General features: G+C 44.9%; 2 protein-coding genes across 2 annotated transcripts; both read left to right on the top strand.

Annotated features, from left to right (window-relative positions):
- The first annotated feature begins 33968 nt into the window (after window positions 1-33968).
- On the top strand, window positions 33969-44002 carry LOC137535005 (zinc finger protein 572-like). Its single transcript, XM_068256767.1, has 6 exons — window positions 33969-34295; window positions 34618-34752; window positions 34838-34961; window positions 35092-35189; window positions 35302-35809; window positions 42767-44002. Exons 1-6 carry the CDS (start codon window positions 34218-34220, stop codon window positions 43744-43746), a joined length of 1923 nt encoding a protein of 640 aa, XP_068112868.1. The 5' UTR covers window positions 33969-34217; the 3' UTR covers window positions 43747-44002.
- A 23789-nt stretch (window positions 44003-67791) lies between these two features.
- On the top strand, window positions 67792-69321 carry LOC137536978 (gastrula zinc finger protein XlCGF57.1-like). The gene is made up of 4 exons (XM_068259142.1): window positions 67792-67975; window positions 68027-68227; window positions 68440-68997; window positions 69056-69321. Exons 1-4 carry the CDS (start codon window positions 67792-67794, stop codon window positions 69319-69321), a joined length of 1209 nt encoding a protein of 402 aa, XP_068115243.1.
- The last annotated feature ends 2768 nt before the right edge of the window (window positions 69322-72089 follow it).

The following is a 72089-nucleotide window of genomic DNA, read 5'->3' as shown; positions in this document are numbered from 1 at the left end:
CCCTACAGGGGAGGACTGGGACCTTTTGGCCTGGAGGGAAAACACAAACTAGAGGCCCAGTTGCATGGCAGCCCCAGCCCAAATGACATCACACGCGCCCCATATGCTATATACCGGTAGTCATGTGGTCGCCAATGCAGAAAAACATCAAGGATACTAGAGGGACAGCATGACAGGTAAAGTATAAATGCATAGGCACCGTAGGGCACAGAATACATTTTGAGGGACAACGGCCATGGTTTCCATCGCGTTCATAGTTTGTTATTATCGCACTTCACGACCACATTGGCCTGAGATTTCCCAGCATCTCAGATTGAACTACTTTCCACCCGAAATAAGTAAAATTGTTGATTGAGCATGCTTGTGGCAGCACAGATTTTCATCCGATTGGATAATAATGATTGAAGCGGTTGGTGGATCGGCCAGCCCTAAATCATTAAATGAGGCAGCCTGGGGGGAAATCTCCCCCCTTCCCCCCTGGCCAGTCCTCCCCTGGACCCCTATCTGCCCCTAGGGCACCCAATCACCCGCCCACACCCTCAGACCCCAGCCCTGATCACCTCGCCAGTGCATTACTTGCATCTATTCCCCCCACTAATCACACCTTGAGACACCCATCAATCACCTCCTGTCACCACCTGTCACCCCCTAGCACACCTACCCATCAGATCAGGCCGAAATTTGCCCCGTGTGGGCTCCTGATCACTCGGTCAAACCCTCAGATCCCCCTCAGACCCCCTTCCGATCACCTCCCCAGTGCTTTGAGTGCATCTATTTTCCCCTCTAACCACCCCCTGAGACACCCATAAATCACCTCCTGTCACCCCCCAGCACTCCTATCCATCAGATTAGGCCCAATACAACCTGTCATCTAAAAGGCCACCCTGCTTACGACCGGTTCCACAAAATTCGCCCCCTCATAGACCACCTGTCATCAAAATTTGCAGATGCTTATACCCCTGAACAGTCATTTTAAGACATTTGGTTTCCAGACTACTCACGGTTTTGGGCCCGTAAAATGCCAGGGCGGTATAGGAACCCCACAAGTGACCCGATTTTAGAAAAAAGACACCCCAAGGTATTCTGATAGGTGTATGACGAGTTCATAGAAGATCTTATTTTTTGTCAAAAGTTAGCGAAAATTGATTTTTATTGTTTTTGTTTCACAAAGTGTCATTTTTCACTAACTTGTGACAAAAAATAAAATCTTCTATGAACTCGCCATACACCTAACGGAATACCTTGGGGTGTCTTCTTTCTAAAATGGGGTCACTTGTGGGGTTCCTATACTGCCCTGGCATTTTAGGGGCCCTAAACCATGAGGAGTAGTCTAGAAAACAAATGCCTCAAAATGACCTGTGAATAGGACGTTGGGCCCCTTAGCGCACCTAGGCTGCAAAAAAAGTGTCACACATGTGGTATCGTCGTACTCAGGAGAAGTAGTATAATGTGTTTTGGGGTGTATTTTTACACATACCCATGCTGGGTGGGAGAAATCTCTCTGTAAATGGACAATTGTGTGTAAAAAAAATCAAACAATTGTCATGTACAGAGATATTTCTACCACCCAGCATGGGAATGTGTAAAAATACACCACAAAACACATTATACTACTGAGTACGGCAGTACCACATGTGAGGCACTTTTTTACACCCTAAGTGCGCTAAGGGGCCCAAAGTCCAATGAGTACCTTTAGGATTTCACAGGTCATTTTGCGACATTTGGTTTCAAGACTACTCCTCACGGTTTAGGGCCCCTAAAATGCCAGGGCAGTATAGAAACCCCACAAATGACCCCATTCTAGTAAGAGGACACCCAAAGGTATTCCGTTAGGAGTATGGTGATTTCATAGAAGATTTTATTTTTTGTCACAAGTTAGCGGAATATGACACTTTGTGAAGAAAAACAATTAAAATCAATTTCCGCTAACTTGTGACAAAAAATAAAATCTTCTATGAACTCACCATACTCCTAACGGAATACCTTGGGGTGTCTTCTTTCTAAAATGGGGCCATTTGTGGGGTTCCTCATTGGACTTTGGGCCCCTTAGCGCAGTTAGGGTGCAAAAAAGTGCCACACATGTGGTATCGCCGTACTCAGGAGAAGTAGTATAATGTGTTTTGGGGTGTATTTTTACACATACCCATGCTGAGTGGGAGAAATATCTCTGTAAATGGACAATTGTGTGTAAAAAAAGTCAAACAATTGTCATTTACAGAGATATTTCTCCCACCCAGCATGGGTATATGTAAAAATACACCCCAAAACAAATTATACTACTTCTCCTGAGTACGGCGGTACCACATGTGTGGCACTTTTTTGCACCCTAACTGCGCTAAGGGGCCCAAAGTCCAATGAGTACCTTTAGGATTTCAAGGGTCATTTTGAGACATTTGTTTTTAAGACTACTCCTCACAGTTTAGGGCCCCTAAAATGCCAGGGCAGTATAGGAACCCCACAAATGACCCCATTTTAGAAAGAAGACACCCCAAGGTATTCCGTTAAGTGTATGGTAAGTTCATAGAAGATTTTATTTTTTGTCACAAGTTAGCGGAAAATGACACTTTGAGAAAAAAATCACTTAAAATCAATTTCCGCTAACTTGTGACAAAAAATAAAATCTTCTATGAACTCACCATACTCTTAACGGAATACCTTGGGGTGTCTTCTTTCTAAAATGGGGTCATTTGTGGGGTTCCTATACTGCCCTGGCATTTTAGGGGCCCTAAACTGTGAGGAGTAGTCTTAAAAACAAATGTCTCAAAATGACCTGTGAAATCCTAAAGGTACTCATTGGACTTTGGGCCCCTTAGTGCAGTTAGGGTGCAAAAAAGTGCCACACATGTGGTATCGCCGTACTCAGGAGAAGTAGTATAATGTGTTTTGGGGTGTATTTTTACACATACCCATGCTGAGTGGGAGAAATATCTCTGTAAATGGACAATTGTGTGTAAAAAAAAATCAAACAATCGTCATTTACAGAGATATTTCTCCCACCCAGCATGGGTATGTGTAAAAATACACCCCAAAACAAATTATACTACTTCTCCTGAGTACGGCAATACCACATGTGTGGCACTTTTTTGCAGCCTAACTGCGCTAAGGGGCCCAAAGTCCAATGAGCACCTTTAGGCTTTACAGGGGTGCTTACAATTTAGCACCCCCCAAAATGCAAGGACAGTAAACACACCCCACAAATGACCCCATTTTTGTAAGTAGACCCTTCAAGGTATTCAGAGAGGAGCATAGTGAGTCCGTGGCAGATTTCATTTTTTTTTGTCACAAGTTAGAAAAAATGGAAACTTTTTTTTTTCTTTTTTTTTGTCACAAAGTGTCATTTTCCGCTAACTTGTGACAAAAAATAAAATCTTCTATGAACTCACCATGCCTCTCAGTGAATACTTTGGGATGTCTTCTTTCCAAAATGGGGTCATTTGGGGGGTATTTATACTATCCTGGAATTTTAGCCCCTCATGAAACATGACAGGTGGGCAGAAAAGTCAGAGATGCTTGAAAATGGGAAAATTCACTTTTGGCACCATAGTTTGTAAACGCTATAACTTTTACCCAATCCAATAAATATACACTGAATGTTTTTTTTTTATCAAAGACATGTAGCAGAATAACTTTCGCGCTCAAATGTATAGGAAATTTTACTTTATTTGAAAAATGTCAGCACAGAAAGTTAAAAAAGTAATTTTTTTTTACAAAATTCATGTCTTTTTTGATGAATATAATAAAAACTAAAACTCGTAGCAGCAATCAAATAGCACCAAAAGAAAGCTTTATTAGTGACAAGAAAAGGAGGTAAAATTCATTTAGGTGGTAGGTTGTATAACCGAGCAATAAACCGTGAAAGCTGCAGTGGTCTGAATGGAGAAAAAGGCTCTGGTCCTTAAGGGGTAGAAAGACTGTGGTCCTCAAGTGGTTGAAGATAACCTTAAGTCATAAAAAAAAAATGAGATGAACTCACCTGGGGCTTCCCTCATCCCCCTGCAGCCGATCGGTGCCCTCGCAGCTCCGCTCCGATGCCTCTGGACCCGCCGGCGACGACTTCGCGTTCCCATGCCTGTCGGCCGGTGACGGCGAAACCGGAAGTCGTCGCCGGCGGGTCCAGAAGCATCGGAGCGGAGCTGCGAGGGCACCGATCGGCTGCAGGGGGCTGAGGGAAGCCCCAGATGAGTTAATCTAATTTTTTTTGTATGACTTTAGGTTCACTTTAAGGAGTAATACAATCTAAATATGAATAATGTTAAATACTGAGTCACACTATGCATCCAGAGGAGCACACTAATGTGTAAAAATAGCTGTACCTATATAAATTCCTAAATAGTACAACATTATACAGGTGCTAAAAGTGTTAAATATACAATAAATTGCAAAAAGTCACAAAGTGCATGATACATGGGAGCAACTGCTCAAAAAGTAATAAAGTGCTTAGTGCAAATAATGGTGTATTGTCAATGTAAACAATTATAAGATACCAGGCCAAAAAGGATAAATGAAAACAAGGATAGACAGAAGTGACAAAAGTGTTTAGGAGAAAAAGAAGAGAGAGGGGCGCTCTAAGTCCGTTGCACTGCTGGACTGTGCTCTAATAGGACAGGTCTCACCTGTTTGTGGTGGGGCTTGCACAGCGTACACAGCCCAGATCTGCCTTGTCCCTCTTAGCCGAGCCGGGGACTGAGCTCCAACGCGGGGCGGAAGTGACGTCACTCGCTCCAGGAAGTAGTAGGTTAGTTGCCGGGTAACGCCAGACAGCTCAATACGGAGCTTCTGGCCCTGTGCAATGTATATTGCTAAACAGGAAACTTCACGAAAGTGAAGGTAGATAGACTTGGATATGGTAGGAACATAAAATTTTATTAAAACAACGCGTTGTGCCCACTGATCTCACATAAACATAATCTAAAAATAACCAGACTGAAAAGTACCAAAAGGATTCTATGTATATGTGCATGCACTCTCCCATACATAGCCACAGTTGTAGAATAACCAATGGGGTCCCTTCCACACAGATATCTCATTGAACAATGGGTTGGAGGTGGCTCATCAGTCTGGTTATTTCTAGATTATGTTTATGTGAGATCAGTGGGCACTGCATGCATGTAGAGTCCTTTTTATAATCCCCTTTATATTTCCCCTTTTACAATTCCTTTAGGCCACCATGTTCTTTTATAACAATTTTCCTATACACCATCCCTTTACTAAGTGCTTTACGGCACCTGCTCCTTACTTAGAAGTAATATGAATTCCTGGACCCCACCCACTGCAGTGCGGATTGGTCAAGTCGGGCTTTTGTATGGAGGGGAGGGTATTTATCTCCGAGGGATGTCTAGCTTCATAAGCATTAACTTGAAAAAGCGGAGACTGTATCTCCGCGAAACGCGTTGTTTTAATAAAATTTTATGTTCCTACCATATCCAAGTCTATCTACCTTCACTTTCGTGAAGTTTCCTGTTTAGCAATATACATTGCACAGGGCCAGAAGCTCCGTATTGAGCTGTCTGGCGTTACCCGGCAACTAACCTACTACTTCCTGGAGCGAGTGATGTCACTTCCGCCCCGCGTTGGAGCTCAGTCCCCGGCTCGGCTAAGAGGGACAAGGCAGATCTGGGCTGTGTACGCTGTGCAAGCCCCACCACAAACAGGTGAGACCTGTCCTATTAGAGCACAGTCCAGCAGTGCAACGGACTTAGAGCGCCCCTCTCTCTTCTTCTTTTACTACAGTGGTTTTATCGGGAGCAGCCAAGTCCAGACTGTGGGGGCCAGATCGCATTCAAGGGGCATCCACTAGCTCCATACTGCCTAAAAGTGTTTAGGAGACTTGATAGCAAGGTAATGATAGCACAATAAAATAAAATAGGAATTGGCAAGGCTCACCTAAGTTAATAGATCAATATGGCGTGGGGACGGCTGCATGGGCGCTCCAGCGCCTGTCCGACTAGTTCCGCCGAAGCTGCTGAAGGGACGAGTGTTTGAATCGTTTGGCGTGGTTTACATAAGTCCATGGACGCGGCTGCGTCACTGGCATGACCCCGCGCGCCGTCTTGACGTCAGCGCGCCAGGTCAGCCATGCGTACTAACCTACGTGTCTCATGCGTAATGACGTATGTATATAATGTGTAAAAAACGACGCGTCGCCATCCTGTGGACAAAAATGAGAATGTTTAGTTAGTAAAGATATATAGGGTGAATCGGAAAAATAAGCGTATAGAGAAGGGCTCCATCTAGTGGACAATATACAGAGTACACCTAACCTCTTTTTATATACAAAAACACTGATACAACATCAAGACAGTATTTGTCTACAACAGAGGGTACAGACTATATTTTTTCTCTATCAATGATTGAAGAAAAGCTCTCATGAACACATCAAAACAATGATCTTCTTCTTTTTAACGATGAATATTCTAGAAGTGTTATTAATCACTGTAGACTTTCAAATTCCTCCAAGGATAGGCAGGACCAACCATGATCAAAAGAGGGGGGGCCCCTAAAAAAAAGACATACAAGAAGGAAGAACATTTAGTATATTTAGGTCCATATGGGGAAATTTCATTACCACCAGAGGCTCACACCACCCAAAACAATCTAAGGGTGAAAGGTGCATGTAATCTCCATCTACTCACATAATGGAGAGGGCTATTGGGATAATATGTAGGAGATATGAGATTTAGAACAATTTTTGAACAACAAGTCAGGCTAAGTGTGAGAAACCCATACGTCTCCATCTACTCACATAATGGAGAGAGTTGTTAATATGATAAAGGAGATCATAGTCAAAAAACACAAAGCTTAGTGCGCAAATAGTCCAGCTTTCTTACCTCAAAGCCGTAGATGTTTAAACAGTAAGAAAGTCCAGCTTCCTTACCTTAAGCTGTCGAAAATAAAGTATGGATTTAAAGGAAAAAAGAAAACAAAAGAAAGAATCCTATAAGGCACCAATACGGTGATAGGTAGGTAGGAGAAAGAGACTATTGTGGCAAGTAACACCCCAGGTTAAAGTCTTCATTAAGCTCATAGGGGGCTTTCGTACCTAGTCTATGAATCCAGCGCAATTCCCACTGTAAAAGTTTGATCGTATGATTTCCACCTCTGTTGTTTAGGTGTAGTCGCTGTAGACCATACACTTTCCAGTTTTCAATTTTGCTTTGACTACATGTCAAAGTATGTGCTGCCACAGTGGTTAGCGTCTTGTTTTCCAAGTAATCCCTTTGGGCAAGTTTTATAGTGGAACGGTGTTTTTGAATTCTCTGTTTTAGAGGGTTTTTGGTCTGTCCTATATACCTCTTGGTGCAACCACACTCAAGAAGATATATTACCCAAGATGTTTGGCAATTAATAAAGTCCAAAAGTGTAATAGTCTGGTTATCCCTATAATCCAGGATGGCTTTTGTTGGTGGCATCAATGGGCAAATGGAACATCCCCCACATGGAAAGCTGCCCTTAATACTCAATGATCTTTGTGGTGCTTGGTAATGGCTGTGACAAAGTTTGTCTCTCAGGGTGGGGGCCCTTCTCGCAGTTACAGAGGGTTTAGTAGTAATAAATTGACTAATTGTTGGTTCACTCAACAAGATGTTCCAATGTTTTTCAAGAACTCGATGAATATCTTTCCATTTCTCATTGTAAGTGGTAATTAGTCGGACTGTGTTGTTAATCTTTGCACTTTTGCTCTTACTTTGTGGCTGCAACAACTGTTCTCTTGGGGAAAATCTGGCTCGTCTCCAAGCCCTCCGTATACATTTGTTGGGATAACCCCGATCTCTAAATCTCTCTGCTAGCTTACTGGCCTCCCTCTCAAATTCTTCACTAGTGGTGCAGTTCCGTTTAATTCTTAAGAATTGTCCAATAGGAATACTCCGTCTTGTTGTGTGTGTATGATACGAAGAGTAATGCAAAAGACTATTTACAGCTGTTTCCTTCCGATAAAGAGTTGTGTGTAGTTGACCATCCAATTTTTTGACAATCGTGATGTCCAGAAAATTGACTTCATCCTGGGAAATATTGGAGGTGAGAAAAATATTTAGATCATTGTTATTGAGAGTCGTCAGAAATTCATTTAATAATTCCGAGTTGTCCTGCCATATTATGAGGACGTTGTCAATAAAACGATGCCACCCCGCAATGGCGGGGTGAAATTGTTCCAGAGACAACGCCCACACAAACTCTCCCACCACCCCAGGAAGAGGTTGGCCACTGAAGGGGCACACTTGGCCCCCATGGCCACACCCCTTACCTGGAGATAATAGGTGCCGTTGAAAAGGAAATAATTGTGTGTCAACACAAAATCAAGCAAATCGAGTAACCACAAATTTCTTCTCCTGTTATCTATGGTTTCAGTGTCTAAAAAATATTTAACTGCTCTGAGACCTTGGTAATGGGAGATGTTGGAGTATAAACTCTCTACATCACAGTTGACTAAAAGGTCCTGTGGATTCACCTGGACATCCATCAATTTAGTTATAATATCTGTCGAATCACGAATATATGAATCAAGTGTGACAACATGAGGTTGTAAAAAGAAGTCAATATACGCACAACATTTTTCATTTAGACTTCCCATTCCAGAAATAATTGGTCTTCCTGGTGGATGTAATCGATTTTTATGGATTTTGGGTAACATGTAGAATGTCGGTGTTACCGGATCTTCTACCCATAGGTATTTATACTCTTTCTTGGTTATAATCTTTTCTTCTAATCCTAAATCTAATAGGGTTTTTAGTTCTCTCTGGTAGTTCTCCCTGGGATTTCCTGTAAGTTTTTTGTAGAATCTCGTGTCATTGATTTGTTTGTACGCTTCCTTTTCATAAAGATCTCGTGGCCAGATAACCACATTCCCCCCCTTGTCCGCTTCTTTGATTAAGATATCTGATCTTTTACTAAGTCCTGACAGTACCTGTCTCTCTTTTTTAGTCAGATTGTCATTCCTTATTGTTTTGTTACAATTCATTTTCTGTAAATCTGCTGAAACGACATCAAAGAAGACTTGTATTTGGGGGCAGGAATTAAGTGAAGGCAGGAATTTAGAGGCTGGTCTAAATCGTGTGCTACTACTCACCGCTGTATGGGTGGTTTGTTCTTCTAATAAGGACATTAAGTCCAGAAAGATTGTTTTATCTTGTTCTTCAAGACCCATTTCCTCAAACATGGGTTCAGAGGTATTCTGTGTGTCATACATTTTTTTAAGAACCAATTTCCTGCAAAAAAAAGTAAAGATCTTTAAGCATATCAAAAGGATCATACCTATTGACTGGAGAAAAAGTTAGACCTTTTTTAATAAATCAATTTCAACATCTGTCAAGGGAGTATCAGATAAGTTAATGACTGTAAGTACCTCATTGCTGGCTCTCAGACTAGTCACATCTTCATTAGCTTTATGCTATTTACCCAGGCATTTATTACCCAGGCATTTATAGACTCGGGTTCAGCCACCACTTTCATTGATTATGATTTTGTTATGGAGTTGGGTATCTCCCTGCTCCCCTTAGACAGACAGATTTTTGTCACAGCAGTGGATGACTCTCCACTTCAAGGGAGTCAGCCCGTCTGAAACTCCGGGGTTGTTATGTGATGTGGGGGTGTTGCATAGGGAATAAATACAGTTTTTTGTGCTTAAAATGGCCACTTCCACTGTAATCCTTGGGATGCCGTGGCTGCAAAAGCATTCCCCTCAGATAGATTGGAGCTCCGGACAGTTGTTAAGCTGGTCCTCCTTTTGCTATCATCATTGTATGGAGAAAGTTGCTGTTTGCGCCACCAGGGTTCAGGTGGAAAGGTTACCCGCAAAATATGCAGAATTTGCTGATGTATTTTGTTCTAAGTCGGCGGACAAACTTCCCCCGCACATAAGTTTTGACTACCCCATTGAGTTAAGGCCTGGTTGTATGCCCCCTAGAGGTAATTTGTATAACCTGTCCGCTCCTGAAAAACTTGCTATGCAGGACTACATTAAAGAAAACCTTGCCAAAGGTTTTATCCATCCTTCTAGGTCTCCGGCCGGAGCAGGGTTCTTTTTTGTTCAGTAAAAGGATGGTGGGCTTCGTCCCTGCATAGATTATCGAGAATTGAATAAAATTACCATAAAAAATTGCTACCCACTCCCGTTAATTGACAACTTGTTCTCCCAGGTTACTGATGCGTGTATCTTTTCTAAACTCGATCTAAGAGGGGCATACAACCTGGTACGCATAAGGGAGGGTGACGAATGGAAGACGGCGTTTAACACACCCGACGGGCACTACGAGTACCTTGTTATGCCCTTCGGGTTGTGTAACGCTCCTGCCGTCTTCCAGGAGTTGGTCATCCTGGTGATTCATCCTGGTATCTGGACGACATACTGATTTTCTCACCCAATCTAGCGAAACACAGGGAGCATGTGAAGTTTGTCCTGAAAAAATTGAGACAGAATTCTTTATATGCAAAACTTGAGAAATGTCTTTTTGAGGTGTCTGAAGTTCCTTTCTTGGGGTATATCATTTCAACCTCGGGACTCTCCATTGACCCCAAAAAGGTAGCTGCCATTTTGGAGTGGCCGCAGCCCATGGGGCTGAAGGCAATCTGAAGATTTCTTGGCTTTGCCAATTATTACATAAAATTTATCAAGGGATTTTCTTCGGTAGTATCTAGAGATGTAGCGAACTGTTTGCCGGCGAACGGTTCCAGGCGAACTTTGGGGGTTCGCGTTCGCCTGCAGCAGGCGAACTTTTGCGGAAGTTCGATTCGCCCCATAATGCTCTATTGAGCAAAACTTTGAACCTCTACATCACAGTCAGCAGGCACATTATTGTCAAACAAACTGCTCTCACTGCTGGAGGCCCTCCCTCCCTCCCTCCTCCATGCAAGGTCCTTATGCCATTTCACTCACTTGTCTGCCTACACTAATTAGTTAAGGGAGAGCTGCCTCCCTCCTACCGGAGGGAAGAGGGTCTCATCTGCCAGGGAATTATACTATTTCAAAAACCAGTTTACATACCATAGCTGGGAATTGAACCTGGGTCTCACTGTGTGGTGGACAAGCACCCTAACCGCTGTACCACAACAGTAGTAACTGAAGCTGGCCTAGCATTTACTATTTATGCTCAATGCAATAGAAACATTAGGTTGCTTAAAGGGAACCTTAACTGAGAGTGATATGAATATTTCCTGTAAACAATACCAGTTGCCTGGCAGTCCAGCTGATCTCTGTGACTGCAATAGTGGCTGAATCACACCCTGAAACAAGCATGCAGCTAATCCAGTCTGACTTCAGTCAGAGCTTGTTCAGGGGCTGTGGCTAAAAGTATTAGAGACACAGGATCAGCAGGCGATTCAGGCAACTGGTATTATTTTAAAAGGAAAAATCCATATCCTTCTCAGTTTAGGTTCCCTTTAAGGACTTGTAGCATAAAAGCCAACTCACATTGGCTGGGATTTGAACCCGGGTCTCACGGTGTGGTGGGCAAGCACCCTAACCACTGTACCACAACAGTAGTAACTGACGCTAGCCTAGCATTTACCATTTATGCTCAATACAAGAGAAAAAGCAGACAAGACAAATAACATTTATATCACACTTTTCTCCTGGCGGACTCAAAGCACCAGAGCTGCAGCCACTAGGGCATGCTCTATAGGCAGTAGTAGTGTTAGGAAGACTTGCCTAAGGTCTCCTATTGAATAGGTGCTGGCTTACTGAACAGACAGAGCCGAGATTCGAACCCTGGTCTCCTGTGTCAGAGGCAGAGCACTTAAGCATTACAGGAGGGTGGAGGGAGGAGGGTGGAGGGAGGAGGGTAGAGGGAGGAGGGAGGCAACTGTCCCTTAACTAATTTGTGTAGGCAGACAAGTGAGTGAAATGGCATAAGGACCTTGTTTGGAGGAGGGAGGGGGGGGCGGGCCTCCAGGTATTAGAGCCCTTGAAACATGTTTTCTATCATTATTGCAGCAGGTAGAATTTTTTGAAATTTTTAAAGTTCACCTCCCCATTGAAGTGTATTGCGGTTCGTGAACTTTTTCGTGAACCGAACCTTTCGCGGAGGTTCGCGAACCGAAAATCGGAGGTTCGCGACATCTCTAGTATCACCTCTCACTGACCTCACCAAAAAAGGGGCTGACACTTATAATTAGTCACCTGAAGCACATTCTGCTTTCTCATCTCTGAAGAAATTGTTTTGCTCCGCCCCTATTTTGCGGCATGTGGATGTCACTTGTCCCTTTATAGTGGAGGTGGATGCATCGGAGATTGGGGTTGGGGCTGTACTGTCTCAACACTCGGGTTTCCAGGGCAGATTTCATCCATGTGCCTTCTTCTCACGTAAATTCTCTCTCGCCGAGAGAAATTACGATATCGGTAACCGAGAGCTGTTAGCCATTAAACTCGCGTTTGAGGAATGGCGTCATTGGCTCGAGGGGGCAGAACATATGATTATGGTCTATACTGACCACAAAAATTTGGAATATATTGAAGGGGCCAAGAGGCTTAGTCCTCGACAGGCTCGCTGGTCGTTATTCTTTTCGAGATTCAGATTTATCATTACGTATAAGCCAGGGAATAAAAATGTCAAGGCAGATGCCCTGTCTAGATGTTTTGAGCCCGAGACAGTACAGCCACCAACTCCCGAGAACATACTGCCCGAGAAAGTTGTCGTGGCAGCCACCGAGACATGGGAGGATTGGTCGCTTACTTTGGGACCCCATCAACAGGACGTTCCCGAGGGGAAACCTGACGGAGTTCTATTTGTGCCACTTCATTTTCATCTGCAAATTTTACAATTGTTCCATGCACATAAAAATGCAGGGCACCCTGGGGTAGCCCGAACACAGGATCTACTGTCTAGTGTGTGGTGGCCATCACTGGTCCTAGATTGTAGGGAGTTTGTCAGAGACTGTGCAGTCTGTGCCAGGAATAAGCCATCCAGACAGACTCCTGTGGGCACCCTTCAGTCATTGCCAGTGCCTGAGGTACCATGGACCCATTTATCCATGGACTTTGTGGGCGAACTCCCCAAGTCCGAGGGTAAAACAGTTATCTGGGTGGTAGTCAACAGGTTCAGCAAAATGGCTCACTTTATTCCACTGGACGGACTCCCCTCTGCCCAGGAACTGGCAGATCTCTTCATTCAACACATTTTCCATCTACATGGGATACCAGAAAATGTGGTGTTAGATAGGGGAGTCCAGTTTGTGTCCAAATTCTGGAGAGCCTTTTGTCATCATCTTGGAATGAACCTGTCATTTTCCTCCGGCTACCACCCACAAACCAATGGGCACACTGAAAGGGTTAATCAGTCCTTAAAACAGTTCCTTAGATGCTATGTGGCTGATGCGCAATTGGAATGGGCGAAATTCATGCCATTCGCAGAATTTACGCATAACAACCTGAAAAGTACCTCTTCAGGCTTTTCTCCCTTTCAGGTGGAGACAGGAAGATCGCCCAAATTCTCCCCATTACCAGTGGTATCTTCCCCTCTCCCTGCTTTGGAAGATTGGCAGGGATCTTTTAAGGAGATTTGGACCATGGTCAAAAGGAATCTGGAAAAGGCCTTTCAGACCCAGAAGAAGCAGGCTGATAGACTTTGTGCACTTAGGGTGGGAAACGTATAAATGGACATCCTGTGGTTAAAGAGGAAGAAGAAGAGACATGTGAGGAGTGATCAGCATACTATTAAAGATGGTGACATGATGAGGTCAATTAAAGAGGAAGAAAAAGAGACTTATGTGAGATGTGATCAGCAGTCTATGGAGGAGCAGGACATGAGGACAAGTAAAAATGAAAAAGAGGAAAATTATCTAAGGAGTGATCAGACTTCTATGGAAGAGGGTGACATGATGTCGACAAGTAAAGAGGAGGAAGAAGAGATGTATGTGAGGAATGATCAGCAGTCTGTGGAGGAGGGTGAAAGGATGAGGACAATTAAAGGTGAAGAAGAGGAAAGTTATCTGAGGTGTGATGAGCAGTGTACAGAGAAGGGGTATAGGATGACGACTATTAAAGAGGAAGAAGAAGAGACTTATGTGAAGAGTGATCAGCGGACTATGGAGGAGGGAGACATGATGACGACAAGTAAAGAGGAGGACAATGTTACAGAGGGCAGAACAAGTGAGTAGTCTGCATTACATTTAGAATAAATGTGTGTCCTTATTGCTGTTTTACTATTATATTACTCGCCATATTAGGCGATATGCTACATACTCATGTTAGACTTTTGTCATTTAAAACTATAATTCCTTATTGTATTTGATGACAGCTTACTAACAATAACAGTATGGACACCCTGCTTGCTTTGGAGTACCCTGTACTGTTGTGTGGAGAGGGGAGGTGGTGGATGAGTGAGAAGCATCCCGCTTCATCTTACAGCAGAAATACAATGCTGATCAGGCCAGGACTTTCCAACTCTGAGAGTGATTATTGTGTTACATGTAGCTATAATCACCAATTATGTCAGCCAATATACATTTACCGTATGTGGCTTAAATTATTCCTAGGGAAAAATGAGGGGTGGGAGCTGGGCACCCGGCAGTAATGAGGGTGAGCAACGCCTGCTCTAGTATGGCATATGCAGGTCCTCACTTCTATGGCCGCAACATGACATGCACAGTGACGTGCTACCAGTGGAAAGAAAGTTCCCAATGTTACATGAAACCATAAAGATACAGAGACCGGGCACCGTCCTGTTACTGCATTTATTCACTGTCCGCAGCCAAATGACATATGGTATTGAATATAAGCATCAAACCTGTCAGCAGTCTTGCATCAAATATCATGGATACATCCAGTGAGGCCTGCAGGGAGGTGTGGTGTGCACATCCATCACCCCCTGGTCACCACACCTCCCTGCAGGCCTCACTGGATGTATCCATGATATTTGATGCAAGACTGCTGACAGGTTTGATGCTTATATTCAATACCATATGTCATTTGGCTGCGGACAGTGAATAAATGCAGTAACAGGACGGTGCCCGGTCTCTGTATCTTTATGGTTTCATGTTAAATTATTCCTACTAGACTGTAACAAGCTGATCATGGTCACTGTACATTTTTGTACACAGTTCTTTGTTGGGGTTACTTGGTAAATGCAGATTTAGATCTTGAGAAAGTAGACACAGTATACTTGGACTTTGTAAAGGTGCTGTTTTTCCTGTTCAGAGTGTGGGAAGAGATATTCAACAAAGCAAAATCTTCTTAGACACTTCAGAAGTCACACAGGCGAGAGGCCTTATTCATGTTCAGAATGTGGGAAAGACTTCTTTCAGAAGAGTCACCTTATGAAGCATCAGGCACATCACACAGGCGAGCACCCTTTTCATGTTCAGAGTGTGGGAAGCGATTTGTAGCAAAGGCTGACCTTGTTAGACACTTCAGAGGTCGCACAGGCGAGAGGCCTTATTCATGCGCAGAGTGTGGGAAAGACTTCATTCTGAAGAGTCACCTTATTAAACATCAGGTATGTCACACAGGGGTGCAACCTTTTTTATGTTCAGAATGTGGGAAGAGTTTTTCAGCAAAGAGTAACCTTGTTAGACACTTCAGAAAACATACAAGTGAGAGGCCTTATTCATGTTTGGAATGTGGGAAAGACTTTCTTTCTAAAACAGATCTTTGTCCCCACCAGAGCTGTAGAAAAGCCCATGCTCATAAAGAACACCTTCTTACTCACAAGAAATGCCAAACAGACAAGTATCAGTCTTCATGTTCTGAGTGTGGGAAATGCTTTACTCGCCGCGGACATCTTCTTAAGCATGTTCAGAGTGCGAGAAATGTTTTGCTCACAAGGCTAACCTTGTTAGGCATCAGGCATGTCACACAGGCACACATTCTTCTTTATGTTCAGGGTGTGGGAAAGGGTTTTCCGAGAAGTGTAATCTTCTAAGACACCTTAGAAGTCATACAGGTGAGAGGCCTTATTCATGCTCACAGTGTGGGAAATGTTTGTCTGATAAGAGTAGCCTTCATAGGCATATGAAAATCCACACTGGGGAGCGTCCTTTTTCTGAATGAGGGAAAAACCCATGAAAACTCACACAGGTGAGAAGTCTCATGCATGTTCAGCATGTGGGAAATGATTTCTTGAGAGTGGAAACCTTTATCAGCACTTGAGGAGACACATGGGAGAATCCTTCTGAAGCACATGAAGACACATGCAGACAAGAACTCATCTGCACTGAAATTAGAAGCAGCTGATGTTGCCGGCTGCTGATGGGGGAAGGGGATTGGGGATGGTGACCCTTCTGGGTCTCTTGTGATTTTGGCTCTGTGGACATTCAAAAAAAAAGAAAAAAGATGAATTTATTGTGTAATCCAAGCTGCCTTTCCTGCACAGGAAGTGAGGTCTGTGAGCGCAGAATTTATATCTGTATTTCTGGAGTGATATTTCACAGGCTGACCTCTTCTGTCACTAGAAAACCAGATGATGGGAAGGAGTCTTTAAGAGATTGCTCCGCCCATAAGCGATAGGCGGAGTCTGGTCGGAGGAGGGATTTTCTGGCTTCTTTTATCCCCTGGGAACTCCAGTGGTGACATCTCTGTGACATCTTTCCTGGCTCTGTTCCTGCTGACATTTAGTGGCTGTTGAAAGCTCTCAGATGGCCCCACCCACCTTGTCATGTGACTGCTTTTGGTTTTCTTTTTACAGTTTCTGTGTTTCCGCCCCCCAGAGTGAATTGTCACTCATACACAGAGTCAGGAGACTTAGCACTTGCAAGGTTAGAGGTCTGTATGCTACAGCAGTAAAGTGAGAAGACTTTTACTTACGCAATTCACCAGTCACACCAACAGGAGGTGCTCCTTGAGAACAAATGTTTATTTGTTATACTTCACATGTTCCTGATTAATGTTACTTTTACTGCTTAATATCATAATAAATTAAAATGAATAAAATTAAGTAGAAAAACAGTAGTTGATGGCTTTAAGATGGTGAGGAATCCCAAAACTCTTTGTATAAAAAATGTTATTTGGATGATTATAGGCACACGTGATGTAAGTTGAAATCTTTTATTTTTGTTGTGTAAAAAATATTAAAAGCATTTATATATAAAACCAACAAGACTTGTCTCTTGTCTAGCAGCACAGATCCTGGGGAGGAGCAGCATACTGTAGATGTGGAGAGAAGCAGCATAGAACCTGGGGTGAAGCCGCATAGGTCAAGGGAAGGAGGAGCATAGATGGGGGGCTAGAATCTAGGGAGGAGCACCATAGCATCCGGGGAGAAGCAGCATAGATCCTGCGGAAGAGCGGCATAGATCCTGGGGACTAGCAGCATAGATCCTGAGGAGGAGCAGCATAGATACAGTGATGGCTAACCTTGGCAGTTGTGACCAAACTACAAATCCCATCATGCCTCTGCCTCCCAAAGTTATGCTTAGAGCTGTCAGAGTATTGCAATGCCTCATGGGACTTGCAGTTCCACCACATCTGGAGTGCCAAGATTAGCCATCACTGGGACAGAATAAGGGGGGAGCGACATAAATCCTGGGGAGGAGCAGCATAGAACCTGGGTGAGTAGCAGCATAGCATCTGGGGAGAAGCAGCATGGATCCTGGAGAAGAGGAGCAGCATTGATCTGGGCAGGGGAGGGGGTGAGGTGGAATCTGGGGAGGAGCAGCATAGAATGTAGGGAGGAACATAGATCCTGGGGAGGCACAGTATAAATCCTGTGGAGGAGCAGCATAGATTCAAGTGAGGAGCAGCCTTTTCAATAACTTTCCCCAGGAAGAGGAGGTTGGAGACAGGTCTGTAGCTGGATCTGAGGATGCTTTCTTGAGCCGCAGTCTGGAGGGACTAATGTGGGGTGGGGTGGGGGCATGGGCAAACAGGACTGTCTGTCATTTCTGCTGCCTGTGCAAATTGCGCTGCATAATAGAAGTGGTGCACCATAACATCCATCCCTGCATTCTAATGCTAATGCTATCGCCATGGTGACTAGAGATGTCGCGAACTTCCGATTTTCGCGAACCGCAATAGACTTCAATGGGGAGGCGAACTTTGAAAAATAGAAAAAATTATGCTGGCCACAAAAGTGATGGAAAAGATGTTTCAAGGGGTCTAACACCTGGAGGAGGGCATGGCGGAGTGGGATACATGCCAAAAGTCCCGGGGAAAAATCTGGATGTGATGCAAAGCAGCGTTTTAAGGGCAGAAATCACATTGAATGCTAAATTGCAGGCCTAACGTGCTTTCAAACATCTTGCATGTGTATACATCAATCAGGGAGTGTAATTAGAGTTCTGCTTCACACTGACACACCAAACTCACTGTGTAACGCACCGCAGACAGCTGTTTGTGTAGTGACGGCCATGCTGGACTACTGCGCAACATGGCGAGATTGCTCTTCCTCACTCAGTGATGTCAGGTAATGTGTGACTTCCTTCTCAACTTTCCATGGCATTGTTAAAAAGCTTACGTTTTGTTTATAAATTACATTTTCTACTTGCTGTGTACTTGTTCAGTACCGCTACAATGAGAATCCTGTGGAGGCGGATAAATCTGCCATTGTGACCCCGGGTAATGGCCGGGGAATGAGGGGTTTGAATCCGGTGTGGAGCCTGAGCAACGGCTACCACTACACATCCAAGGAGGGCAGCGGGCAGGCATGCACGCCCGCCCGCCCCGAGGTAGTGACCAAAAATAACAATACAGGAGGAGGACTTTCGAGGCCCTGCTGTGTATTTGAAATGAATGTACTTTAAATCCTTTAACGAGAACCAGTTATGGCGGGCAAAGATGACACCACATTCCTTTCACGAGAATCATATGGAGGCGGGCAAGTCTGCTATTTGTGACCCCGGGTAATGGCCGGGGAATGAGGGATGGAATCCGGTGTGGAGCCTGAGCAACGGCTACCACTACACATCCAAGGAGGGCAGCAGGCAGGCATGCACGCCCGCCCCGAGGTAGTGACCAAAAATAACAATACAGGAGGCGGACTTTCGAGGCCCTGCTGTGTATTTGAAATGAATTAACTTTAAATCCTTTAACGGGAATCCGTTATGGAGGGCAAGTCTGCCATTGTCACCGCGGGGAATGAAGGTTGGATTCCGGCCCGAAGTGGGAGCCTGCTGAGACCCATGCTGTAGCTGCCCTGACCGTGCTTTGCCGACCAGGCATCTGTGGTCAGATGGACCCATGAGCCAGCGGAAGACAAACCAAGTTGAAAGCATTTGCCAAGAATGTTTTACAGAGGGCAAGTTTTTTTGCCCTTTTTTTAAATTGTTTGAAAATGATAGATGGTTGTATTTTTAAATTGTTTGAAAGTTTAGATGGTTGTATTTTTAAATTGGTTGAAAGTTTAGATGGTTGTATTTTTAAATTGTTTAAAAGTGTATCCATTCTTCCTCCCCCCAGCCACGAACAATACCATGGGAACGTGGAGCAGCAGAAGCCCCCTGTGACGGCTGCCGCGGTTGTTCTCCGCGGCTTGTCTTTTGAGGGGTGCTGCTTTTCCTCAGGTGTTCTTGCCATAGCTGTTTGTGCCTTCTCTCCAGGTGCCTTCATAAGGCACTTGTCCCTACGTGAGAGTTGGCCTTTCCACGGCTCAATTTTTGCTGGCAGAGACAACAGATGGCTTTGCTCCGATCTGAGACACACACGTTAAAAAATTTCCAAACCGCTGAGCCCCCCTGGGCTGATGGCGCTACGGTGGCATCAGCAGCTGACGTTGAAGGGCATGTTGGCTGTCTGGCCATAGCGGGCGATACATGGTGCCGGACACTGCCCCCAGCTGTTTCTGAGGATGAGCTCCCTCTGCTTCTATCATGGAGTCGTCTCTTTCTAGTCCTCTCTGACTCCTCCTCTGAACTGTCCCCCTGGTCATCTCCTCTACCGGGAACATATGTGGTATCCGTATAATCGTCATCATAGTCCTCCTGGCCAGCTGCGCTTTCCTCAGAAACCTCCTCAACTGCACCAACTTCAGGTGGTCCATCATCCACATCCACACACGTTACGTCCATACTATCGCCACCTAACTCAGACGTAGGAGGTGGTGTACCTGCGCCTTCTTCTTGTTGTTGCAGTAGTGGCTGTGAATCAGTGATTTCACCACCACCAAATAACTCCTGCGAAGTGTCAAATGCAGCGGATGTGGTGCTTGTTGTAGCGCTGGTGGCTGTGGGAGATGAGGTGTTCTGTGTTAAATACTCAATCACCTCCTCATGATTTTGGGAAGTGATGGCACGTGCCTTCTTCTGAGCACTGTATTTTGGGGCAGGTCGGCACGAAATCACAGCAACACCACCTCGCACAGACCTGCCGGTGCCTGGTGGCCTTCCTCTGGGTCTGCCTCTACCTCTTCCTCTACCTGGTTTGTTCATTTTGTCCATCTCGGGGGGATGCTAGGTATATGCAGTGAGCTGGGTTTACTCAACACAACAGGTAGTTATGTGCAGTGATGAGGTGGGTTAAGTTAACGCAACAGGTAGTAGGTATATGCAGTGAGCTGGGTTCACTCAACACAACAGGTAGTAGGTATATGCAGTGAGCTGGGTTCACTCAACACAACAGGTAGTAGGTATATGCAGTGAGCTGGGTTCACTCAACACAACAGGTAGTAGGTATATGCAGTGAGCTGGGTTCACTCAACACAACAGGTAGTAGGTATATGCAGTGAGCTGGGTTCACTCAACACAACAGGTAGTAGGTATATGCAGTGAGCTGGGTTCACTCAACACAACAGGTAGTAGGTGTATGCAGTGAGCTGGGTTTACTCAACACAACAGGTAGTTATGTGCAGTGATGAGGTGGGTTAAGTAAACACAACAGGTAGTAGGTATATGCAGTGAGCTGGGTTCACTCTACACAACAGGTGGGTTAAGTAAACACAACAGGTAGTAGGTATATGCAGTGAGCTGGGTTCACTCAACACAACAGGTAGTAGGTATATGCAGTGAGCTGGGTTCACTCAACACAACAGGTAGTAGGTATATGCAGTGAGCTGGGTTCACTCAACACAACAGGTAGTAGGTGTATGCAGTGAGCTGGGTTCACTCAACACAACAGGTAGTAGGTGTATGCAGTGAGCTGGGTTCACTCAACACAACAGGTAGTAGGTATATGCAGTGAGCTGGGTTCACTCAACACAACAGGTAGTAGGTGTATGCAGTGAGCTGGGTTCACTCAACACAACAGGTAGTAGGTGTATGTAGTGAGCTGGGTTTACTCAACACAACAGGTAGTTATGTGCAGTGATGAGGTGGGTTAAGTAAACGCAACAGGTAGTAGGTATATGCAGTGAGCTGGGTTCACTCAACACAACAGGTAGTAGGTATATGCAGTGAGCTGGGTTCACTCAACACAACAGGTAGTAGGTATATGCAGTGAGCTGGGTTCACTCAACACAACAGGTAGTAGGTATATGCAGTGAGCTGGGTTCACTCAACACAACAGGTAGTAGGTGTATGCAGTGAGCTGGGTTTACTCAACACAACAGGTAGTTATGTGCAGTGATGAGGTGGGTTAAGTAAACACAGCAGGTAGTAGGTATATGCAGTGAGCTGGGTTCACTCAACACAACAGGTAGTAGGTGTATGCAGTGAGCTGGGTTTACTCAACACAACAGGTAGTTATGTGCAGTGATGAGGTGGGTTAAGTAAACACAACAGGTAGTAGGTATATGCAGTAAGCTGGGTTCACTCAACACTACTGGTAGTTATGTGCAGTGATGAGGTGGGTTAAGTAAACACAACAGGTAGTAGTAGGATGCAGTGAGCTGGGTTCACTCAACACAAAGCTAGGTATATGCAGTGATGAGGTGGGTTAAGTAAATACAACAGGTAGTAGGTATATGCAGTGAGCTGGGTTCACTCAACACAACAGGTAGTAGGTATATGCAGTGAGCTGGGTTCACTCAACACAACAGGTAGTAGGTATATGCAGTGAGCTGGGTTCACTCAACACTACAGGTAGTTATGTGCAGTGAAGAGGTGGGTTAAGTAAACACAACAGGTAGTAGGTATATGCAGTGAGCTGGGTTCACTCAACACAACAGGTAGTAGGTATATGCAGTGAGCTGGGTTCACTCAACACTACAGGTAGTTATGTGCAGTGAAGAGGTGGGTTAAGTAAACACAACAGGTAGTAGGTATATGCAGTGAGCTGGGTTCACTCAACACAAAGCTAGGTATATGCAGTGATGAGGTGGGTTAAGTAAACACAACAGGTAGTAGGTATATGCAGTGAGCTGGGTTTACTCAACACAACAGGTAGTAGGTATATGCAGTGAGCTGGGTTCACTCAACACTACAGGTAGCTATGTGCAGTGAAGAGGTGGGTTAAGTAAACACAACAGGTAGTAGGTATATGCAGTGAGCTGGGTTCACTCAACACAAAGCTAGGTATATGCAGTGATGAGGTGGGTTAAGTAAACACAACAGGTACTGGGTATATGCAGTACTGGGTAGTACAATGTGCAGCTCCCTGTCACACACACAGGCAGTCAGTCACTGAATGTGCTGGGCTGCTGGCAGTGGCACACACACACTATCAATTAGCAAGGCTGTGCATGCAACAAAAGTGTCAGTTTGACACACAGTAAAAAAAAAAAAAAAGTACAGGATGAGCTCTGACAAGAGCTAGGGTGCTATAAAAGCAATAACAATCAGCCAGGAGCAAACTAAGCAGCCAAGAACCTAACTAATCTGTCCCTAGAAGAACAAGTCTGCAGCAGCTGTCCCTTTCCTCTCACTAGCAGGCACACGAGTGAGTGTAATGGCCGCCGGACCCTGCCTTATATAAGAGGGGTGGGGCTCCAGGGCTTACTGTAGCCTGAATGGCTACAATGTGCCTGCTGACTGTGATGCAGAGGGTCAAAGTTGACCCTCATAGTGCATTATGGGGTGAATCGAACTTCCGGAAAAGTTCGCCTGGCGCAGGCGAACGCGAACCCCAAATGTTCGCCTGGAACCCGTTCGCCGACGAACCGTTCGCTACACCTCTAATGGTGACATGCTGGACACAAGGCGGGACCAATGGGCACGCAGGTTGGTGTGCTCATGGCTGTAGGTCATGTGGAGGTGGGAGACACACAAAGCCCCTAACACTGCTATCTGGGGGCACACACTGCTACCTAATACTGCTATCTGGGGGCACACACCGCTACCTAATACTGCTATCTAGGGGCACACACAGCTACCCAATACTGCTTTCTGGGGACACACAAAGCCCCTAACACTGCTATCTGGGGGCACACACCACTACCTAATACTGCTATCTGGTGGCCCACACAGCTACCTAATACTGCTATCTAGGGGCACACACAGCTACCTAATACTGCTATCTGGGTGACACACACAGCTACCTAATACTGCTAGCTGGAGGGCACACACAGCTACCTAATACTGCTATCTGGGGGCTCACTCCTGCTACCTAATACTGCTATCTGGAGGGCACACACAGCTACCTAATACTATCTGGGAGACACACACACCGCTACCTAATACTGCTATCTGGAGGTCACACACAGCTACCTAATACTGATATCTGGGTGACACACACAGCTACCTAATACTGCTATATGGTGGCACACATAGCTACCCTATACTGCTAGCTGGAGGGCACACACGCCTACAGTGCCTTATGCTACTATCTGGGGGACACACACAGCTACCTAATATTGTTAACTGGCAGGGACACGCAACTAATACTGTGATCAGATGGACACATATAGCTTCACAATACTGCTAGGAAGCTGTATTTTCAGCCTGACTAAAAAATAAAGGAGGGCAGGGGGCTACCACAGCAACATCCTGCGGCCACTTACCCTGATTCTGTCTAATTATTGCTTCAATGTGCCAAAAAAATAATAACAACAACAACAAAAGAAAAATAAGTCACCGAGACACTGGGCTTGCTATAATTATTTATTTCATTCTTCAGTGTTTTCCCTGAGAGAAGGTAAGCTCATATCTACTTTCACTTTTTAAACTATTTCTAAATATTTTATTTCATTTCGGCTCCTCTGAAGCCCAAGTGTATGGCTACCTTGTATATGGCTAAGTACAGGTGAGTGTACAAATAGAGCTTGCAGTTAGCCTATTCACCACAAGATGGCAATCTTACCTCTCCTAAGTGAAAAGCACAAACAAGACGAAAATAAACCAAAGAAAGAAAGTGATCATGTGACACAGGCAGGCCAGGAAGTGGTCTAACAGAGGCAGTGAGGCATGGGAAGTTCGGATCTTTTCAATGATCCGGATGATTCGAATCGGATCATTGAAGAGATCCGGATCTTTGATCCGAATCTCGGATCATTTTACTACCGGAAGCATTCGGGGGTGAAATGAACAGCAGGACAGGTCTGTGGACAGGAGAAGGGGAGGGGGGTGGACACACAGAGAAGGGGAGAAGATGGACAGAGGGCAGGGAGTGGACAGAGAAGGGAGGAGGGACGAGCAGAGAGCACAAATGTTTGCACACAATACCCACATGCTGAAGTCATATGCTTTACATATATTTCACCTATATGCTCATCTGTACACTTTGAAAGAAAAGGTCGCACAGTGAAAGAAAGCATTCCCAGAAGATAAGTGCAGCTGTTTAGTGCCCAGTGCAGGAGGATTATATTGCCTTTCAATCACAGTGTCTGCAAAGTTACTGAGCTGTGCTGAGCCAAAAGCTTCCCATGTGATCACTGTGCACAACTACGGAACAGACAGCCTATAATGGGCAGCACGTTACAGCCAGTATGTGTGCTCTACACATATCTGGCAGTGGCACCCATGTCCCCTCTCTCTCATCTACCTGCTGTCCCTGCAAGGCTGCCTCCCATCCAACAGAGCGATCCCTGCTTCCAGGACCCCGCTGCCCGCTGAGAGGGGGCGTGTCGCTCCTGGCCCCGCCCCTTTTGCGATCCGAATCGTTCATTTTGATGATTCGGATGATCGACTCATAAAAAAGATTCGGATCAAAGATTCGAATCGTTCATGATCCGGACAACACTAAGTAGTAGGGGATGTGACGGCAGGAAGATAGGTTGAAGTAAGTGGCGAGGAGATATTGTTGTTGAAACAGGTTATTCTTATTATATATTGAGTAGATCAGAGGTCAGGGTGGATATACTTAGTTGCAGAGGAGGTCATAGTAACATACCTCCCAACTTAAGAAGATGTGAAAGAGGGACACTTAAGCCACGCCCCCTGTGCGGCCTTAAGCCACACCCCTGCTTTTGATAGAGGGTGACAATGGAAGGGAGTTTGCGGGGAGGGTGTCAGTGGGTGGGAGAGGGTGACACTGGGTGGAAATGAGGGTGCTAGTGGGTGGGGGAGGAAGGTGCCAGTGGGTAGGAGAAGGGTGTCGACAAGGTGCAAGGACAGGGTGCTTGGGGCAGGGACGGTGCCTGGTGCAGGGACTGGGTGCCTGAAGCAGGGACTGGGTGCCTGGAGCAGGGTGCAGAGACTGGGCGCCTGGTGCAGGGACAGGTTGCCTGGTGCAGGGACAGGGTGCCTGGGGCAGGGGCCAGGGTGTCTGGGGCAGGATGCAGGGACAGGGTGTCTGGGGCAGGGTGCAGGGACTGGGTGCCTGGGGCAGGGACTGGGTGCCTGGAGCAGGGTGCAGGGACTGGGTGCCTGGAGCAGGGGCCAGGCATTGGGTGCCTGGGACAGGGGCCAGGCACTGGGTGCCTGGGACAGGCACTGGGTGCCTGGGACAGGGGCCAGGCACTGGGTGCCTGGGACAGGGGCCAGGCTCTGGGTGCCTGGGACAGGGGCCAGGCACTGGGTGCCTGGGACTGAGACTTGTGTTAAAGGGGTTCTTTGGTGTCTTTTAAGAAGCAAAAACTGACTCTTACCTGGGGCTTTTATCGACCCCCTGCAGCAGTAATGTCCCACGCTGTCCTCCTCCGATCACAGTGATCGGAGGAGGACAGCGCGGGTAGGGTTGCCACCTTTCGGATAAAAAAATACCGGCTTGGGGTGAGGCCTAAAAGTGGGTGTGGTCTGTTACGCCCTTTTTTCTCAAAATCGCTCAAGATGACTGCCAAAATTGAACAAGAACAGGAAGAAGAGGGCATTATTACAACAGATTATGGTTGATCATATGCATAACATTAAAATATAGAAAACCTATCCATGGTATCCCATAGATGGGACTCCCAACCTGTGAAAAGAAGTTAAAAGGTCCTATCTATCATACAGCCAGCCATTATTGTTGCATATTTATATAGCGCTGACATCTTGTGCAGCACTTTACATAGTACATAGTCATGTCACTGACTGTCTTCAGAGGAACTGGCAATCTAATCCTACCATAGTTATAGTCAAATGTCCTACCATATTTTTATTATGTATTTATATAGCACTACCATTTTCTTCAGTACTTCACAGAGAACATAGTCATGTCACTGACCATCCTTACAGGAACTCACAATCTAATCCTACCATAGTCATAGTCTAATGTCCTACCATATTATTATTATGTATTTATATAGCACTGACATCTTCTGCAGAACTTTACAGAGTACATAGTCATGTCACTGACTGTCCCCAGAGGAGCTTACAATCTAATCCTTGCCATAGTCATACTCCAAATGTCCTACCATATTATTATGTATTTATATATCACTGACATTTTATGCAGCACTTTAGAGAGTACATAGTCATGTCACTGTCCTCACAGGAGCTCACAATCTAATCCTACCATAGTCATAGTCTAATGTCCTACCATGTTGTTATTATTTTATATTTATACAGCACTGACATCTCCTGCAGCACTAGTCATGTCATGGCTGTCCTTAGAGGAGCTCACAACCTAATCTCACCTCTACCATAGACCAGGCTTGCTCTCACGAGTAACCACTTGTGGTTACTCATGATTCAAATGAGGATTAATTGCTGCAGGTGTGCGGCAGGGATATAAGGTGTTAATTACCAATAATGCCCTGCGCTTCAAGCAGGCTGCACGCGTCCTATTGGATGCGTTGCAAGCCTCACTACAGGCACTTCCTCCTTCAAGCCGGAAAGAGGAAGTGCCCATAGTGAGGCTTGCAACGCATCTAATAGGACGCATGCAGCCTGTTTGGAACGCAGGGCGGATGGCGGAATTATAGGTAATTAACACCTTATATCTCCGCTGCGCACCTGCAGCAATTAATCCTTATTTGAATCATGGTTACTAGTGAGAGCAAGCCTGCCATAGACACAGTATGTTACCATCAAAGCTTAGAGGAATTGTGAGGGGCGGCACGCTGGAGAAGACCAGAGCTGCAGCGAAGGACACAGGCTGGAAGTAGCCGCAGGTAAGAAAAAAAAAAAAGCTTAGTTCACCTCACAACTCAGGTTCAAATTTAGATAGTTACCTAAAGAGGTGGAAGCCTCAGGATCCTATTAAGGTTTCCCTCGCTGCTCTGATGTCCCCTGTCGCTGAGCGCAGCCCTCCTGGAAGATTACCAACAACGCATTGTCACTAATCATATCAAGGCCCCGCAGCATGTCTCCCTGGACCATGGCCACGCGAGGCAGCTCGCACATGTGCAGTAAGCCAGAGCCTAGGGCTCCATGCTACTGCGCAATTTCATACAGGCTTGTGCGGCCACGATCCAGGAAGACGCGCTGCGCAGCCCCGATGTGTGTGTGGGGGGGGGGAGGGGCTGCACTCAGCAATGGGGAACTTCAGACCACCGTGAGGAGCATCAATAGGATGCTGAGGCTTCCCTCTCTGCAGGTCAGGAACCTACTTTGAATTACTTTAAATATCTTTGACATGCACCTAGGGGGGCAGGGTTGCTTTGCTCTCTCAAACAGCCCCAATCTCTCTCCACAGCTCAGGGAACTAGAGAGCTATTCCTATAATGCAACAATGACATATTTCTGCTAATATAGAACACAAAATGATGTAATTGGTGCACTATAAGAATAGCTCTGTTTCCCTGACCTGTATAACAGCAGCGCTGGCATGATTCATCTTGTCTTTCCCTGCTCTAGTCTGAGGCCCCTCTGCTCACCTCTTCTCTGACTGACATACCCTGTATTCTCCTACACATCCCAGCTTTCCTCACACAGCAGCAGCACATTGTCCTGCTGCTGATCCTATCCCTGCTCTCCTCTGAGGCTCCTCTGCTCACCTCTGACTGATATTCCTCCCTGTCCTCTCCTTCACATCCCAGCTTTCCTCACACAGCAGCAGCACATTGTACTGCTGCTGATCGTGTCTCTGCCTTTTCCTTCCCTAGCTGTGGAGCCTGCAGAGACCGGGCACACTCACATGCTGCTCACACAGGCAGCAAGGACTGTCAGCTGCCTCCTCCTCCTCCTCCTCCTCCTCCTACTACACCAGCCTGTATGAGTAGTGAACAACACATCCAAGGGGCGTGGCAACACTCGCTCATGATTGGCTGGAATTTATGCCAATCTTAGAAGAGAGGGGAAAGGAGTCTGATAAGCTTAGACTTTTACTGGCAAATGACATGCCAGTAAAAAAAAAAAATTCTGGCGCCGGCTTTATACCAGCTGGGTGGCAACCCTAAGTGCGGGACATTCAGCTGCAGGGGGCCGATAGAAGCTCCAGGTAAGTGTCAGTTTTTGCTTTTTAAAAGACATGGAGAACCCCTTTAAGTGCTAAACTCTTCCTATTCAGTAAGACAGCACCTATTCTGTAAGGAGCTCTTGGGCAAGACTCCCTAACACTGATACAGCTTGCTGAGTGTGCTCTAGTGGCTGCCTCGCAAGCGCCTTGAGTCCAACAGGAGAAACGCCCTAAACAAATATTGGAATTATTATAGCACACCTGTCACTATCCTGATCATCCATCTTGAAGTAATTGCCATACAGGAGACTTTTACATTACAGCTGTGACTTGTTTGTCATTTTTTTTTTAAATCTCACATTACTAGTAATAATTACAGATCAAGAAAAATCTGGTCTCAGGGACAGTACTTGACACTAATTTAGCAATTTTTGGAATACAGGATTCTGGTATAAACCAACTTTTTTGTTTGCTTTCCCCACCCCACTTAAGCCATATTTCCTCCAGTATAGCCATGTCCACCCTGTGTCCCCAGCATTGCCATTATCCTCCTGCATGCAAAGGCCCCCACCCCAGTAATGCCATTTTCCCCCCAGTATAGCCGTGTCCACCCTGTGTCCCCCAGCATTGTCATTCTCCTCCAGTATGTAATGTCCACCACCCCAATTTTGCCATTTTTCCTCCAGTATAACCATGTCCCTCAGTGTCCCTCCGCATTGCCATTATCCACCAGCATGCAATGGGGCCACTGCAGTAATGCCATTTCCTCCCCAGTATAGCCATATCCTATCGGTGTCCCCCAGCATTGCTATTATCCTCCAGTATGTAATGTCCCCCCACTCCAGTAATGCCATTTCTTCTCCAGTATACCCATATCCTCTCTGTGTCCCCTAGCATTGCCATTATCCTTCAGTATGTAATGTCCCCCCACTGCAGTTTTGCCATTTTTAGTCCAGTATAGCCATGTCCACACTCCAGTATTGCTCTCTTTTCCCACCTCCATGCAGAGTAGTAAAAGGAAGGATTTACATTGGTTTATGGCTACCTGTCACAGTGTGCTCCAGTCCTCTGCTCCCATTAGCCTCAGTCTCTGCCTCTTCTCTCCTCATATTCTCATTCATCTACCACTACCAGCACTGCTGTGACATCACAGGAATGGTAACAATGGGAGGTAGATGTGAGGAGAGAAGGCCAGCTAGAGAGGAGGCAGAGGGAGGACAGGACTGCAGCAAGCTATGAGTATAGTGCACAGGTAGCTATAAACCAACTTATTATGCTTTCCTGTGATATACTGCATGGCCCTACCACCCACATGTTATCCCATTAGGGGAGTGCTGGTGGGATCCTGTATGGATAGTTTCACCACTGACAACTGTACAACCTGGATTATATTCCCCCCCCCCTCCCCCTTAACCACTTGCCGACCGCCTACAGCCGATGGGCGGCGGCAAGGGCTGGGCCCAAACGACCACAATACGCCCATCGGTGGTGGGCGTGGTTATGCGGCGACCGCGTCATTCGTGACGCGATCAGCCGCTGGTGACAGTCTCCACCCCCCTCGCGCTGTAACCCGTCGGCCGTTCGGAAGCGCCGGCGGGTTACTAGCTGCCCCATCGCCGCTGACAAAGCGTATAATAGGCTTTGTAATGTATACAAAGCCTATTATTCAGGCTGCCTCCTGCCCTGGTGGTCCCAGTGTCCGAGGGACCACCAGGGCAGGCTGCAGCCACCCTAGTCTGCACCCAAGCAAACTAATCTCCCCCTCCCTTCCCTCTGATCGCCCACAGCACCCCTCAGACCCCCCCTGCCCACCCCCAGACCACTGTTTGCACCCAATCACCCCTCTAATCACCCATCAATCACTCCCTGTCATTATCTGTCAACGCTATTTTTTTTCTATGCCCTAAACTGCCCCCTGCTCCCTCCTGATCACCCCCCCCATCCCTCAGATTCTCCCCAGACCCCCCCCCCAGACCCCCCACCCTGTGTACTGTATGCCTCTATCTCCCCTGTAATAACCCACTGATCACTTGTCAATCACCCATCAATCACCCCCTGTCATTGCCACCCATCAATCAGCCCCTAACCTGCCACTTGCGGGCAATCTGATCACCCACCCACACCATCAGATTGCCCGCAGATCCGACGTCAGATCACCTCCCAAGTGCATTGTTTACTTCTGTTCTCTCCTCTAAACACCCACTAATTACCCATCAATCACCCATCAATCACACCCTATCACCACCTGTCACTGTTACCCATTAGATTAGACCCTAATCTCCCCCTTGCGGGCACCCAATCACCCACCCACACGCTCAGATTGCCCTCAGACACCCCCCCCCCCTTATCAATTCGCCAGTGCATTATTTACATCTGTTCTTCCCTGTAATAACCCACTGATGACCTGTCAATCACCTGCCAATCACCCCCTGTCACTGCCACCCATCAATCAGCCCCTAACCTGCCCCTTGCGTGCAATCTGATCACCCACACCATCAGATCTTCTGCAGACCCGCCGTCAGATCACCTCCCAAGTGCATTGTTTACATCTGTTCTCTCCTCTAAACACCCACTAATTACCCATCAATCACCCCCTGTCACCACCTGTCACTCCTACCCATCAGATTAGACCCCTATCTGCCCCTAGGGCACCCAATCACCCACCCACACCCTCAGAACGACCTCAGACCCCCCCAGACCTCCCCCCCCTGTGTACTGTATACATCTATTCTCCCCTGTAATCACCTGTCAATCACCCGTCATTCACCCGTCAATCACCACCTGTCACTGCCACTTATCAGATCAGACCCTAACCTGCCTCTTACGGGCATCTGATCACACTCCCACACCATCAAATTGCCCCAGACCTACCCTCAGATCACCTCCAAAGTGCATTGTTTACATCTGTTCTGACATCTAATCACCCACTGATCACCCATCAATCACCCATCAATCACCCCCTGTCACCACCTGTCACTGCTACCCATCAGATTAGACCCCTATCTGCCCCTAGAGCACCCAATCACCCGCCCACACCCTCAGAACGCCCTCAGACCCCAGCCCAGATCACCTCGCCAGTGCATTGCTTGCATCTATCCCCCCCTCTAATCACACCTTGAGACACCCATCAATCACCTCCTGTCACCACCTGTCACCCCCTAGCACACCTACCCATCAGATCCCCCTAATTTGCCCCGTGTGGGCTCCTGATCACTCGGCCAAACCCTCAGATCCCCCTCAGACCCCCTTCCGATCACCTCCCCAGTGCATTGATTGCATCTATTTCCCCCTCTAACCACCCCCTGAGACACCCATCAATCACCTCATGTCACCCCCCTAGCACTCCTATCCATCAGATTAGGCCCAATACAACCTGTCATCTAGGAGGCCACCCTGCTTATGACCGGTTCCACAAAATTCGCCACCTCATAGACCACCTGTCATCAAAATTTGCAGATGCTTATACCCCTGAACAGTCATTTTGAGACATTTGATTTCCAGGCTACTCACGGTTTTGGGCCTGTAAAAATGCCAGGGCAGTATAGGAACCCCACAAGTGACCCCATTTTAGAAAAAAGACACCCCAAGGTATTCTGATAGGTGTATGACAAGTTCATAGAAGATTTTATTTTTTTTCACAAAGTGTCAATTTCCGCTAACTTGTGACAAAAAAAATCTTCTATGAACTCACCATACTCCTAACAGAATACCTTGGGGTGTCTTCTTTCTAAAATGGGGTCACTTGTGGGGTTCCTACACTGCCCTGGCATTTTAGGGGCCCTAAACCGTGAGGAGTAGTCTAGAATCCAAATGCCTCAAAATGACCTGTGAATAGGACGTTAGGCCCCTTAGCGCACCTAGGTTACAAAAAAGTGTCACACATGTGGTATCACCATACGCAGAAGAAGTAGTATAATGTGTTTTGGGGTGTATTTTTATACATACCCATGCTGGGTGGGAGAAATCTCTCTGTAAATGGACACTTGTGTGTAAAAAAAATAAAAAAAATAGTCATTTACAGAGATATTTCTCCCACCCAGCATGGGTATGTGTAAAAATACACCACAAAACACATTATACTACTTCTCCTGAGTATGGCGGTACCACATGTGTGGCACTTTTTTGCACCCTTAGTGCGCTAAGGGGCCCAAAGTCCATTGAATACCTTTAGGATTTCACAGGTCATTTTGCGACATTTGGTTTCAAGACTACTCCTCACAGATTAGGGCACATAAATGCCAGGGCAGTATAGGAACCCCACAAATGACCCCATTTTAGAAAGAAGACACCCAAAGGTATTCCGTTAGGAGTATGGTGAGTTCATAGAAGATTTTATTTTTTTGTCACAAGTTAGCGGAAAATGACACTTTGTGAAAAAAAAAAATTAAAATCAATTTCTGCTAACTTGTGACAAAAAAAAATAAAAATCTTCTATGAACTCGCCATACTCCTAACGGAATACCTTGGAGTGTCTTCTTTCTAAAATGGGGTCATTTGTGGGGTTCCTATACTGCCCTGGCATTTTAGGGGCCCTAAACCGTGAGGAGTAGTCTTGAAACCAAATGTCGCAAAATGACCCTTGAAATCCTAAAGGTACTCATTGGACTTTGGGCCCCTTAGCGCAGTTAGGGTGCAAAAAAGTGCCACACATGTGGTATCACCCTACTCAGGAGAAATAGTATAATGTGTTTTGGGGTGTATTTGTACACATACCCATGCTGAGTGGGAGAAATATCTCTGTAAATGGACAATTGTGTGTAAAAAAATCAAAAAATTGTCATTTACAGAGATATTTCTCCCACCCAGCATGGGTATGTGTAAAAATACACCCCAAAACACATTATACTACTTCTCCTGAGTACGTCAATACCACATGTGTGGCACTTTTTTGCAGCCTAACTGCGCTAAGGTTCCCAAAGTCCATTAAGCACCTTTAGGCTTTACAGGGGTGCTTTTAATTAGGCACCCCCCAAAATGCCAGGACAGTGAACACACCCCACAAATGACCCCATTTTGGAAAGTAGGCACTTCAAGGAATTCAGTGAGGAGCATAGTGAGTCCGTGGCAGATTTCATTTTTTTTTGTCGCAAGTTAGAAGAAATGGAAATATTTTTTTTTTTTTTTGTCACAAAGTGTCATTTCCTGCTAACTTGTGACAAAAAATAAAATCTTCTATGAACTCACCATGCCTCTCAGTGAATACTTTGGGATGTCTTCTTTCCAAAATGGGGTCATTTGGGGGGTATTTATACTATCCTGGAATTTTAGCACCTCATGAAACATGACAGGTGGTCAGAAAAGTCAGAGATGCTTCAAAATGGGAAAATTCACTTTTGGCACCATAGTTTGTAAACGCTATAACTTTTACCCAAACCAATAAATATACACTGAATGGATTTTTTTTTTATCAAAGACATGTAGCACAATAAATTTGGACAAAAATGTATACAGAAATTTTACTTTATTTGAAAAATGTCAGCACAAAAAGTAAAAAAAATCTTTTTTTGACAAAATTAATGTCTTTTTTGATGAATATAATAAAAACTAAAACTCGCAGCAGCAATCAAATAGCACCAAAAGAAAGCTGTATTAGTGACAAGAAAAGGAGGTAAAATTAATTTAGGTGGTAGGTTGTATGACCGAGCAATAAACCGTGAAAGCTGCAGTGGTCTGAATGGAGAAAAAGGCTCTGGTCCTTAAGGGTCAAAAAGACTGTGGTCCTCAAGTGGTTAATATCTATCAAAAGGTTAGGGAATCTTGAACAGATCACATAACCAAATCACTGAGGATGGATGAGAACCAGAGTCACGTGACTGAGAAGATATTCAACCTCGCACTAGAGATCATCTATCTGCTGATGGGACAGGTGAGGTACTCTTATCTCTAATAATAAAGCACACACATGACTGGAGAGGTGAGGAGGATTGTGGGAGGTTACATACAATCACTCTTATCTCTAATAATAAAACACACACACACGAACACACACACACACACACACACACACACACACACACACACACACACACACACACACACACACACACACGCGCGTCTGGAGAGCTGAGGAGCATTCTAGGAGGTCACATGATGTCACTTTTATCTCTAATAATGAGACACAGCTGACTGTTGGGGTGAGAAGAATTCTGTGAGAGCCATGCGACATTATTGTTGGACTTTCTACACAGAGTTTTCCCCCAGTGAAGGCTGGTAATCATGTGACCATCACGGTGCCCCCACCTCACTCCCTGATATCTGAGGGACACAACAAGCAGAATATTCTGGACATCACCAGGAAGATGATGGAGCTGCTGACAAGAGAGGTGAGTGGTGCTGGGAATGTTGGTACATTATCCAATAACAACAAGAGATGTGTCTGGTTGGTAACTGTATCGTTGTATGTTTCAGGCTTCTAAAAGGTGTCAAGATATCACCATCAGTCTCTCCATGGAGGAGGGGCAGTATTTAAAAGGACACAAGAACCTCTATAAGAACACCATAATGGAGAATCAGCTGCCCCTCACATCACCAGGTAAGGGGAGATGTTAATTACTAGTGAGGGATGAAGCAGTACAGAGAGTCCGCCTAGATCCCCCTTCTCCCCCAGTCTTCTGATAAACACATAGAGGCATTGTATTTAGTCAGTGTGTGCTTTTCTGCAGATGGGTCCAGTAACAGAAACCCACCCCAGAGATGTCCAGGTCCTCTTTATTCCCAGGATTGTACGCAGAAATATCTTACCATCCCCCACCATTATCAGGTAGGTGGGGCTGAGAGTCCCCAGAAACTCTAAACCATGACAAATTTATTTCTTCTGCTTATGCTGTTATCTGTTTTCACATTGAAAATTATCTCTCACTTTGTGCACTTAGGGTGGGCAACATGGACATGCTGTGGTTAAAGAGGAAGAAAAGACGTATGTGAGGAGTGATCTGCAGTCTATGGAGGAGGGTGACATGATAGGGACAATTAAAGAGGAAGAAGATGACACATATGTGAGGGGTGATCAGCAGTCTACGGAGGAGGGTGACATGATGAGGACAGTTAAAGATGAGGAAGAGGAAAGTTATCTGAGGTGTGATCAGCAGTGTACAGAGGAGAGGGATAGGATGACGACTATTAAAGAGGAAGAAGAGGAGACATATGTGAGGTGTGATCAGCAGTCTGTGGAGGAGGGTGACATGAAGAAGACAATTAAAGTGGAAGAAGAAGAGACGTATGTGAGGTGTGATCAGCAGTGTACAGAGGAGGTGGATATGATGACGACTATTAAAGAGGAAGAAGAAGAGACTTATGTGAGGAGTGATCAGCAGACTATGAAGGAGGGAGACATATTGAGGACAAGTAAAGAGGAGGACAATGTTACAGAGGGCAGAGCAGGTGAGTAGTCTGCATTACATATAGAATAAATGTGTATCTTATTGCTGTTATGACTGTCACTGCTCACAGACTGGCCATATTATGGGATATGCTACATACTCATGTTAGACCTTTGCCATGTAAAACTATCATTTATGATTGTATTTGGTGGCAGCTTAGTAACAATAACAGTACAGGCTCCCTGCTGACTTTGGAGCACCCTGTACTGTAGTGGGGAGAGGTGAGGCGGTGGATGACTGAGAAGCATCTCACTACATCTCACAGCAGAAATACAATGCTGATCAGACAAGGACTTTCCAACTCTGAGAGTGATTATTGTGTCACATGTAGCTATAATCACCAATTAAATGAGTTTTATCAGACTGTAACAAGCTGATAATGGTCACTGTACATTTCTGTACACAGATCTTTGTTGGGGTTACTTGGTAAATGCAGACTTAGATCTGGGGAAAGAAGTAGATGTGGTATACCTGGACTTTGCAAAGGCTTTTGAAACTGTTCCCCACAATAACAAAAGCAAGAAAGTGGCAGCACACCACTGGCTGCAAAGATGCTTTGTATGGTGGAACAGATGCACTACATGTTAAAGCAACTGATCACACATAATACATATAAAGGCTCTGAAGTGTGCAACCACACCCAGGCTACATAATCGCATTCCCCGCCCATTCCATCCATTCCCCGCCCATTCCATCCATTCCCCGCCCATTCCATCATTAACCATTTGTGCACGACACATAATAAAAAAACCAACATGTACATTCCGGAATATAAGACACACCTAGGGGAAGAAAAGGAAAAAAAACGGAATATATTGTGTTTCCCCAATAATTGTCCTCCTGTGTTCCATTTGATCTCCTGTGCCCCCTTCTGTCCATCCACCATGTGTCCCCTTCTGTCCCCCTGTGTCTCCCTTTGCTTCCCCTGTATGTCCCCTTCTTTCTCCGTGTCCTCCTGTGTCCCACGGTGACCTCCTTTGCCCTTTTATGTCCCCCTGTGTTCCCTCCTGTCCCCCCGTGTTCCCTCCTGCCCCCTTCCCCCCCCATGTCTCCTCTGCTTCCCTGTGTCCCTCCTACCCCCACCCCCACGTGTCTCCTCCGCTTCTCTGTGTCCCCTCCTGAATCCCCCCCCCCTCGCATGTCACCACACGGGGGACAAGGCAGGGAGCTCCCAACGTCGTATGGGCGGGCGATTGTAAGTCAGGGACCTTTTTTTGGAATATAAGACGCAGGGACTTTATCTTCACATTTTTGGGGAGAAAAAGTGTGTCTAGTATTCTGAAAAATACAGTATGGCAAATGTAAAAGACACCACAGCTGATGGCACTCCCTTGGGCTGCCAATAAAACAATATTAATTAACATTCATTCATCATGGGAACACACAGGCCTGTCTACTCAGACTGTTACGTGCCAAACCCCAAAAGTAAAGTGGATGGGAGGGCCTAAGAAACGAGATCAATATTCATAAAAGTTATCAGGTGGGCCCATCAGTCAAAAATGTTGCAGTTAACAATGTGTGTGGGGGAGCGTTTATAAGCAGAACAGCCTGGTAATGCTGCTGCTGCCTCCCACACGTGTCACCACGCCCATAGGGAAGCGTGCCGAGAGGTTGTGTCACATGGCGGAGGGAATGGACCCATCTTCTTATCTTCAAGTACAAGTGCTTCCTGTTACTGAGCATGCATGGTTCGTTGGACCCATAAGACCGGTCCCCCTACAATCAGCACATACAGTGGCTTGCAAAAGTATTCAGCCCCCTTGAAGTTTTCCACATTTTGTCACATTACTGCCACAAACATGAATCAATTTTTTTTGGAATTGCATGTGACAGACCAATACAAAGTAGTGTACACGTGAGAAATGGAATGAAAATCATACTTGATTCCAAACATTTTTTAAAAATAAATAACTGCAAAGTGGGGTGTGCATAATTATTCAGCCCCCTGAGTCAATACTTTGTAGAACCACCTTTTGCTGCAATTACAGCTGTCAGTCTTTTAGAGTATGTCTCTACCAGCTTTGCACATCTAGAGACTGAAATCCTTGCCCATTCTTCTTTGCTAAACAGCTGCAGCTCAGTCAGATTAGATAGACAGCATTTGTGAACAACAGTTTTCAGATCTTGCCACAGATTTTCGATTGGATTTAGATCTGGACTTTGACTGGGCCATTCTAACACATGGATATGTTTTGTTTTAAACCATTCACTTGTTGCCCTGGCTTTATGTTTAGGAGAGTTGTCCTGCTGGAAGGTGAACCTCTGCCCCAGTCTCAAGTGTTTTGCAGACTCCAAGAGGTTTTCTTCCAAGATTGACCTGTATTTGGCTCCATCCATCTTCCCATCAACTCTGACCAGCTTCCCTGTCCCTGCTGAAGAGAAGCACCCCCAGAGCATAATGCTGCCACCACCATATTTGACAGTGGAGATGGTGTGTTCAGAGTGATGTGCAGTGTTAGTTTTCTGCCACACATAGCGTTTTGCATTTTGGCCAAAAAGTGCACGATTAATAGTTGTCCTATGGACAGATTCCCCCACCTGATCTGTAGATCTCTGCAGCTCGTCCAGAGTCACCATGGGCCTCTTGACTGCATTTCTGATCAGTGGTCTCCTTGTTCCGCCTGTGAGTTTAGGTGGACGGCCTTGTCTTGGTAGGTTTACAGTTGTGCCATACTCCTTCCATTTCTGAATGATCGCTTGAACAGTGCTCCATGGGATGTTCAAGGCTTTGGAAATATTTTTGTAGCCTAAGCCTGCTTTAAATTTCTCAATAGCTTTATCCCTGACCTGTCTGGTGTGTTCTTTGGACTTCATGGTGTTGTTGCTCCCAAGATTCTCTTAGACAACCTCTGAGGCCGTCACAGAGCAGCTGTATTTGTACTGACATTAGATTACACACAGGTGCACTCTATTTAGTCATTAGCACTCATCAGGCAATGTCTATGGGCAACTGACTGCACTCAAAACAAAGGGGGCTGAATAATTACGCACACCCCACTTTGCAGTTATTGATTTGTAAAAAATGTTTGCAACCATGTATGATTTTTGTTCCACTTCTCACCTGTACACCACTTTGTATTGGTCTTTCAAGTGGAATTCCAATAAAATGGATTCATGTTTGTGGCAGTAATGTGACAAAATGTGGAAAACTTCAAGGGGGCCGAATACTTTTGCAAGCCACTGTATAAAAAAAAATCCATCCTGTTTGGTTAGTGAAGCATTTATGGCTATTTGTGCTGCAAAAATTAGGATTTGTGCTGCTTTCACTCTGAAGATAATAGCAATAATTTTTTTCCAGATGATCTCACCCAGCCCCCATATAACAGCGCAGGGCCAAAAAAATTGTGTAGTTAGTTCAGGTCGAGGCAAACTTTGCTTGACCCAGGCTGCATTCTGAGGGCCGCTGGCCACATTCCTACAATTCCTCGCCTCCTCCTCTCTCTTTCTCCCCTTCCTCCCTGCAGAGTCGCAAGCGGGCACACAAGAGGTGCAGAGAAAGCACTAAAGGGGGTACACAGGAAGTGCAGAGGAAGCACTGAAGGGAGCACACAGGAAGTGTAGAGGAAGCACTGAAGGGGGCACACAGTAAGTGCAGAGGAAGCACTGAAGGGGGCACACAGGAAGTGCAAAGGATGCCCTGAAGGGAGCACACAGGAGGTGCAGAGGAGACACTGAAGGAGGCACACAGGAAGTGTAGAGGAAGCACTGAAGTGGGCACACAGCAGGTGCAGAGGAAGCACTGCAGGAGGCACACAGGAAGTGTAGAGGAAGCACTGAAGGGGGCACACAGTAAGTGCAGAGGAAGCACTGAAGGGGGCACACAGGAAGTGCAAAGGATGCCCTGAAGGGAGCACACAGGAGGTGCAGAGGAGACACTGAAGGGGGCACACAGGAGGTGCAGAGGAGACACTGAAGGGGGCACACAGGAGGTGCAGAGGAAGCATTGAAGGAGGCACAAAGGAAGTGCAGAGGAAGCACTGAAGGGAGCACACAGGAGGTGACGATGAGTCAATAAAGTGTAGGTAATTTTTTTAAAATTGAATAGTTGGGAGTGTTTGTATATGAGTATGGAAGCTCTTGGCACTTTTACTTCCTCTTTTATTCTGGACAATCAGAGGAAAGAGGCGCCCTGGGGTGATAAAAGCGTTTAAAAACGGCTAAAAACAGTAGAAAGTTTGAGGTATCTTACCTCAATGACGAAAATCTCTGCAAAGTATTACAAAAGATTTTAATTAGCACAAGCGGCAACGCGTTTCACGGGTCACAGCCCGCTTCATCAGGCCAATTACAGTGCCTATAACAGCAACAGGACTCCTTAATTAACCATGCATTGGAAAACATGTCATTACAATCATAAAAATATTTCATATTAAATCGGATTAAATTTAGATTTATAGCATATTTCAAGATTCATTATACTATATATATATATATATATATATATATATATATATATATATATATATATACACATACACCTATATGTGGCGGCACGATTATAGAGACAATCTTCTATTCCATTCATTTTTTGGTTAGGTAATATAACAATAGCATAAGAATGGATACATATACTGTGTGTAACACACCATCAGTCATAAATAGCTCATTTTTCAGTAGATGTGAGCCTCAAAATAGTATATATAAATATATATATGTATATACCCATAGGTGTATGCAAATGGCAGTTTTAGGTATGCAATAAAAATCATCATTGATAATAAATAATTCATAAAAATTATAAATAATACATAAAGTATAAAAGATAATAAAAGGACAAGAATAACATAAAGACTTGGCCAGCTATTTAGTGCATATAAACATAAACCAGCATACACATATACAAATGCGTATGGAAGCTCTTGGCACTTTTACTTCCTCTCTTATTCTGGAGGACATTCATATCCTTTGCACATGAAGAAACTGCGAACATGCATTTCCTGTGAGCAGGCATGATTTCCTGAGCTGCACATGCCCAGTAATAGGAACTCCCTGTGTATGGAGGAAAGAAGACAGCATGAGTAATTCCTGTTACTGGGCAGGCAGGGTTTATGAAGTTCCCAGAATCCGCCCATTCATGTCCACTTACAGTATACAGAATTCATAACCACTTCACCAACCGGGAACGGGAGGGACAGAGGAAGCCAGTGAAAACTACACAATTCTATAAAAATTGATTATTCATTCAAAAAAATATATTTGGCCATATAAGGTTTGCTGGGGTATCCCATGTTTTGCAGAGGGAGGACAGTGATTTCTAGTTCTCGCCCTTCCCTACCCCCCACTGTTCTCCTGTCCAATAGGAGCTGCAGTGTGCAGCGGGTCAGTTCTTCATTGGACAGAAGGCTGGGAGGAGAGAAATGGCTACACTTAGGCGCCAATTCATCAAGGCTGTTCGATAAAGAAAAAGTCGGGAAAATACCGCATTCGTTATTTAAGACTTTTGTGTGCTAATTCAACAATATTTTCACAGGTGCAGTAGAAGTTCGGTAATTTACCGAAGCCCATTTGTCAGTAATAGCAGAAGAGTGTGAGTTGTCTGTGTTGTTACATCTGTTCTCCGTGCAGAGACAACATTACAATAGTAAGAGGCATCCTGACATCCCTTTAAATGTACATGTTTTGTTATACTTCTTCTGCTTGCTCTTAATCTATCAGTCTCCATTAGTCTTTCTTAACATTTTATTTCTTTGCCACAGCTTAGATGAACGTCCAAGAAACTTTAAACATGCCCTGCTTAGGGGATTTCCCCACTAGCTACTCTGCATCTTCAAACAGCAACAGAAGAGGTTAAACTGGCAAAGGGAGGCAGGGGAAGTGTCTTTTTTTGTATCTCTCTCTGCTCGCTGCCTGGGGGGTAGGAAAGCGTGACGACCCCCTCCCCACCCAAGAAGGCTTTTGGTCCAATCAAAATCAATTGCAGGAGACAGGCTGTTCCTATTGGCTTCTGCTCCTGTCAGTCATAGAGAAACATCTCTGCTACTGTGTGAGTTCTGTGAGTCTCGCACTGATTCTGACAGAGGACAACTGCCGGTAATCATCCAGGACTTTACTGCATGCTGTAACCTTGATGAATTGACATTTACCGACATTTGTTGAGGTATTTACTGCACAAGACGGTAATTACCTCACTGCTCGGTAATTTCAGCTTTCCATGTGGTAACAGCCACGATGAAGTGATCGGTAAAATAAGCTGTTTTCAGCATTATCCATTGCTTGGTGAATTGACGCCTGTATATATACAGTAGGATTAGGGATTTTTGTACTCACACCATAGCTCTGCACAGGCTGCGGAGATGGAGCAATTTGGGGTACCTGGAGTCGGAGTCAGCGGTTTCATAAACTGAGGCGTGGAGTTGGAGGCGAATGATTTTTGTACCGACTCTACAAGGGGCATATGAGTGACACGAGTAGAAAATGGTAATGAGAATGAAACCACATTGCTCTACAAACATAAGGCAGATTTCTTGCTATCAGTACATATAGCTTCCGCTGTCTCATCAAGCTGGAGTTTACTGCTTTTCAATGTATGGCCAATGCTTTAGGTGTAGGGATGCTCAATGAGAAGCAAATACCTCTGACTTGTATGCAAATGATATGCAGCTAATCCTATTTCTCAGTAAATGCATCTGATTGGCTGAATTTCAAGCTACATACAATTTGTATGCAAATCAAAGTTTATGTCATGTGATTGGCCGCCTGTAATGAGCACAACCTTCCGCAGTTCTCTGTCAGGCTGATAACTGGTGATGGTCACTGACATGCCAATAAACCTGAGATGGTGCCGATTGTATGCTAATTCTATGCAAAGCTATTAAGCTGCTGCATCCGGCCCATTTCCAACATGCATGTACTTTACATCAACTTGGAATTATCAGCAACTCAATGACCATCCCTAATGATAATTGTTCCTCACCTCAGAATTCTCTAACAGGAAGTGATGGTGTTTCTCTATTTGCAGCGCGGAGTCCCGGCATCAGGAACCTCTCAGAGACTTGTCTCTCTGTATCCACAGACTGTACAACCGAGGATGATGTCACTGGGCAAGATTCTCCTGCAAATATCTTGATTACCACAAATATTCCCCCAGACTTCCCTCACCTGTCTAACTTTGAGGGGCTTCATACCCAGAAAAGTTCTTTCACTGCTGGAGGGTCTTATTCCTGTTTCAAAAAGCCCCATTCATGTGCTGAGTGTGGGAAATGTTTTCTTACTAAATCACAGCTTGTCACACATGAGAGATGTCACACAGGTGAGAAGCCTTATTCATGTGCTGAGTGTGGGAAATGTTTTGCAAATAAATCAATTCTTGCCGCCCATGAAAGAACTCACAGTGGGAAGAAGCCCCATTTATGTGCTGAGTGTGGGAAATGTTTTGGGCTTAAATCATATCTTATTGCCCATGTAAGAACTCACAGTGGGAAGAAGCCCTATTTATGTGCTGAGTGTGGGAAATATTTTGCACAGAAATCATATCTTGTTTCACATGAAAGATCTCATACAGGTGATAAACCCTATTCATGTGCTGAGTGTGGGAAATGTTTTGGGCGTAAATCACATCTTGCCAGGCATGAAAGCTCTCACACTGGTGAGAAGCCCTATTCATGTGCTGAGTGTGGGAAATGTTTTGGGTATAAATCAGATCTTGTCAAACACAAGAAATCTCACGCTGGTGAGAAGCCATATTCATGTGCTGAGTGTGGGAAATGTTTTGGGCGTAAATCACATCTTGCCAGGCATGAAAGCTCTCACACTGGTGAGAAGCCCTATTCATGTGCTGAGTGTGGGAAATGTTTTGGGTTTAAATCAGATCTTGTCAAACACAAGAGATCTCACGCTGGTGAGAAGCCATATTCATGTGCTGAGTGTGGGAAATGTTTTGGGCGTAAATCACATCTTGCCAGGCATGAAAGCTCTCACATTGGTGAGAAGCCCAATTAATGGGGTACTAAGTATCATATACATAATATCCAGGCCCCAGACAGTTTGGCACTGGGTGAGCTAAATCAGTGTTTCTCAACATTTTATCGGTATGTACCCCTTTTAAAGCCCTGTACTCACCAAGTACCCCCTAGCATATTAAACATTATCACAAGTACCCCTTGAAAATATATGTTTTATTGTAGTACACTATAATTGGTTCTAAACTATTTTCAAGCATTTACTATTGCTTTTAATTAGATAAAACACTAATTTGGTGTTGTTTAAATAAGATTTATCATTTTCTGAAACTCTAAATTTGTTATTCTTGGCTAAGTATATCAAGCCCGAGTACCCCCTGGAACCAACAGATGTACCCCCTGGGGTACGCGTACCACACATTGAGAAACTAGGAGCTAAATGACGGCTCTCCCTGCTGCCGCTAAACTCCCCGGCGGCGTTAAATACTATTCCCCCTCCCAGTTGTAGCAACTCAGAGGGAAATCTAATTTGGGGTCTGGCGATCGCCCTGAATTAGCCTTACGCGGGGGGCGCAGCATAGCATTGTTTCTATGAAGGCGACCAGCTTCAGCGCTCAGTGTAAACACTTTTTTATCTGGATGAAGAAACATTCCAAATAACAAAAGGGAGTGCAGAAAAGAAAATCATTTTGTTCTTGTTGGGAGCTGAAAGACTCAGATTTTAATCACAATTCAAAGTCCAAATTTAACCATTTACAGTGAAAATAAGAAGCTGAGACTCAAGGAAAGTTGTATGTACCATTGTTATTTACCTACTGTGAGCTGCAGATGTGGGAATATTAGAAGTTCCAATTCATCCAAAGTGAGCTGAGGAAAGGAGTTTCTCTGTCTGTGAAGAGTTTTGAGCTGAATGTACAAAGTCAGGTAAAATAAGAAGGGAGGGATTTATCTTCCAGCAGTGCTAAGAGACACACACAGGACTAATATGCAGAAGGATTGGATCACTTTGACTGTGATGGGATCTTCCAGGGATCTCTTAACTTCTTAACATAATTTTGGAGATAACATTTCAGATCTATATTGTTACACCCTAGGTATCAAAAGTCAGACTTAAGGTGCATACACACGTCGATTTTATGCCAGATTGTCATTCAAACCGGACGTTTAAGTCGTTCTCTCTATCTATCTATCTATCTATCTATCTATCTATCTATCTATCTATCTATCTATATATAGGCTTGCAAAAGTATTTGGCCCCCTTGAAGTTTTCCACATTTTGTCACATTACTGCCACAAACATGAATCAATTTTATTGAAATTTCACATGAAAGACCAATACAAAGTGGTGTACATGTGAAAAGTGGAATGAAAATCATACATGATTCCAAACATTTTTTACAAATAAATAACTGTAAAGTGGGATTTGCGTAATTATTCAGCCCCCTTTGGTCTGAGTGCAGTCAGTTTCCCATAGACATTGTGTGATGAGTGCTAATGACTAAATAGAGTGCACCTCTGTGTAATCTAATGTCAGTACAAATACAGCTGCTCTGTGACGGCCTCAGAGGTTGTCTAAGAGAATATTGGGAGCAACAACACAATTAAGTCCAAAGAACACACCAGACAGGTCAGGGATAAAGTTATTAAGAAATTTAAAGCAGGCTCAGGCTACAAAAAGATTTCCAAAGCCTTGAACATCCCACGGAGCACTGTTCAAGCGATCATTCAGAAATGAAAGTAGTATGGCACAACTGTAAACCTACCAAGACAAGGCCTTCCACCTAAACTCACAGTCCACACAAGGAGAGCGCTGATCAGAAATGCAATCAAGAGGCCCATGGTGACTCTGGACGAGCTGCAGAGATCTACAGCTCAGGTGGGGGAATCTGTCTATATGACAACTATTAGTCGTGCACTGCACAAAGTTGGCCTTTATGGAAGAGTGGCAAGAAGAAAGCCATTGTTAACAGAAAAGCATAAGAAGTCCCGTTTGCAGTTTGCCACAAGCCATGTTGAGGACACAGCTATGTGAATGCTATGTGTGGCGGAAAACTAACACTGCACATCACTTTGAACACACCATCCCCACTGTCAAATATGGTGGTGGCAGCACCATGCTCTGGGGTGCTTCTCTTCAGCAGGGACAGGGAAGCTGGTCAGAGTTGATGGGAAGATGGATGGAGCCAAATACAGGGCAATCTTGGAAGAAAACCTCTTGGAGTCTGCAAAAGACTTAAGACTGGGGTGGAGGTTCACCTTCCAGGACAACGACCCTAAACATAAAGCCAGGGCAACAATGGAATGGTTTAAAACAAAACATATCCATGTGTTAGAAGGGCCCAGCCAAAGTCCAGATCTAAATCCAATCGAGAATCTGTGGCAAGATCTGAAAACTGCTGTTCACAAACGCTGTCCATCTAATCTGACTGAGCTGGAGCTGTTTTGCAAAGAAGAATGGGCAAGGATTTCAGTCTCTAGATGTGCAAAGCTGGTAGAGACATACCCTAAAAGACTGGCAGCTGTAATTGCAGCAAAAGTTGGTTCTACAAAATATTGACTTAGGGTGCTGAATAATTATGCACACCCCACTTTGCAGTTATTTATTTGTAAAAAATGTTTGGAATCATGTTTAATTTTCGATCCACTTCTCACGTGTACACCACTTTGTATTGGTCTTTCACGTGGAATTCCAATAAAATTGATTGATTGTGGCAGTAATGTGACAAAATGTGGAAAACTTCAAGGGGGCCGAATACCTTTGCAAGCCACCACACACACACACACGTACACACACACACGTACACACACACGTACACACACACACGTACACACACACGTACACACACACACGTACACACACACACGTACACACACACGTACACACACACACGTACACACACACACGTACACACACACACACACGTACACACACACACACACGTACACACACACACACACGTACACACACACACGTACACACGTACACACACACACACACACACACACACACACACACACACACACACGTACACACGTACACGTTTGAAATGCTAATTACAGGTAATTTACATGTCATTTGACTGGTGAATGGACTATATACAACAATGGACTAGATCAAATGACTGATCAAATGACTTGTTGTTTGAAAGCCTTTTAGTGTGAAACTAATAGAATTTCAAACAACAAGTCGTTTGTACACATGTATGGACCTAACTGTTGTTTAAATAACAATTAGTCCACGGATCTGCCAAGCGGATCAGTCAAAACTGCTGCTATCAGTCTAACGATCATTCATACATATGCTGAACTGTTGTTTAAACGACCGGTTTGAATGACAATTTGTTCAGAAGTATCAGACGTGTGTGCACACCATTATTCCCAGATCATATACTCCAGCACAAATAATGCTGATATACAACAATGCCTCAGAGCTGCACCCAAATATAAATTAGGAGACAATTGGATACACTGTGTGGGGCTTGAGTTAAGATACAGCAATTCTGGGGGGCGGCGGGAGATGGGGGGAGTGGATAGTTTATTTTTATATATGTGTTACAATCATATGCTATAGACAAATGATGGAAGCTGTTGCTGGAAAAGGATTCTGCATTGTATAACAAAATAAATCCTATTAGAATGGAAATCTGATGTATAAATGGATTAAATTGGACAAAGATGCATTGTGTGTGTATCTATATGTATATATATTGTACATTGTGGGTGTAGTGTGTGCATGTAATGTGTGTATGTATATAGCGTGTGTGATGGAGAGACTGTATGATCATTCTGTATATTGCTTTCACTGTGAGAAGTTTTTTTATCCTCTGCATATGTAATGTAAGATGTACTAGGAAAGGGAACCTGATGTGAGGGAGATATGGAGACAGAGCCCCACCTCCAGTGCTCAGGAGGAGGTGAGGGTCGCTACAGGTGGCCCCAGGGGGTGACTAATGGTGGAGTCTGTAAGCCTGCTTGATGTAACATCAAGAGGGCCCCAAGATTTCTCCATCAGGTGAAACTGCCATAGGAAATATCTGAAAAATGTAATACTTACCTGCAGGTAATTTTCCTTTCCTGGTACAAAAGCATGGTGGCAATAGATGGGTTAAATCCTAGCCACTTAACAATAGATATTCTACCAATAAAAGTTACAGGATACCCCCCCTCCTCCTCATTCTTGTATATAGTAACTCAAATGGACAAGAAGGGTGGGAACCCTTGCCGCATGCTTTTGTACCAGGAAAGGAGAATTATCGGCAGGTGAGTATTCAATTTTCTGGTACATGCATGGCGGCAATGGATGGGAATTAATTTATTCTCACAAGGGAGGGCAGAGAGAAAACAAAAACTTTAATCAGATATTTTTAGACATAGATTGTACATTTATATTTTTCCCAATATCAAGGGTAGATAAAGATGCTGGGTCTACCAGATCATGTCTCTGGAAAGTACTGGCTGATGGCCAGCCCCCAACTTTGCATATTGTCTCTATGGAGACTTTGGGGAAACCCTTGTAGAATACGCATGCACTTCTTGTGGTATCAGAAGAGTCTTCTGCTTGTAGGCTCGTTGGATTGTCCTCAAATAGCCAGTTTGCAATAGAATGAACCATGGTCTTTTGTACCAGATTGGTATTATTGCAATTACCGTTGTCGGTTCTGACTGAAGTTTCTTTAGAAACCTGAGAATCAAAGGAATGGGAGGAAGTGCATAAGCAAGGTTGAACTGCCATGGTTGAGAGAGAGAGAGAGAGAGTCCGCTGCTGCTGCTGCAGAACTATTGATGCCAGTTCGTAGTGCTGGATAGGCAAGTGAACACACTTTTTTCCTTTTAAAGTAAGTCACACACCAAGTCTCGTGAGATCTTAGACACCATTTTGTTGGAGACTCGTGGTGGACTGCGCCATCTTGCAAGAGGCCAAAAGGTCCAGCAGAGAGCAGTGCTAGCCTACAGAGCAGCTATTTAAGCCACAGAGAAAGTCACAAAGCCCACTGTTCCCTGTCTACAATTTAGCAGACATAAGTAACAGAGGAGAGTGATGGTGCCCAGCGGTGAAAAGGAGAAGAAAAAACACAAGAGTAAATGGTAGACTCGTCCATGCAGAGTGACAGAGGAAAAAAGAGTAAAAGGGGGGGGATCCTGAAAATTTTATTGGTAGGCTGTCCACTGTTAAGTGGCTAGGAATTAAGCCCTCCGTTGCCGCCATGCATGTACCAGGATATATACCCCTTCCCTATACCCACAAAGGGTTACAAGTACAAAAAATCCCACAGACACGGCTTTTATATCTATTTTATTCTTATTTATAATACATACTTACCCTTAGTAAATGCTCTAATGTCAGTATCGTCTAGAGCCAGATTGAAGAGCTCCCTGATGCACATCCACACATGTTGCTCACACACCACATTATTAGAGTCCTGCCTCCCAACACTCTCGGTTTTGCCGGGCCTGTCACAGGTTCGGAGGCATGGATCCTTGTCCTGCAGCAAGGATCATTTGAAAACACAGCATGATTAGAAGATCGCAGCTATCTCCCCTATTGATTGTAGCGGCTGTACAGAAATCTTGGCGCTAACTACATTAAACTGGTGCTGCGATAAGCCACTATTTGTAGCTGCTATTTTCTATGTGTAGCTGCTATTTGTAGCTGTAATTTGTAGCCGCTATTAGTAACTGCTATTTTCTATGTGTAGCCACTATTTGTAGCTACTATATGTCACTGCCGTTTGTAGCTGTGATTTGGGTGCCCTTTTAAACAAGATGTTAAGGTTAGGTGGGGGGGTTCAGGTTAGTTGCTCACTGGGGGGAGGGGGGTTTAAGGGTTATGCGCCACCAGGTAGGGTTAAGGGTTAGGCACCACCAGTGAGGGATTAAGGGTTAGGCACCACCAGGTGGGGGGGTTAAGCGTTAGGCACTGCTAGCAGAGGGTTCTGTGTGAGAGTAGAGAGCGTTTTTTCAAATGTAAGCCCTGCAGCACCCCCTTGTGTCCTGATGCCAGCTGATGTGCAGAGCGAGCGGCAATGGATGGATCACAGCTCCACACAAAGCCAGCTGAATGGGAGCTCATATTCAGGTCACGCCGCATCACTCGGTCTGTCAGAGATGTACTATGCCCCAAGGCAGGGCTGCAGAGAAACACTCAAATCGTAACAATGGGGCAAACCCTATGGGGTGATTAATACCTGGGGGCCCCCAGCACAAAAATCCATCATGTTTCTTTCCCAGACGAGGCAATCAAAATAACCTCCTCTAATGGTTTAATGTATCTGGTCCAGCACACAAATCCTATACAGCTAAACTCTCCTCCATGCAGGAGGTTGAAGCGCCTGCTGACAGGAGAGGAGGAGTGATTTTCTATAGCACCAATATACATGTTCTGAGATTCTAGCCATAATCTCCCGCTTAGACTTACCTTTATAAAAAAAAAACCCAGAGGGCAACAATAACAGGTAGACATCCAAAGTCCTATTACAATTCACAAAATGGAACAACAGCCTTCAGGCAAAACAGCGGCGAACACAGTGAATCCAGCACAGGAGACTTGGGCGCACAGGGAGTAACGTCGGCGACGTCAGAAGACTGAGCTGAAGTTACTTTTAAAACACAATAATTCAGCTTCAAGCAATTGCTGGAAGCCAAATTATTTCATTCCCCACTATCCATGGCGGCCTGGAGGGGGAATAGTATTTAAAGGGGCGCTTAAGTCTGCTAAAAAAAAATGAGTTCTACTCACCTGGGACTTCCAGCAGCTTCCTGCAGCTGAGCGGTGCCCACATAGACTCACTCCGATGCTCCTGGCCCCGCCGGCAACCACTTCCAGTTTCGGCGACAGGAGCCGACAGGCCGGGAACGCGAGTGATTCTTCGCGTTCCCAGCCACAATAGCGCCCTCTATGCTGCTATAGCATATAGCACATAGCATATAACAGCATACAGGGAGCTATTGTGGCCGGGAACGCAAAGAATGATTCCTCTCCTGCGCCCAAGTTTCCTGCGCCGATTTCTCTCATACGCAACCAGCGGTGCTGCCCTTACCCAAGTAACAGCAGTCTGTACACCGACCGTAATTATATGTGCTGTGACCTTACAGTGAGATATCTGAATAATAATACCAATATTTTTATAGCCCTTTTCTCCTCTTGGACTCAAAGCACTTGGGAGCTGCATCCACTAAGAGCGTGCTCAATAGGCCAACCTGCATTGTTAGGGAGTCTTGCCTCGGACTCCTTACTACATAGGTACTGGCTTACGGAATAGGAAGACCTTCAAACCTTGGTCATATATGTCAGGGGTGGTGCTCTTGACCAGTACACTATCCAGGCATATCTTGGAAATGACCCTGGAACAGATAATGGGAGTCCAAGGAGAGATCTCATAATTATTACTAGTTAAAGGGCCTGCCCGTTGATAAACATGCACTATGCCTTGGCCATGTAACCCCCCCCCCCCCCCCGCAACACGTGCATGCGCGCGACACCTGCATTTGCACTTCCGCGACCCACGCGTATGCCCGCACCTCCTCCGTCCTGAGTCTGTCCGTGTGCCACTCAGGCACAACGCAGGGACACAGGTGAAAGCAGGACAGGCACTTTATTATATAGGATAAGAGATGTTCACCACTAGTCTCATCTGTTGTTGGTTGTGGGGAGACCTGTGATCTCTGCAGCCTCATCCCACACACATACACAGTGCAATGCAGGGCCAGGAAGGGGAGGAGCCACAGACAGGAAGTTATAGAGGAGGCTGGAGGAAGTAGAAAGAAGACATTGCTGGTGCTGACAGCCGAGGCGGTAAGGACAGAGAACTTTATTTTATCTGTTTTGTTTGTAGATATCATAGTACAGGAAGAATTTACATACCCTGTAACACATCACACCCCCGTGTCTCCTCCCCATCACCAGCTGCTGCGATATATACACTGTAGAGAGATCACTGATCCCTTCCCATCATCTCTGCACCACAGGAGCTTACACTCTAATGCAGAGGTGTATCTGGGTAATATAGCGCCTATGGCAAACACTGAAATTGAACCCCTGAGGTAGTCACCCAGTATAAGCAGCCAAATGGCCAGAGGTCGCCCCCTAGTATAGATAGCCTGAAGTAGCCTTCTCAGTATAGGTAGTCAACCAGTTTAGGCTGCCCTCTCAGCAAAGGTAATAAGACAAGTTTACCCCCTCCCCGTATAAGTAGCCCCCCCAAGTATAGCTTGCTAGAGCTAGCCCCCCAAGTATAAGTAACCAGAGGTGACAGCTTAATATAGGTAGCCAGAGGTAGTTCACCCAGTATAGGTAGTCCCCAGTTTAGGTTGCCCTACCAGTATATGTAGTTAGAGGTGTCTCCCCAGTATAAGTAGCCTTCTTTAGCATAAGTGCTGAGAGTTGACCTCCAGCATATGCAATGCAGGTGAGAGGGTTCCCCTAGTATGAGTACCCCCCAAAGATTCCCTCAGTATAGGTGGTGACAGGTGTCCCCCTAGTATAATCCCCCCCCCCCCTAAGTATAAGTAGTGAGAGATGTCCTGCAGTATAAGAGTATGAAAGTAAAGCACGAGGGAGGAGGAGGAGGCAGCCATGGTGCTTTGGTGCCCATGGCACAAGCTATGCCTGCACCCCTCTAGATATGCCTCTGTCCTCATCACAGTCACACACTATTATCATTATGCATTTATATAGCTCTGACATTCCACAGCAATGTACAGAGAGCACTGATCCCTTCCCATCAGTCTCTGCACCACAGGAGCTTACACTCTAATGTCCTCACCACAGTCACACAGTATTAGTATACATTTATATTTAGGTATTTATATAGCACCAACATATTATGCAGCGCTGCACAGAGTAGGGTTGATCAATGAGATGCAAATTATTCTGAAATTATGCAAATGTATGCCGTTTGAAAATGGGCCAATCAATTTAAACCCAGCTTTAAATTGATTGGTCTATTTTCAAGCTGCATATATTTAAATAAACATTTGCATCAACTCAGAAGATTTTGCATATCTGTGATTATTCCTAATGCAGAGTATATATTGTCTTGTCACTAACTGTCCCTCAGAGGGGGCTCACAATCTAGTCCCTACCATAGTCATTGCTCACACAACGCTTCCAGGGCTGTGTAAGCGATCCGGCCTGAGACTTGGCACCGGCCTGTGACCAGGTTTAGTATACCTGAGGAGCTGTTGTCCCTGCATTACAGTGTGTGGATTACTTATCTACAAGTTTGAGGGATGTGGGATGAAACCAGAGTGCCCGGATGAAACCCACACAGATACGAGGAGAACATACAAACTTATGGCAGATGTTGACCTGGCTGGAATTCGAACCGGGGACCCAGCGCTGCAAGGTGAGAGTGCTCCACGGTGCTGTACAGTGATCCCTTCCCATCATCCCTGCACCACAGGAGTTTACACTCTAATGTCCCTACAACAGCCACTCATTATTATTGTTGTTGTACAATACTATATGTTATAATTTAAGTAGGCCTCAGTTATTTGAATTTTCTCTTAGAGAGAAAAGAAACAGTTCTGATTTTCAGCAGGACTGGTACTAAACACTTCCAAGGCTGGCAGTTACCAGGAACCTGTTCTTTGGGCAAGGACACCGGTCTAACTGCCCCCAACAGTTAAGCCGCGGGAACAGTAAACAAAGCCATATTTACAAAACATTGCATTTTTTGTATACAGGTTATAGAGCAAGCAGGATATTAATTAAGTAGGTGTGTGTTATGACACCACAAGGGGTCTGAGCCGATTGTAGGGGTGAAGGTATGGCTCAGATGATGTCACGTTTAACTCTGTAGTGACGAATATTAAAAGCAGGAGATAGGCTGCAGAGTTTACTTACTTTCTGCCTCCTGCCTCAACCTTTACTTTATTTTTGTTTTGACATTTTGTATGCTGTATATAAGTAGTGTAGATGGAACGTAGGATAGACATAAGAAGATAACCTGATTACCATTCACCAGTGTGTGGTCAGAAGCTGCAACGCAAAAGACTTACTACAGAATAATCTGCTTGGCTAAAGATGTAACAAACTGTATCTGTTTACTGAATAAACACCTGAACCTTTGAAGACACCTAAAGAAGTTCTATCTCCTATGCTGCTTGCTGTGATGAGAGTCGTGTTTGCAGCTCTTACTAATGAGTTGCTGGTGCCGGAATAAAGGTGTGTCGACGCATTAACCAATCATTGCGCAGACCCAGACTCCATGGCCCTAATGTACAACCATGCAGTGTCATCTGCCTATGACGCCCTTACTCCAGTTCGCATTAAACGGTCTACACCACTTCACCATGCACGGTGGTTTGACAGCTCACTAAAGGACATGAAGAAAGAAGTGCGCAGACTAGAAAGGAAGTGGCGAAAATCCCAGAATTCAAAAGATAAACACACCCTTGTCTCTCACCTGGAAAACTACCAAAATGCGATCACCAAGAAAAAATCCTTCTACCTATCACAGGAGATCGCAAAGGCCACCAACAGACCAGCCCAACTATTCCGCACAGTTGATAGACTATGTAATCCATCCTGTCTAAAACCTACTATAACTCCCTCAAAGGAGCTATGTGAGAAATTTGCTTGCTACTTTGCTGACAAAGTATCCTCTATTCGGTCTCTCATTCAATCCACAGCACCCAAGACTCATGCAACTCCTGGAAATAGCTGCAAAAACAACCTAACACCCTGGACTGACTTCAAAAGTATTAGTGAGGAAGAGATCTCAGACATCCTCCGTCGCCTCCGCCAGACAACCTGCGACCTGGACCCTGGACCAACTAAACATATGCTGAAATGCCCTGACCTGCTTGGTCCAGCATTTCACAAAATAGTAAATTGCTCTCTGCAAGCAGGGAGGTTTCCTACCTCTCTAAAAGAAGGAATCATCAAGCCTCTTCTTAAAAAACCTTCCATGGATCCAGATGCTATGAGCAGCTACAGACCTGTCTCCAACCTCCCCTTCTTAGGTAAAGTTATTGAAAAGGCTGTCCATCTGCAACTTGAAACCAGGCTGTCAGTAAACAACATCCTGGACCCTCTACAATCTGGCTTTAAGAAACACCACAGCTGTGAAACAGCCCTCATCCAAGTCTGCAACGATCTGCTCATGGCAAGGGACAGAGGGGAATGCTCCATCCTAATCCTGTTGGATCTCTCAGCGGCTTTTGATACAGTTGACCATGAAATCCTGCTTAACAGACTGCAGGAGTACTGTGGCATCAGTGGATCAGTCCTCCAGTGGTTCAGATCATTCCTGACTGACAGAACACAGAGAGTATCCCTAGGACCTATAATGTCCAAACCTGCACCTCTACAATTCGGAGTGCCACAAGGATCAATCCTATCCCCTCTGCTGTTTGCAATCTACATGTTGACACTCGGCACACTTATCCAACGACTTGGCCTGACGTACCACTGCTACGCCGATGACACACAGCTATACCTGTCCTTCAAACCTGGTGGAACAGACCCTACCCCAAAAATAAACTCTTGCTTAGCTGAGCTACAGGCATGGATGAATGATAACTGGTTGAAACTGAATGCTGACAAAACTGAGGTCCTGTTTGTCCAAGGCCAGTGCCCGCCATCAAAACAGCTCTATCCTAAAGCAACACCAATCAGGATTGGGAATTCAGACATAAACAGCTCCAACCTTGTGCGCAGCCTTGGCGTACTAATCGATGGGGAATTGAGTTTCAGAAACCAAATTTCATCTGTAGTTAAATCCTCCTTCTTTCATCTGAAGAACATTGCAAAGATTAAACATCTGATTCCCCCAGAGGATCTTCCAACCCTAGTCCACGCCTTCATCACATCACGACTGGACTACTGCAATGCCCTTTATGTTGGCCTCCCCAAAAAGGACCTGCGTCGCCTGCAATTAGTGCAGAATTCTGCTGCCAGATTGCTAACAAACCAGCCTCGCCACTGTCACATTACACCGATCCTTCGCTCACTGCACTGGCTACCAGTAGAATGGAGAATACTCTTCAAGATTGGACTGCTGACATTCAAATCCCTGCACAGTCTGGGCCCTGGATACATGAAGGACTTGCTAAAGCTGCACCACACCTCTCACAACCTCAGATCAGCAAGTTCTGTAAACTTGGTCACTCCCAGAGTGCACCTCAAAAAATCTGGAGATAGAGCCTTCTGCCATGCTGCCCCTACTCTCTGGAACTCCCTACCACACCCAGTAAAGACAGCACCATCCCTGGAGCTATTCAAATCCAGATTGAAAAGCCACCTGTTTAGCCTGGCATTTCCAGACTTATAAAATTTCTTCCTCTGTACCACGATGGTCGGAGCCATGCTTATGCGCTTTGAGTCCCACGGGAGAAAAGCGCTTTACAAATGTTATTTGTTGTTGTTGTTGTTGTGTCGTGTTGTTGCCAATAGCAACCAACGTATAGTTTCTTACAATTGGTGCTGTTAAACCCAGTGCTGTCTAGCAGAAAAGGCAGAGAAGGGCCGGGCCATAGATAGTATTCAGTCTACAGAGAAATTTCACAGCAACACGGAGAAGACGCGGACAGACTTATCGAGCGGATAAGTGGTGTGCGTGAGCCAGCACACGGACTGCAGTTCGAGTAGTGATCAGCGGCGAGTCTCTTGGACTTTGAAGTTCAACTGCGATGTACACGCAGTTACATGCCTAAAAAGAATCCGAGCTACGGAGCGCTCCCAGACACGGCAGGGCAATTGCCACGGGGGAGTCCGATCGACTGAGCGAAGTGAGACTCAGGAGCTCCAGGTGCGTCCAGAGATTCGTGGTAAAGTTGCCACAGCTGATCGGAACTGGCAGTCGAGTGTAGAACGTCCGCTGACCAGGCAAGTATGACGTTTTTGCTTATATTGTGTTATAATCTATTCAGAGTTTGTGGTCAGCTCAGTGAGTTTGAGTTTCTACATGTGAGGATTTTTTCTCCCGAAGGGGGGGGGGGGGGGAGTATGGGATATTTCTGTCTGTCTGTATGTTATTTTGGGAATGTTTGTTGCTGCAGCTCCAGTGTGGGCCGCGTACATGTGATTTGACATAGTGATTTGGTCATAGTTCGGTGCTATATATATATATATATATATTATATATATATATATATATATATATATATATATATATATATATATATATATATATATATATTAACTTCTGCATAGTTTAGGGCTATATTTCACTGTTATTTTCCAGGATTGCAGAGTGTAGGTTTAGTTGTGTGGGCCAATACAGCGCCCCCACCCCCCTCTCTACAGATTGGGGGGGAGCATGGTTAAGGTGTTTTGTGTCTGCGGACATATGCTAACAACTGTAAGATTTGTTCAGTTTTTTTCATTGTCATTCCAAATTCCAGGCAAAGTTCTATGTTATCTGTATAGTTCTGAGTTATGTCCGAGGTACGCTGATGGCTGTTTTTTTTTTTAGTTTCTGCTGTATTTGTGGAGAGATTTGCCCGGAGCACGATGTTTTTTTTCTGGGTGCGCTGGGCACACAGGAATGCAGCCGCATGCCACTGGGTCACTCTAATGTATGAAGAAGTTTAGAGTTACAGCTGTGAAATTGTGTGGGACAAACTGCTGTGGTATTTTTCTTGTGTGTGTTTTTTCTCGCAGGCATCCGAGGGTGTATGGAGCGGGATGCTAATTTTCTGGAATGTGTAAAGATGATAACATGTCTAGTGTGCATATACAATGTTTTTTCTTACGGTTTTTTTTTCTTTCCTAAAGTATATAGGATTGGGAGGTTGTTATGGGAGATTGCATAGTAGCCATCTTGGCTGGCATTCCAGGACTAAAAATGGAGACAGTGCAGGGAAATGCCACCCCCAAAGTGAGAGGGGGTGGTGCTGGGAGAGCCCACGTCATGGCACGCCCCCATCATGAATAGGAAGGGGGACAGGAGATGCCAGAGATCCAGGTATCAGAGCTGTGCACACTGCACCGTGCACAGGGCAGCTGATCAAGGGGGGATCCGTGGGGGAGACACTCTACAGAGTATCTCGGATTCCAGATTATTTTCCCAAAGGAATGCCAGAATACGTTAACCAAGCAGTAGCATGGTCACTGAAAGGAGTGTTTTCCAGCAAGGTGCATGGAGGCACATAGAAGTCAGATATTACCCAAGGGATGATTTGCAGGAGTGAATCGGGGGGGGGGGGGGGTATCTGGACAGGGTTACTTATGGGATTATTCCTTTAAGTGAGGCACCTTAACGAGGGGTGCAGCATGGGTTCCCAATAGAGAAAGGGGGGATGGTTCATAAGGGTACATAAGGGTACCGAAGTTGGAAAAAACAAGAGTTGACCAATCCAGGTGTCCGTCGCCACGTTTTTTCGGGTTTTTGTCGTGGACAGGGCCGGGGCTTGACAAAGGGGTCAATGCTGGTCAGTTGGCGTGTTTTCGTTTTGTCCACTGATTGGTCTAATATAGTTGTTTTTCCAGCTCCTATCCAGTTTAACACAAAACAGAACTGAAAGCAGTTCATGGGGCAATTATAAAGAAGGAGGAATTGCCATTTACAGAGTGACAGTGTATCAGTACAGTGTCTGCCATATGACTACCTACCAAGTGGGCATTCAGGGATCCGCATACAGGCATATGAAGCTGGACTGCTTAGCCCTGCACCCTGTATAGTTAAAGTGCAAAGCGCACCTTCCTACAGGGTGGTAGCCATTTTTTATAGTATGGAGGGAGTAGCATTGGCAGACATTGGTCAGATGGTACAGCAAACAGGACTTCTAGCAGAGCTGGTAGTGCTCAATGGAGTTCTAGGTAAGTAAATGCGAAAATTAGTAAGAGCATTGCAAGCTCACCTGCAAAGCAGCAACAGGTGTGTGTCATCCGTACTCTTTGCATACTACGGCCGAGTATGTACAGAAGGGGGATTGTGGGGGAAGAGTTTGCAATGAGGTGAGAGCTTCCAAAGGTGAAGTCCGCGGGAGCATATTTTAAAAAAAGGTAAGTACTTAGGATAGTACTTAGGTAGTGGAGATGAGTTTAGCTCCAGTCTACCAAAAAGAGTAAACCGAGTTCATGAGAACCATAAAGCAACAAGATCAACTATGGTATATATTGATCAATCTAAAGTGTACAGAGTACAAGCTGCAGGGCGAAACCCAAATCATTAATAAGAATTGATTTGTTTGTATTTCGCTTTCAGGAGTTTGGCGATATGGAGTCTAGAAAGCAGAGATGCCGGCAACAAAGACAGACATGTCAGTCGGATAAGAGACAGTTTCCAGAGGCCAATCCGGTGTTGGAGAACAGTGAGATTTCTGAGATCGGAAAGAGACTAAAAAACTGAGCAAAGCATAATGCAAATTGCTAATGTTTTTCTTTCCCAAGGAGGTGCTTTTATAATGAAGAGTACCGTGCTGATGGTGATCCTAGGCTGCCATTTCGTCCTAGGAGACTGAAGAGAGGACATTCTCATGAACAATAAGGGGTTAATGAGAACACCAGGCCCAAGCATGTTAATGTTTGGAGAAAAAGAGGCTGATCCTCTTCCACTTCCCTCTGATTGGCCCGACTGGACGGAACCGGGAAGGAGGAAAAGATCACTCGTGCCAGATGGAAGCAAATTTCATGGCACAATGTTGATGAAAGGTATGAAGGGTCAGGTGTGCTGGATGGGTGATGTGAACGGCAGCGTAAATATGCTGTGGAATGTCACACTCCCGGAACCAATGCACCGATCCAAAGTTTTGTTAAAAGGTACATTGCAGTACAATGGGTACATGCAAAAGGTGGAGTGTGTTGTTCAGGATTACCTTGTCTTGGTTATCCAGAGTGAGATGGTTCTAGATTGGAGAGGAACGAGCAGGAAGCGTCATTTCTCCTACAGGAGAGAAGCAGTGAACAATATCACACTCTCTAACAGCCAACAGAGGGTGTCTCTGAGACAACTATACACACGTAAAGGCTGGAAAGCCGAGGGGTTTTGGTTCTCGAAACGAGAAGTAAAAATCGAGATCCAGCCACAGTGCAGGTGACCCGAGGAAGGGAGTGTCAACACAGGTAACATCCTCACTACACGGGTCACAACACGAGACAATACCACACAGTCCCTATTCAAGCACTTATCCTCATGCTAGATGGGTAAGTGAGGAGGTACTCTTAATTGAACGATTGCAGAGAGTACATTCTTCCCGACCTAAGGTACGCATTTTGCCTCAGGACATAAGGGGGGCAAAGGTCCAATCAGGACAGTTGAGGACATCTTTTGTCATTGAGATGCTAAACAATTTCCCAGAAGAAAGAGTACCTACTGTATTCTTCTGAGGAGGGCCACAAGGTTAGCATGGGACGTGAGTTTAATGGATCAGGGGACTTTTTGGAGTAGAGAGGTAGAATCCTGGGATACATCAGGTAGCACCCCGGGGACTCTTTATGAGGGAAGGGTGATGGGACTAAAATCGGGGGAGTTTAAAAATAGCGCCCTTAGTACAGGAGGATGAAGGACCATGGATATACGGTTTTTGCATCCCACAGTCCCTAGAGTTTAAAGGTCCAAATAGATCTTGCATAATGAGAAGGGGAACTGTGACAGTAAAAGTGGGGGTTCCCACAACTCCTAAAGCTCAGGTAGTCACTCTGCCAGTGACTACCCAGGAACCCCACCTACCGTCATGTGATACACATCAGGTTGTAAAAAGTGGCCCTTTTCAGTTAACTCCAGTTATTGAGGCCCAGCTTCAATTGATCACTTGGCAGATTAACTTCGAAGAGTGGGTAATATCTACCCTAACTGCAGCACTGTCGCTGCCACCCTGGTACATGCTTTTATGTCATGGGCACATTCCACAGGGAATAGTGTAGCCAGAAGGAGGTCCTGGGATGTAGCAGATACCATCTTGGGAGACATGGGCGCTGGAATGGGGGCTGTGTAGACATAGAAGGGATGACAGAGGTCATTCAACAATTAGGCACATTGGGACAACAGAACGTGGGTGCCCAACATCATCTGAACTTGGTTTTGGAACAGTTAACGCACAACACATATAAAGTTCAGGGGTACACTCAAAGGCACATTCAAATAATTCTTCAGAAAATGATTGCACATGATAGGAGTCATGCATGGGAAACAGCATGCCTGTCAATGCAGACCGAGTTAACAGCAGATTTTAAGATAATGGCTCAAGCCTTGTCAGAAGGTAAAACTCCTTTACAGCTGAGACTTGACTCGGAGCGATTTATCGATTTTCCTGTGGAGAGGGATCTTTTGCATGGAGGCACTGAGATGTGTGGGTAAACAAATGGATAGGGTGCGAAATTTTTTATGCACCGCTACTTCCTTAGTTCCTACCGACCGAGAAACCCAGGTAGTTTTTCCAGTATCCCTGGGTACACCTGTTTCCTCAACACGTCTTACACCATGACCTGAGAGGTCAACATTTTTTGGTGCTAGACGGGGAGGTGAAACAAGTAGATTTGTCGTTATGCTGGCAATTCTCAGAGAGGTACCTACCTGTGTTTGCCAGGGCAAGTCCGATTTAGTGAGGAAGCCTGCTGGCTCAATAACACAGAATGCGCAGCTGCCATTCAAAAGATCCCTCCTAAAGCCAAACTAATATCTCCGGTGGCTCAAGGAAAAGTTTGTTTTTTTAAACATGAGGTCTAATGACACATTCATGGTACATTTTCATAATTGTTCCGATAAGGTTGATCTTTCAAGGGGAACATATTGTGTGAGCGGAGATCCCATATGGATCAAGTCATCCAGGTTTGACTACGTTATTCCTCAAATTGTTAGGAAAACTCTTAAGTTCAAAGCTCCACAGGAAGTGCCCATCCTGATAGATAACACGCCATGGGACAAATGGGTACAGGTTTTGACACAAGATCACACTTTGTTAAAACGGTTAAACAGAACACTAAACTAGAGGTGATATTTCATCATGATCAAGGCGATCTTAAAGAGGTTGAACCCAAATATAATCAGGTGAGTTCCAGTCTGACCTGGTGGAAAAGGTTTCTGGCGATATTCCAGGGACACTCGGACTGGGCCTCTACAATTCAAAATGTCTTCCTACATCCACTGGTCGTAGTGATGGGGGTGGCAATCTTGGGAATCATTATACAGGTGAGTTTGTGTGTGAAATTACGCAAACAAATTAACATGGTTCAGAGATTGGTGCCTCATAAACAATCTCATGAACCAATATTTCCAAATTAAGCAACATACGGGGTTATGGGTATAAGTTTCAGCAGTACCTATGATGGGGCTGATTGTTTAAAGGGGCACTACAGTGAAAAACTGTAAAATTTAAAATATGTGCAAACATGGACAAATAAGAAGTACATTTTTTTCCAGAGTAAAATGAGCCATAAATTACTTTTCCCCTATGTTGCTGTCACTTACAGAAAGTAGTAGAAATCTGACAGAAGTGAAAGGTTTTGGACTAGCCCATCGCTTTATAGGGGATTTTCAGGAAGCTGGCCAGCATCATTGTTTAAATTCTTTTTCGGGAATATCTTTATAAAGAATAAAAGCCATGCTGAGAATCCTCTATAAAGAGATGGACTAGTCCAAAACCTGTCACTTCTGTCAAATTTCTACTACCTACTGTAAGTGACAGCAACATAGGAGAAAAGTAATTTATGGCTCATTTTACTCTGGAAAAAAAAGTACTTCTTATTTGTATATGTTTGTACATATTTAAAATTTTACAGTTTTTCATTGTAGTGCCCCTTTGAAGGCTGTTTTTTTTAGAAGACACCTGGCACTGCTTCTCTGCTTAACAGACAAACAAGTTTTACTTTTCTGTGATCATGCAAGTTTGTAAGTGATACGCAAGTGACGCAAATGCTGAGAATGTGGTATATAGGGACCTAGAAGTAGGGCATTCCCAGATAGCCTAGTTACCGTAAGGCCTAGAGGTCTTGCCCTCTCTCCGAGGGATAACCACCTAGAGCAGAGAAGGTGTGTGAGCACGAGCATCGAAAAGTGAAATGAAAAGAAAACAGGTGCTGTTTGAATCAGAAGCAGGGATCTGCAGAGCAAACCTTTTTAGGGGGGATTTTTATAATTTAAGTAGGCCTCAGTTATTTGAACTGAGTCAGTGGGAAAAGGCTTGGTGTGCAGAATTGCCCTTTAAGGGGATTTTCTCTTAGAGAGAAAAGAGACAGTTCTGATTTTCAGCAGAACTGGTACTAAACATTTCCAAGGCTGGCAGTTACCAGGAACCTGTTCTTTGGGCAAGGCCACTGGTCTAATTGCCCCCAACAGTTAAGCCGCGGGAAAAGTAAACAGACATATTTACCAAATTTTGCATTCTTTGTATATAGGTTATAGAGCGAGCAGAATATTAATTAAGTAGGTGTGTGTTATGACACCACAAGGGGTCTGAGCTAATTGTAGGGGTGAAGGTATGGCTCAGATGATGTCACATTTAACTCTGAGTATTAAAAGCAGGAGATAGGCTTCAGAGTTTACTTACTTTCTGCCTCCTGCCTCAACCTTTACTTTATTTATGTTTTGACATTTTGTATGCTGTATATAGATAGTGTAGATGGAACGTAGGATAGACATAAGAAGATAACCTGATTACCATTCATCAGGAAGGTAATCATGAAGCCGCAACGCAAAAGACTTACTACAGAATAATCTGCTTGGCTAAAGATGTAACAAACTGTATCTGTATATCTGTTTACTGAATAAACACCTGAACCTTTGAAGATGCCTAAGAAGTTCTATCTCCTATACTGCTTGTGATGAGAGTCGTGTTTGCAGCTCTTACTAATGAGTTGCTGGTGCCGGAATAAAGGTGTGTTGTGTTGCTGCCAATAGCAACCAACATACAGTTTCTTACACTATACACTACTATTCTCTTCCCTTTAGTCAGTACCCCTTTTAGCCATTGCACTTTTCTTCCCAGTCCTGCAATCAGATATCAGCACAGGGAGGCATCCAGCAGTCTAGGGGGAAGGTATCCTTCCTCCAGTTACCATTGTAGATGCATGAGCTGGCAGGTCACACGATACTGGACAGAAGACTGGTTGGAATGCCTCTAGTCAGTGTGACTGGTGATAGACTGCTTCTGCTATGTGTGGCCAGTACAGGGTGATAGGTGGTGAGAGCCATGTCTCTACAGTGACCAGGCAGAGATAATGCCTTGTTACCAATTAGTCCCTGGCTCTGGGACCATTATGTCACCTCCTGTTCCCCCTTGTTACTTGGAACATCATCCCCATCCTAAAAAACATAACCAGCAATATGTAAGGAACAGTGAAACCCTAATATCCCAATAGAAGAGGTGGGCTATTTATGGTGTAGTAAGAGAAATATATAAATTCATATAGCACCATACATACTACAATAAAAACAATCTTCTTCTGCACGTTGACTGAGACAAAGTCACTGAAGCACATAAAGTAGGTATAAAACTTTCATAAGTGGCTCCTACATAGGAGTCACTAGAATAGCGACCCGGGACTCCTCCTCTATAAGTCAGGGCAGAAAAGTGTGTGGTTTTCTGATCTATGATTTGTCCACCTATTCTGTATTATTGCTCTACAGAGAAAGGCCTTTCCAGTAAATCAAATGACCACATCACTGAGAATGGAGGACTGGAGTCACATGATGGAGAGGATATTACAACTCACCCTGGAGATCATCCAGCTGGTGACTGGAGAGGTGAGGAGGATTCTGGGAAGGTTATATGAAATCACTCTTATTTCTATTGACACAGCTCACTGGAGAGGTAAGGAGGATTCTGGGAATATATATGGTGACTGTTATTGAATATGTTTTTACAGAATTATAAAATAGAGAAGGAGACATCTGGTGGGCTACTGACACCTAGCAACCATCGCCATGGATCATCCCCTATCACTGAGCGACCACCTCACTCCCTGATATCTGAGAGAAAAAACGTGAAGAAGATTGTAGAACTCATTGACAAGATGATGGAGCTGCTGAAAAGAAAGGTGAGCAGTGCTGGGAATTATGGGATATTATCCAGTAACAGCAAGGGATGTGCTTGTATGGTAACTATCACTGTGTGTGTGTCAGCTTCCTGTCAGGGTGTCTCTATATCTCCTTGCAGGAGTGGCAATACTTATATATTGTAAGGACACCACAATGGAGAATCATCTGCCTCTCACATCACTGGGTAAGAAAATACTTTCATTTCTTGTAAAGGCAAGAACAGTACAGAGGGACCACCTACATCCCCCATCATCTGATAAACACATAGAAGTAATCTATTAAATCAGTGTTTGTCTCCCACAGATGGATGCAGTAACAGAACCCCACCAGAGAGATGTAAAGGTCCTCTTTTTTTCCAGGATTTTCCAAAGGAAGATACCACCACCCCCCATCATTATCAGGTAGGTGGATATGTGGGTCTACTGTACTCAACAGTGACTCCAAACTCTGTTCATGAATTATAATGAGTTAAATATGGCTTCTCATGTAACGTTGTGGTTTTAGGATAAAAACTGATTTATATAACATCGGAAGTGAAAAAAGAACAAGAAGATGACATAGAAGAGGAGACAGAAGTGATGGGTGGCCGGCAGTGTATGGGGGAGGGGGACATGATGGTGTCCAGTGAATTAGGAATGCCAGTTTCAGGGAAAGAAATAACCTTACCTGATGTATTGTAAACTGATACTGATGTAGTCTTACTTCAGTTTTCAAGAGTAAGATGTCTGTTCATGTGTAAGCGCATCATAGCAGCAAAATAGGTTGATTTAGTATTACCTATATATGACAATTATTATATCATTACATTTGTGTTCACAAAAGTTGTTATAGGATTGCCTATCAAGAATTATTCCTCTCATCAGATCAGCTGTATTAGCACTGGACTGTAACACTTGAACATCAGGCTAAGATACTATTAGACTACACCTGAAGTCATAAAAATAATTAGTTAAATTATTAATTAAAAAGTTAGATATTTACCTCAGTTGTTGAATCTCCTTTCCACAATGAAACATCATAGTGCCAACAAATGAGGAGGAGATACTGTACACCATATGAAAGTCCCATCTCCATTCCTCAGTATAACATCATAGTATCAACAAATGAGGAGGAGATACTATACACCATATGAAAGGTCCATCTCCATTCCTCAGTATAACATCATAGCACCAACACATGAGGAGGAGATACTGTACACCATATGAAAGGTCCATCTCCATTCCTCAGTATAACATCATAGTACCAACAAATGAGGAGGAGATACTGTACACCATATGAAAGTCCCATCTCCATTCCTCAGTATAACACCATAGTACCAACAAATGAGGAGGAGATACTGTACACCATATGAAAGGTCCATCTCTATTCCTCGGTATAACATCATAGCACCAACAAATATGGAGGAGATACTGTACACCATATGAAAAGGCCCATCTCCATTCCTCAGTATAACATCATAGCACCGACAAATGAGGAGGAGATACTGTGCACCATATGAAAGGCCCATCTCCATTCCTCACTATAACATCATAGTACCAACAAATGAGGAGGGGATACTGTACACCATATGGAAGGCCCATCTCCATTCCTCAGTATAACCTCAGCACCAACAAATGACGAGGCGATACTGTACATTATATGAAAGTCCCATCTCCATTCCTCAGTATAGCATCATAGTACCAACAAATGAGGAGGAGATACTGTACACCATATGAAAGGTCCATCTCCATTCCTCAGTATAACATCATAGCACCAACAAATGAGGAGGAGATACTGTGCACCATATGAAAAGGCCCATCTCCATTCCTCAGTATAACATCATAGCACCAACAAATGAGGAGGAGATACTGTACACCATATGAAAGGCCCATCTCCATTCCTCAGTATAACATCATAGTACCAACAAATGAGGAAACACTGTACACCATATGAAAGACCCATCTCCATTCCTCAGTATAACATCATAGTACCAACAAATGAGGATGAGATACTGTACATTATATGAAAGGTCCATCTCTATTCCTCGGTATAACATCATAGCACCAACAAATGAGGAGGAGATACTGTACACCATATGGAAGGTCCATCTCCATTCCTCAGTATAACATCCTAGTACCAACAAATGAGGAGGAGATGTTGTACACCATATGGAAGGCCCATCTCCATTCCTCAGTATAACATTATAGTACCAACAAATAAGGATGAGATACTGTACACCGTGTGAAAGGTCATTTTTTCACCAAATAATATGATTATACATGGACGTGTCACAGCATGCTATGGTTATTTTCTTCAATGTACGCACTACCTGTTTTAAAGCAACGCTAAAGTGAAAAGAAGTTGTTGAGTTAAAGAAATGTTTTAATAATCCTAATTAGAACCGTATGGAATATCATAGTGTTATTTTTAATGTTAAATTTAAAAATTTAGGTTTAAAGTTTTTGCTATCTTCAGTGAATAATGTCAGTTTTTAATACTTTTCAGATCTCACTCTAATCAGACAAATTTATTGAACTATTTAACTTTTGAATCTGTTCCCGGCACTCAGAAGAATTTCTCTGGCCCACAGAGATTTATCAGCTGTGATTGGTTATCCGTGACAGTTACTACACTCTGACTGCAGAGATAGCATTTGCCTGACTTGCCTGAGGGGAAGCCCTGCCGATAGGGTGCTGGTTTGGGCCACATTCGGTCCTAGTGAAAATTGGCCCTTACAGTGGGAAAAATTAACACAGCCTGGTTGTAAGTATTATTGGGGCTTCACATGCACATGTATCTCATCATTTTACGTCGCTTTATATGTTTTCGTTTCATGTCGTCATTTTCTTTTGTAGTCAAATCTATGCTGGAGCTCTGTGACACTTCTGCCTACTAGAGCAGCATACAGGAGTCCCAACTACAAAGCAGGAACTATAAACATTGTTTTATATTTGTTCCCCCAACAGACAGAAATTATGTGAGGATCCCCTTGGAGGTCCATCCTATTCCACCTCCAGGTGGCGCTACAGAAGATGATGACATCACACAATGTTCTCCAATCAATGGAAATTCACATCATAGAGATCACAGTGCAGGTGGATCACCCTCTGATCCTGGGGAATCTTCTGACCAATCACATTCTATAAAAGTTGCATCTAATGCTGAGCACTCTGCCAATAACACACATGCTGATAGGTGTGGAGCTGGTAAACAGTTATCATGTTCTGAATGTGGTGAAAGGTTTAGTAGGAGATCCACTTTCGCTCTACATCTTAAAACACAGAGAGTGGCATCCTTATTCATGTTCAGAGTGTGGGAAAGGTTTCACTGAGAATAATGAACTTTTGCAACACCAGAAAACTCACAAAAGTGAGCATCCTTTTTCATGCTTACACTGTGATAAACATGTTGTTACTTAAGGAAACCTTTATAATCAACAGAGAACTCATGAAAGGGAGCCTCGTTTCTCCTGTTCAGAGTGTGGGAAGAGATATTTAACAAAGCAAAATCTTCTTAGACACATTATAAGTCACACAGGTGAGAGGCCTTATTCATGTTCAGAATGTGGGAAAGACTTCTTTCAGAAGAGTCACCTTATTAAGCATCAGGCACGTCACACAGGCGAGCACCCTTTTCATGTTCACAGTGTGGGAAGAATTTTTCAGCAAAGGGTGACCTTGTTGTACACTTCAGATGTCACACAGGGGAAAAGCCTTATTTATGCTCAGAATGTGGGAAAAGTTTTGCTGAGAGTGGAGCTCTTGTTAAGCACATGAAAAGACATAGAGGCGAGCAACCCTTTTCATGTTCAGAGTGTGGAAAGTGATATTCAGCAAAGACTGACCTTGTTAGACACTTCAGAGGTCGCACAGGCGAGAGGCCTTATTCATGCGCAGAGTGTGGGAAAGACTTCATTCTGAAGAGTCACCTTATTAAACATCAGGTATGTCACACAGGGGTGCAACCTTTTTTATGTTCAGAATGTGGGAAGAGTTTTTCAGCAAAGAGTAAACTTGTTAGACTCTTCAGAAAACATACAAGTGAGAGGCCTTATTCATGTTTGGAGTGTGGGAAAGACTTTCTTTCTAAAACAGATCTTTGTCCCCACCAGAGCTGTAGAAAAGCCCATGCTCATAAAGAACACCTTCTTACAAACAAGAAATGCCAAACAGACAAGTATCAGTCTTCATGTTCAGAGTGTGGGAAATGCTTTAGTTGCCGCGGACATCTTCTTAAGCACATGAGAAGACACACAGGTGAGCAGCCCTTTTCATGTTCAGAGTGCGGGAAATGTTTTGCACACAAGGCTAACCTTGTTAGGCATCAGGCATGTCACACAGGCGTTCAACCCTTTTCATGTTCAGAATGTGGGAAAAACTTCACTTGGAAGAGTAACCTTTTTAGGCATCAGGCTTGTCACACAGGCACACATTCTTTTCTTATGTTCAGAGTGTGGGAAAGGATTTTCTGGGAAGTGTAATCTTCTAAGACACCTTAAAAGTCATACAGGTGAGAGGCCTTATTCATGCTCAGAGTGTGGGAAATGTTTGTCTGATAAGAGTAGCCTTCATAGGCGCATGAAAATCCACACTGGGGAGCGTCCTTTTTCTTGTTCTGAATGTGGTAAAAGTTTTTCTGAGAATAGAAATCTTCTGAGACACATGAAAACTCACACAGGTGAGAAGCCTCATGCATGTTCAGCATGTGGGAAATGATTTCTTGAGTGTAGAAACCTTTATCAGCACTTGAGGAAACACACGGGAGAATCCTTCTGAAGCACATGAAGACACACGCAGACAAGAACTCATCTGCACTGAAATTAGAAGCAGCTGATATTGCCGGCTGCTGATTATGGAAGGGGAACAATGATTGGGGATGGTGACCCTTCTGGGTCTGTTGTGATTTTGGCTCTGTGGACATTAAAAAAAAAACAAAATGTGTAATCCGAGCTGCCATTCCTGCACAGGAAGTGAGGTCTCAGAGCGCAGAATTTATATCTGTACCTCTGGAGTGATATTTCACAGGCTGACCTCTTCTGTCACTAGAAAACCAGATGATGGGAAGGAGTCTTTAAGAGATTGCTCCGCCCATAAGCTATAGGATGAGTCTGGTGGGAGGAGGGATTTGCTGGCTTCTTTTATCTCCAGGGAACTCCAGTGGTGACATCTCTGTGACATCATTCCTGGCTCTGTTCCTGCTGACATTTAGTGGCTGTTGAAAGCTCTCTGATGGCCCCACCCACCTTGTCATGTGACTGCTCTTGGTTTTATTTTCACAGTTTCTGTGTTTCCGCCCCCCCCCCCCCCCCCCCCCAGAGTGAATTGCCAATCATACACAGAGTCAGGAGACTTGGCACTTACAAGGTTAGAGGTCTGTATGCTACAGCAGTAAAGTGAGAAGACTTTTACTTCCGCAACTCACCAGTCACACCAGCAGGAGGTGCTCCATGAGAACAAATGTTTATTTGTTATACTTCACATGCTCCTGATTAATTTTACTTTTACTGCTTAATATCATAATAAATTAAAATGAATAAAATTAAGTAGAAAAACAGTAGTTGATGGCTTTAAGACGGCGAGGAATCCCAAAACTTGTTGTATAAAAAATGTTATTTGGATGATTATAGGCACACGTGATGTAAGTTGAAAGCTTTTATTTTTGTTGTGTAAAAAATATTAAAAGCATTTATATATAAAACCAACAAGACTTGTCTCTTGTTGCTTCAGGCTTGGGAGGAGCAGCATAGATATAAAGAGAAGCAGCACAGATCCTGGGGAGGAGCAGCATACTGTAGATGTGGAGAGAAGCAGCATAGAACCTGGGGTGAAGCCGCATAGGTCATGGGGAGGAGGAGCATAGATGGGGGGGCTAGAATCTGGGGAGGAGCAGCATAGCATCTGGGGAGAAGCAGCATAGATCCTGCGGAGGAGCGGCATAGATCCTGGGGGGGAGGAGCAGCATAAAACAGTAATGGCTAACCTTGGCACTCCAGTTGTCACCAAACTACAAATCCCATCATGCCTCTGCCTCCCAGAGTTATGCTTAGAGCTGTCAGAGTATTGCAATGCCTCATGGGACTTGCAGTTCCAACACATCTGGAGTGCCAAGATTAGCCATCACTGGCACAGAATATGGGGGCGAGCGACATAAATCCTGGGGAGTAGCAGCATAGCATCTGGGGAGAAGCAGCATGGATCCTGGAGAAGAGGAGCAGCATAGATCTGGATGGGGGAGGGGGTGAGGTGGAATCTGGGGAGGAGCAGCATAGAATGTAGAGAGGAAAATAGATCCTGGGGAGGCACAGTATAAATCCTGTGGAGGAGCAGCATAGATTCAAGTGAGGAGCAGCCTTTTCAATAACTTTCCCCAGAAAGGGGAGGTTGGAGACAGGTCTGTAGCTGCTCAAAGCATCTGGATCTGAGGATGCTTTCTTGAGCAGCGGTCTGGAGTGACCAATGAAGGGGGGAGGGGGAAACAAACAGGACTCTCCCACTATGTCATTTCTGCTACCTAATACTGCTATCTGGTGGCCCACACCGCTACCTAATACTGCTATCTGGGTGACACACACAGCTACCTAATATGCTATCTGGGGGCACACACAGCTACCTAATACTGCTAGCTGGAGGGCGCACACGCCTACAGTGCCTTATGCTACTATCTGGGGGACACACACAGCTACCTAATACTGCTATCTGGGAGGCACACGCAACTAATACTGTGATCTGATGGACACATATAGCTTCACAATACTGCCAGGAAGCTGTATTTTCAGCCTTATTAAAAAATAAAGGAGGGCAGGCGGCTACCACAGCAACATCCTGCTGCCACTTACCCTGATTCTGTCTAATTATTGCTTCAATGTACCGAAAAAATAATAACAACAACCAGGGCCGGCCCGCTCATGAGGCGGGGTGAAACTTTTGCCTCAGGCGGCAAATTTCCAGGGGCGGCATCCGCCCGTCCGTGCGGGGAGCCGGCCGCCGAGCTGGAGGGGTAGCTGGCAGGACGGGGGTATTGGGCCTAGCGGCGGGGAGGGGGGGTCGGACCCCCCCCCCTCCCTCGCCTGGGTCCCCCGTCCTCCGCTCCCCTCCAGCCTTACATAGAAGCAGCAGCTCTTTGTAAGAGGCACGGGCAGGGAGGACTCACCTCTTCCTCGATCCAGCGTGCGCTCCACTGACGTCACTTTCTGCAACGCTGCAGGAAGTGATGTCAGTGGAGCGCACGCTGGGAAGAGGTGAGTCCTCCCCGCCCGTGCGTCTTACAAATAGCGGCTGCTTCTTCTATGTAAGGCTGGAGGGGAGCGCAGTTCGGGGGACCCAGGCGAGGGAGGGGGGGTAAGACCCCCTCCCCGCCGTTAGGCCCAATACCCCCGTCCTGCCAGCTACCCCTCCAGCTCGGCGGCCCCCCAGAGCGCGGGGTGGCGTCGGAAAATTTTTTTTTGCCTCAGGCGGCAAAAAGTCTAGGGCCGGCCCTGACAACA

Source organism: Hyperolius riggenbachi, chromosome 10 (genome assembly GCF_040937935.1).
Source record: "Hyperolius riggenbachi isolate aHypRig1 chromosome 10, aHypRig1.pri, whole genome shotgun sequence".
NCBI lineage: Eukaryota > Metazoa > Chordata > Amphibia > Anura > Hyperoliidae > Hyperolius > Hyperolius riggenbachi.
Note: the sequence above shows the minus strand (reverse complement) of the source record. Positions and strands in the feature narration are given on the sequence as shown.

Coding starts and splice junctions, on each gene's coding strand:
- LOC137535005 (XM_068256767.1), top strand. CDS start 34,218: ATGGATGAGAACCAGAGTCACGTGACTGAGAAGATATTCAACCTCGCA. Junction 34,296..34,617: donor TCTATCTGCTGATGGGACAG/GTGAGGTACTCT, acceptor CTTTCTACACAG/AGTTTTCCCCCAGTGAAGGC. Junction 35,810..42,766: donor TGTTACAGAGGGCAGAGCAG/GTGAGTAGTCTG, acceptor CTCTATTTGCAG/CGCGGAGTCCCGGCATCAGG.
- LOC137536978 (XM_068259142.1), top strand. CDS start 67,792: ATGCTGATAGGTGTGGAGCTGGTAAACAGTTATCATGTTCTGAATGTG. Junction 68,228..68,439: donor GCATCAGGCACGTCACACAG/GCGAGCACCCTT, acceptor AGTGATATTCAG/CAAAGACTGACCTTGTTAGA. Junction 68,998..69,055: donor GAAAAACTTCACTTGGAAGA/GTAACCTTTTTA, acceptor TCTTATGTTCAG/AGTGTGGGAAAGGATTTTCT.